Raw genomic sequence first — 72,089 nt, 5'->3', positions numbered from 1 at the left:
GGATATTAGATATCCAAATGTCAAACTATCTGATGTCATAAAATACTTGATCAATAAAAGATATGAAACCTTAATACTAACAAACACCAACAATGATTTTAGTTATCGAGAATATTATCATTAGTCAACGTCCGTTGATCTAATCAAGTAGAGTTGTGGTGGTATATCAGCCCTCTAATTTATCGAATTTTAGGGGATCAAGAGTTATGTATCAGCCTAACATCCTTTCGATTATTAGGGCTTCAAGGATCAAGATTAGGATTTACCCCTTGATGCTAATGGAACTCGACATGATTGTTAATTAACGGGGAAATAATCTCACCATCCTATTGTAGTGTATCGGTTTATCGATTGTCATAAGGTCGGGATATTGAGTGTCATGTTTCAGGAGGTTATGACATCTGCTATTGGGTTTTCCTCCCAATATTGTTAGAACCCAATAATATTTTGACATGGCAGTTGTCATGGCATGTATAATGGTGACACATTAGTGAAAGGACCACCATGTGTCTGCCAAGTGGCATGGTGTGAATGACTATGTGGCACTTAGAGAATAGTCCACAAACAGACATAACGACGTGTCCATAGATTTGAATTGGGTGCAATTTATATTGTTGGAAAGCTCTCGACAAGTAGAAGAAAATGGTGGTCTTGGAAATAAGTTTTGAGGTGGTTTGAAGAAAAAGGATTTATAATAACCCCACTTCATTAAGGTGATCAAGGAGGTTGAATTTGGATGCATTGTAGCCTTAATTAAACAATTAAGGGGTTGGGTATGTTAGTTGTAATTTTCACAAACCAAGTTCCATATAGATTTTTCAAGACATTGAATCAATTTATACATTTAAAAACACATTTTAAATAATACTAGATCTATCTTCAATCTGAATCTACCAAGTGCAAGAGGGATCAAGTACGGATTTAAGATGGATCTAAGTCGGTACTCTTTCATTCTATAATAGATTTCTTCAAGCCTTTAAATAGGCTTCATCATAACATATACCATGGATAAATACCATGGGCCTATAAACCACGATAACCTTATAGATTAATTTAACTTTATAAATTTATAGTGAAAATCATAATTATAAATTTTATTTTTATAAATTTATAATTTTAATTATCGATAAATTTGCACCTCTAATTTTTTTTTTTTTTTAATTTTTTTTTTTTTTTTACCAAGTCAAAATGTTTATAGGACAAGATAGTGTCTCTTCCACACTAGACTGGAGAGCGCCTCCTAGCATAAAAAAATCACAATCGTACTCAAAATTATATTGTCAAATTTGAACTTAGAAAACTAAAAAAAAAAATTCAAAGAAACAGATAGTAATTGATATTAGAAAGAAAATATGAAGTATGGGCTAGAGCCCTTACATAATTCTTCATGTTCCAAAATTGTACTACATTCAAAGGTCCAAAATATAGAAAATCTATGCTTATGACAATTTTTACCAACTATTCTAAATAAGTATTTGTTATATTCTCTACAAAAAACTCCTCATATCAATATGTATCTACATAACATCAAAGGGTTTCAAAATCTATTAATTTGTCTATCATAGGATGGTCTCGCTTCATCAACTTCTCTGTGTAGCTTGGTTCGTCATCCTTATCCCATTGTGCTTGCCTCTTGAGTTCTTTTGGACTTTTTTTTCACTGGTATGTCACTGGTCCCAGCCACTTCCATAGTGAACTTTGCGTCGTTGCAGGAGTTTTCCTCGATCTCAGCCACCCTAATGTCCATAGTTGTCAATTCAATTCAGACTTCAACTTGAAATTGTTCCATCTTATTATGCAATGGTTCATGTTTATTGTCCATTAACAATTCATATGTATTCAACTCCTTCTCCTCTGCAAATCTCCTTTGCTTCAGGGTGTTCAGCAACCCTTCAACAGATTCCAATAACCTTGCTAGAGTTGATTCGTTTTTACCTGCTAGTCCTCCTGATATGGTTCCCCTAATTCTGCCATAGCATAGCTTTACTACTCCACACTTCAAAATTCAAGAGTTAATACTTTTCTATGTTCATAATTGTGAACACTCAATAGTAGCGTGGGTTCGAAGAACAACACTAAGCTATATGTAACCTTGTCTTCCTCTAATCCGGCACCCTGAATCATTGAATTGTGGAGCTTCTGAATCCATGCCTGAATCGCAACAAATTCCTTGGAATGACAGTCGAATTATACAGAGGAAGAGAAGTATTAACTACATTCTGAATGTGTTAGCAAGGTTGAGGCTCCCCTCTCCTTAGTATACTCTTTCCAACCTTGAAATATTAAAACCTGATGCCACTTGTGAGCGCATGTTACATCCTTAGTTCACCAGATTTTATGGTGATATAGATAAGGGTATGTTTTCCTTGGTCTGTGTGGTTGGAAAATTAATGAAGGTCGTCATTCCTTTTGTGCTAGTGCTAGATTGCGAGCTGAGATTCAAATGCTTGTGAGGAGGGATGTTTGGGCAAATTCTGCCTTGAGAGCATATTCATTTTTCGGCTATGGGAGCCTTTATGAAAATAGTTTTGATCATAATATTTGTTCCCAAGATTCATGGAATATGTGAGTTTAATATCATCCCTTGATCCAATTCTAAGCTCCCCTGCTATAGTGTAGTTCATCTATTAGCCAATGGGTGTGCCTTTGTGTTCACATGTCTATACACATGAAAAAATTAAATTTGTTCAAATTGCATTGATTACAAAACGATCCTTGTAAAATAGAAGGAAGAGTCAAGTTTTGTGATCCCCTAATTTTTCACACTCATTGAGTCTCCAAACACTAATTCTTTGTTGATTTCTTTGTTATTGCTAATTCCAAACCCTCTCGAAGCACTAGATATTCAGCTTGGTTGTTGGATGCGACATCCAAGCCTCGGATGTATTGAGTCTTTATTGTTCATCGAGGCGAAAGATAACCCTTGAGTCTCTATTTGTTCATCGAAGCAAAAGATAACTGTTGAGATTTTCTGTTGCTAGATTAGCTCCAGTTAGTTGGGAAAAAGTTAATGTATCCTATATTTGTTGTGAGAGGATTTATGAGTCAGTTAGGTTCTCTTGGCTATTAAATACATGCCCGTACAGATATTGGTGAGTGAGAGTTTGTGAGGAAAATGATTATTTTGTAATCTCCTGATTAATAATAAGATTGTCGATGCCTCTGTTTGGTGGACATAGCCCAGATTGGTTAGGTGAACCACGTTAACTTACTGTGTCATTTATGTATGATTGAATTGTTGTGTATATGTTTTGTCTGCTGCGCACTGTTGGCTCTAACAATTGGTATCAGAGCATGTTGGAGGAGCGCGTAGCGGAGGAGTGACGGGCCCAAAGTCTGCTGGTGGTACTGTGGAACAGTGGAACTGCGTGATTGAGCTGTGGAACTGCGTGATTGATTTGTGGTTGTGGAGCGGTGGCTGTGTGAACCTGCGTGGAGGTATTACCTACGTGGAGGTGAATCGTATGTGACCTGCGTGTCTGCAAACGATTGCTGGTGGTGCGTATCGCTGGTTAATTGGCTGCTGGTGCGTTGAATGGCGGTAGCGTATTTTTTGTTTGTGTATGGATTTTATTAAGTAAGGGGTTTAGAGATGCGCCAGCCAGATTTTTAGTTTCTGTTTAATGGGATATCATGTGTTGAATGGTATATAGCCGCATCTTCCATGGCAGTGAATAGAAATCGGTAGCGTATTACTGTGCCAATAACCAGAACTCTAGTCGCCCACTGTTTATTACTAAGCAGATTATCTCATGTTTTGACTTAAGGCATAGGCAGTTTATGCTGGTGCGTGATGAGAATGCGTAATTGAGAATGCGTATTGGATTGTTTTTTGTTCTGAGTTAATTTGCATTAAGAAAGTAGGAAATCTATTTCAGTTAGAAGGAGGTACAGGGTCAGATTATGTGTCTACGGTGTCTAAACATGACAGTAGTTCCATTCACTTATGGCATCAAAGATTGGGGCATATGAGTGAAAGAGGGTTAAAAATTTTGGCTGATCGCCAGCCAGATTTTTATTTAAAATTGCCCAATGTACTGTAATTTGCATAGCAAAAACAAAAAATGTTTATTTTTAAGAGCAAAGGCAGTAAGGCATAGGCGTTTGTTTTTGAGATTAACTACTTTTCTTTAAAAGTTGGATTTGGAGATTGTTGTTTTTTGTTTGATACAAGATGGCGAAAACTCAGAGTCCCCGGTTTGAAATCGAGAAGTTTAATGGCAAAAATAATTTCGAGATCTGGAAGGTGAAGATGTACGATTTGCTTGTCCAACATGGTGTGGCAAAGGCATTGTTGGGAAAATCCAAACAGCCTTACAACATCACAGATAATGAGTGGGCCAAGATAGATGAAAGAGTAATAAGTGCTATTCGACTGTGTCTGGCGGATGATTTCCTGTTTAATATCGTGTCGGAGAAAACAGCTGTTGGGTTGTGGACGAAACTGGAGAAACTGTACATGACCAAATCCTTAACCAATAGGATTCTCCTGAAGCGACAGTTGTGCAGCTTGCGAATGAAGGAAGGTACATCGATTGCTGATCATTTGAATGCTTTTAATACTCTTTTGGTGCAATTACAAAGTATAGAAGTAAAAATTCAATCCGAGGATAAAGCTATTACTTTATTGTGCTCGTTGCCCGAGTCATGGGATCATTTTGTTACTTCTATAAGTCTTAGTTCATCAGAAACTATTGAGTTTGATAATGTAGTTGCATCTTTATTATCGGAAGAAACAAGGACAAGGTCGCATTCAGAAACCTCTACATCAGAAGCTATGATGGTTAGAGGTCGTTCGAAAGAAATACGCTCCAGTAGGCCGAGCGACTCACGTTCAAAGTCAAAAGGGAAGAAGAGTAAGGTAAAGTGTTGGTTTCGTGGCAAATCGGGGCATTTAAAGAAGGACTGCTGGAAGCGACAGCAGCAAACTTCTAAAGCAGATTCTTCGACAGAGAAGAAGGAGGCAAATACGACAGATACAGGTTCGACATCTGGTTCAGGTATGAGTGATGAAGTATTATCAGTTAATGTGTCAAATCATGATCAACATTGGTTGTTAGATTCCGGTGCATCAAACCACATGTGTATTTATAAAGAATGGTTTAAGACATATAAATCAATTAATGATGGAGTTGTGTACATGGGTAATGATGTAACATGTAATATTGTGGGGATTGGGAGTATACAACTGCAAATGTTTGATGGGACAACTAAAATGTTAACTGATGTGAGGCATGTACCAGATTTAAGGAAAAATTTGATTTCATTAGGAGCACTTGATTCAAATGGATATAAAATTGCAATTCAAGGTGGAGTAATGAAAATTTACAAAGGTATTTTACTAGTTATGAAAGCTAAGAAAGTAGGAAATCTATTTCAGTTAGAAGTAGGTACAGGGTCAGATTATGTGTCTACGGTGTCTGAACATGACAGTAGTTCCATTCACTTATGGCATCAAATATTGGGGCATATGAGTGAAAGAGGGTTAAAAATTTTGGTTGATCGCAAGTTACTTCCAAATTTAAAGTCTAGAAAGTTAGATTTCTGTAAGCATTGTCTGTTTGGAAAACAAAGTAAACAAAAGTTTAAAACAGGAAAACATACTAGTAAAGGAATACTCGACTATATCCATTCAGATGTCTGGGGTCCAGCCCCTACAACCTCATATGGTGGCTCGTCATATTTTGTATCGTTTATTGATGACTTTTCTAGGAAAGTGTGGGTCTACATGTTGAAAAGGAAGTCTGATGTTTTTTCAATTTTCAAGCAGTTTAGAGCATTGGTAGAAAACAGCACTGGTAGAACAATAAAAATTTTAAGAACTGACAATGGTGGTGAGTTTACTTCCAAGGAGTTTGACAGATATTGCAAGGATGCAGGGATCGAGAGACATAAGACCACGGTTTATACTCCTCAGCAAAATGGAGTTGTTGAATGCATGAATAGAACTCTTCTAGAGAGAGCAAGGAGTATGTTGAGTAATGCCGGGTTGAAAAAGGAGTTGTGGACGAAAGCGGTGGCAACAGCTTGTTATGTGATAAACCGATCTCCATCAACGGCGATAGGCTGCAAGATTCCTCAAGAGGTATGGAAAGGTCACCCTTGTGACTATTCTAAACTCAGAGTGTTTGGTTGTGATGCATATGCTCTAGTGCCTAAACATCAGCGAACTAAATTAGATCCAAAGTCTAAAAGGTATATCTTTGTTGGGTATGGTGTTGGAACAAAGGGATATAGATTGTGGGATCCTACTACCTGCAAAATCATCATCAACAGAGATGTAAAGTTTAATGAATCCTCTCTTGTACAGTTAGATGTAGATAGTATATTGAAACAGGATGATGTATCTGACTTTCAACACATTCAGTTTGATAGCATTTCTAATGATAGTCATGATGACCATAGTTTAGATACTAGTCATGAACAGGTTTCAGAATCAGAACATGAACAGGGTTCAGGTATAGATCATGAACAGGTCTCAGATACTGATCGTCAAGAAGTTCCTACAGATGGTAGTCAGCCAATCGAGGAAGCGCCAGAAACATCCTTAAGGAGGTCTACAAGAATCAAACGGCCACCGAGAAGGTATGATGATTATGTTACTTCAGTTTCATTTACTGCTAATGACGATGAACCTTTGTGCTATCAGGAAGCAATAGAAGGTTCGAAAAGTGACAAGTGGAAAGCAGCCATGAAGGACGAAATGATGGCCTTAGGTAAGAATGGCACATGGGATCTGGTTGAGCTTCCGAAAGACAGGAAAACTGTGGGGTGTAAATGGGTTTTCAAGCTGAAACGGGGTGTGAATGATACGGAAGACAAGTACAAAACGAGGCTGGTTGCAAAAGGGTTTTCTCAGAAAGCCGGCATTGACTTTCATGAGATTTTTTCACCAGTGGTTAAAATAGTTTCAATTAGAATTGTGTTAGCATTAGTGGCTTTGCTTGATTTAGAGTTGCAGCGATTAGATGTTAAGACTGCATTTCTACATGGAGACTTAGATGAGGAAATTTATATGGAACAACCGGAAAGGTTTGTTCAGCATCGCAATGAGAAATTTGTCTGCAGGCTCAAGAAGTCATTATATGGCCTGAAGCAATCGCCTCGGCAGTGGTATAAGAAGTTTGATTCTTTCATGTTGAGTCAGAAATATGTTAGAAGTGAATATGATCATTGTGTTTATTTTAAGCAATTAAAAAATGGCATATTCATTATCTTGGTATTGTATGTTGACGATATGCTTTTAGCAAGCAAAAGCATAGAAGAAATCAACAGGTTGAAGGCTCAGATGGCAAGGACATTTGATATGAAAGATCTGGGAACAGCAAGAAAGATTTTGGGCATGGAGATTTTCAGAGACAGGAGCAATGGTAAGCTATGGCTATCACAACAAAAGTATATTGAGAAAATACTTTTGAGGTTTGGTATGAATAATGTGAAGCCTGTGTCAGTCCCTTTTGCTTCCCATTTCAAACTTTCTTCCAGTTTATGTCCTAATTCAGATGAAGAAAAGGAATTTATGTCTCGAATTCCATATGCTAATGTAGTAGGGTGTTTAATGTATGCGATGGTGTGTAAGCGACCAGATATTTCACATGCAGTTGGGGTTGTCAGCAGGTATATGGCAAATCCGGGTAAAGAACACTGGTTAGCAGTGAAATGGGTGCTTCGGTATTTGAGAGGCACAAGTAGTTATTGTATCACTTACAATAAGAGTAGTGAATTTCTTTGCGGGTATGTTGATTCCGATTTTGCAGGTGATTTGGATAAGAGAAGGTCAACATCAGGGTATGTCTTTGCTCTTGCAGGTGGAGCAATTAGTTGGATGTCAAAGTTGCAGAACATTGTTGCTTTATCCACTACTGAAGCAGAATACATTGTTGCTTCTCATGCTTGCAAAGAAGCGATTTGGTTGAAAGGTTTGTTTGGTGAGTTTGGTAGGCTGCAGGACAACATCAAGTTATTTTGTGATAGTCAAAGTGCAATACATTTGGCTAAGAATCCGGCCTATCATAGTAAATCAAAGCATATACCGATCAAGTACCATTTTGTAAGACAGGTTATCACTGAAAGGGGAGTCTCTCTTGAAAAGGTGCATACAAAGGAGAATTGTGCAGACATGTTCACGAAACCAGTTTTGTTAGAGAAGCTACGTTGGTGTTTGGCTTCTCTTGGCTTGCAGAAAAGATAAAATAATAAACAAACAGGGTATCAAGCTAATTGTTGTCAAGGTGGAGATTGTTGAGATTTTATGTTTCACAAAGTAGGCAAAAATCTCTAATGTGTGACAACAATAGGAATGTGTTGCTAGATTAGCTCCAGTTAGTTGGGAAAGAGTTAATGTATCCTATATTTGTTGTGAGAGGATTTATGAGTCAGTTAGGTTCTCTTGGCTATAAAATACATGCCCGTACAGATATTGGTGAGTGAGAGTTTGTGAGGAAAATGATTATTTTGTAATCTCCTTATTAATAATAAGATTGCCGATGCCTCTGTTTGGTGGACGTAGCCCAGATTGGTTAGGTGAACCACGTTAACTTACTGTGTCATTTGTGTATGATTGAATTGCTGTGTATATGTTTTGTCTGCTGCGCACCGTTGGCTCTAACAATAACCACTCCCACTCCTGCCACACAACTTAAAAAACTGAAATATTAAATAATTAAACTCCATTGATTTTATTGTCGAGATGTCAAGGCAAACTACCACTCGAAATTACGAATTAACAATTTAGATGAACCTCACTGGCTAGTTCGAAACGCGTCAACAAAAATATCTTTTATGTATTTTTTACCAAAAAATATTGTTATATTTATTATGGATAACATAAATCTAAATTCAAAAATTTAAACGAAATCAGATTGTTTTGGATCACATCACTTGCTTTTTGTAATGCAACGACTTATATAATATGTTTTAAAAAATAATATATATCTCTTATCATCGATTTTTATTTTCATTCATTAATGCTCATGCATGCTTCCTGGACATAGGACTTGTTTGTGTTTACATTTCAGACAAAATTGAAGATGCTTTCATGGAACTTCCTTCACATCTTAAGTATACCTCTCTTATTATAATTTCCCACTTGAATTAAAAAATAATTGAGAAATTTATATGATCGAATGCATAAAACATCTTTAAACAACATTATGTCAAATTATGTGCAACCATGTATTTATATATACAATATAATAATATATTTACTTCAATGTCATGTTACAAAACATAATTTAATATGTCACAAGGTTCACCTAATCTCAAAACAATATGTATAATATTCTTGAATTTTTTAATCATCTTTGTCGTTGGAAAGATCACCCCGCATTTTCTTGGAATGATTCGATGGAGAAAAGTTCAACACGTATATAGAGTTAGGTACGATGACTCATATAGATAAACTTGTATTTTTTCATAAATTTAAAATGAAAATTCAATAAATGTTTTAATTTATTAATTAATTTTATTAAAATATATTTTTTAATTTATTATTAATAATTATATAAATATAAAGTTTAATTTAATTTATTAAAATTTTTATATAAATATAAAATATATATTTATATAATTATTTTTATATAAATATAAAATATATTGAATTTTAGTTTCGCGAGTTTACAATTAAGTTATAATAAGTTTTCTAATCATGTGAAAAAAATTTAGCTGTTTTTAGTGTGATTTTTTGGAAGTTTTTCTGTGGGTTTTTCCGGTCTAATTTCTTTCAAATCTAGCACTAAATTATTGAAATCACAAATTTGATGGTTAACTTTGCACAATCAAAAGTGCTCTAGAGGTTTTTTAGGGTATTGAATCCAAATATACTATCAAAAAAATAATTTAAATAATACAAATCAAGATTTTACTTCAAATTTTTCCATCAAATTCTAACGCCAGAAAATCCAAAAAATCACACTAAAAACCACTCAAATAAAAAAATTAATCTATAACATTTAAAAATATCAAGGATTCCGGATATTCATTACCAGTTTGAAAAAACCTGCAAAATAAAAACAAAAAATTCTGGACCACAAATTTGATGAATATTTTAAACTTTCTTGAGCACAAATTTGATGAATAATTTATTATTATTTCACAAATTATTAGTACCTTGTGTGCATGCAAAGCATGGAGTCCAAACATATTTTTATGGTGCCGTTGTTTAAAAAGGACATAATGATTTTTGTACACAAAATTGGTAAGTAGTCAATGGGAAGGCCCACATGTCCTCCACCATATCGGTTGATGTGTGATTTTAAATTAGTGATTCCAATTGTTGTGACGTGAATGGCACGCAAGAATTCGAACATGCGTGTCGAATTTGTTTATTCCTCACTTATCTATATACTATTTATTTTAATGGGGTTTTATTTAATTATAAATTAGGTTTATGTTTATGTTGGATTATTTGACTTTTGATCTTTGTATATCTATATATTTCAATGAAATGATGCAGAGTTAACGGAAGTTTATATTAAAATTAATAGATGGTTTTTGGAGTTTTTTTTTTCCAAGATTGAGTTATATAATCGTTGAATTTATTTATGTATTTAAAAAAGATATTTAAAAAAAAAAAATTATAATATAATTTAAATGGTTTCTTAAAATTTTAGAAAAAAATCTAAATATATTTTAAAAAAATATTTTAAAAAAAGAGAAATTATAATATAATTTAAATTGTTTCTTAAAATTTTAGCAAAAAAATCTAAACTAATTAATTTTTTAAAACTAATTATTAAAAATATTTTATGTATTAATATTAAAAATAATAATAATATTAAATTAATAAATAGTAATTTGACGTGGGTGCGTAGGTCAAAATTAGCCGTTGGTCGATTTAGTCGTTGGAGTCTCTGTTCAGACTATTTAACATGCTAAGCTGGATCTGTTTCTTCAACTTGTCGATGAACCACACTGGTTGGTTCGAAAGGCGTCGACAAAGGTCTTTCCTCATGTGATTTTCGTCGAAGTTCTACTTACAACTATTATGGATCACAGAAGCCTCAATTCTATAAATCTAAATATATTTAGCTAAATTTTATCGTTTAACTTTTTAAATTTAATTTGTCTAATTATTAGATTGAAGGGCAATTTAATTGAAAATCCTAATATCATAAAATATAATGTAAAACCATGAAATTTAATGTTAAATCTTTATAAATCAAACCAAAAAATAAAAATAAATTTATTATTTCATTTTTTAATTAATTAATTAATTATAATTATTAAAAAAAATAATGACTATTGAAAAAATTAAAGCCATAATCTCTTAGGTTTCACAACTAACACCAAATTCAATTAGAGTAACTATTGAAACTTCTATATAATATGTATGATTGTATCTGTCATGACCAAATCGTGAATTATAGATGAAGAGATTGGGATCTTTGTCGATGTGTTGGATTGTAAAAGAATCACGTTATCTTTTAGAGTTGCATTTCACTTTTGTACTACTTGTTTGGTTTTTCTCTCGTGAAACGTGTGTTTCCAAAAAATATCTTTTAAATAATGTAAACTATAAACCTTAAATTTTAAAGGTATTTTCATAAGGTTTATAGTTTTAATATTTTATATGAAAATTATTTTAATAATAGGTTTTATTTAAATTAAATTTTAAATAAATTTAAATATAAATAATATTTTTTTAAAATTTAATTGATAACATGTTAAATTCTATTAGCATAATGAGTTGAGGATGGGCCTTTTCAGCAAGGCGACCCAGGATCAAACCTCATGGGGTGGTTGTGCCCTGTGCTAGGGGAGCAGAGATGCTAAAAAATCTCGTTATCTAAGGACTGGTGTGGCCCCAGTCGGGTGCGATCCCCACGTGACTTTGATGTCTTAGATGCCCCTGGGTCATGGCTCCTCAAGGCACACAGACAACTTGACAGGGAAAAAAAAATATAATTGATAACATATTTAAAAAAATATTCATAAATTTTTGTAAGGGTGAAAAGAGAATATATGAGGAGGAGGGATGAGGTTTTTATCAAACCATGTAATAAGTGAAGGAGATATGCCATGCCTCCCTTCTCTCGTCAAACATGTACAAGCCACATAACATCAATTCATTTTCCATGAATGTGCTCAGAAAACATAATGCCTAATTAACTCAACTGTTGTTGAATTTAGGCTTCTATGATCCATATCAAGTTTATTGAGAAGAATTTTCAGCAAAAATCACATCATAATTCATTTGTCTACTCCTTTAGAACCAACAAGTGTGATTCATCGTCAGAACAAGTTGAAGAACCAAATCATGGCTACAAGTTAAATAGAGAGAGCAAATCATTCAATGGCTATATTTGACCCGACTATATTTGACTGGTAACTGGACTGGACCAAGAGATAGGGATAGAGAAAAATAATTAGTTAATTAATTGATAAGTTAGTTTTCTTATATTTATTTCCATATTTGACTAAATGTAACCGTTTCTATTTAACTACAATGAATATACATCAATAGACCTTTTTTATTATGTAAAACTATATAAACTAAATAAAAACCTATATTATTATTATTATATGAAATAATAAGAAAAATTAATAAATGTTTAATAAATGGATAAGTTAATTAGTTAGATAGATATTTGACCTAATACTAAATTTAAGGAATCTAACTATATTGAATATGTAGCAGTTTCTACTCATTAAAACCACTTGATTAATAAATGTTTAATAAATGGATAACTTAATTAGTTAGTTAGATATTTGACCTAATACTAAATTTAAGGAATCTAACTATATTGAATATGTAGCAGTTTCTACCCATTAAAACCACTTGGAAAATAAATTAAAGTAATTGCATAATTATTGAGAAAAAATAATTGTTTCTAATTAGTTAGTTAATTCATTAATAATTTTATTTATTTATATTCAAAAGAAAGAAATAAGATGTTAATTTCTATCTTTAGCATTCCTTCATCTATGTTTATAAAAATTATTTATTTATACACTATGTAAATTAATTAAGGCGTAAAAAAAAATTATTACCTAATTAAATAAAAACATCTTATTCTTATTTATAATCTAGAAAAAATGTAAGAGAACAAGTAATATTAAAATAAATTACTAAAAAACTGAATAAAAATCAAAGAGTAGAGAAGGAAAAAAGGAAAACAAACAAACCAGAAGACGAGGGGAGAAAACAACAGAGAAGACCATACTAAAAAGACACCACAAGGGGCAGGGGCGGGGGCGGGTGGGCGGCTAAGATGAAAGGGTAGGGATCCAACAGCTGCTAATTTTCCAGCCATCATCCCTATTGAGATTGCTCGGCCTTTTTTCAATTTCTATGGCCTCCCTAAACTTTCGGTGGTGAAAAGGCATAATCTTGGCAATAACACGAGCCTCCTCAATACATATGTGATGCTTAGTCTTTTTTGCGTGTTCTGCCAAGGCAGAAGACCAGGTCCTCCCATGTTTTATGTTGGTTGAGTGCTCATGAATCCTTTGATTAATAGATCACCCAGTCTCACCAACATAGGGGGTCCCACAGGAACAAGGAATAACATAGACACCTTTCATGTCCTTGGGGTCAACAGGGTCTTTGACCAATCTAAGGGAGCTACAGATGGTGTTAAGGGGTCTAAAGGTTGAGGGAACATTATGCCTCCTGAGGATTCTGGCAATCTTATCAGTGGTCCCCTGGAAGAAAGGGAGATGAACCCCTGAGACTCGATCTTTAGGGTCTTTCTTAACCCTGGGGCCTTTGCTGGCTTTAAGGAAAGCTTTTAGACCTCGATGCCTACTATAACCATTATTAAGAAAAACATTAAGGAGATGGGTTTTCTCTCTATCAAGGTTCTTTTCATCAGAGATTCTCAGCGCCCGAGTCGCTAGCATGTTGAGAACATCCAACTTTTGAGCAGAGAAATGATGGGAACTAGCATGAAGATACTACTTAGTATGAGTTTTCTTTCTAAACACTTTATGGGAGAAATAATCGTCATCATTCTTTGAAATGAGAACATCGACAAATGAATTATGATGTGATTTTCGCCGAAAAATCTTCTCAATTAACTCAATTGTCTTGAGGCTAGCCTATGACATATTACTCCTAAATGTTTGCAATTATCACATAGCTTCTCACCCGGATGGAATTTATGCTTTTCTTCTCGTTGTTCCTTGTAATCTAAGCATTCCCTCCACCTCCCATGTGTTAAGTGGTTCCCATAGAATTGATTATGGTTATTTCCCATTAGTGTTAGACTTGGATTCTTGACTTCCAACATGGTTTTCAAAGGGCTATGCTTGGAAATAGCCCACTCTCCACTACCCTCACTCCCACACCAGTTTTGGTCCAAGGTTCTCCATCCCCATAGTCTTGTTCTCTCGGTCATATTCAGTGTTTTTAGACTCAATTATGGCTCATGAATGAACTTTTGTTCACAAAGGAAGTGATAGATGTGGTGCTATGAGTGGCTTGCAAGCCAGATATTGGGTTGAGTCCTCAGCTCGCCAATTTCAGGAGCAGACACCATTTGACATCCAATAAGAGTTACAGGAGGTTAAGGAGGAAATAGTTTAGGAGCATGATGTTCAATCTGACTTGTAGATAGTTGTAGATATTGCAGCTTGGGTGCTTTAACCAACTACAATCGTGGTTGGCAAAATCAATATATTTGTACCATAAATTTATATTGGCATATCAAACTTATGTTGCACAAATCATTGCTCAATAGGAAAAATGCAAAAGATGAAATAATTTTGATAGTATATCATATGAAATTGCATATGAAAAATTTGGGCCATTGCATGGAACGAATTGGAGCTAACATAACACCAAGAGCTGGTCCCAATGCAACTGGTCAAGCCGAAGATGCCCTTATCGAGGTGGACCCCTTTAAATCTTCTTAATTTATGATGTTTTAAGAGCCTTTGGCTTCTATGTTTTCTAGTTCTAATTTATTGTACCAAGAGGTGCATTCTACAACAAATCGTAAGGGAGGTGTGTAATTCCTTCCATCCTCCTCCTGAAGTTGAAATGTGTCCCTTTAAAAATAAAAATAAAATAATCGCTAAAAAAAAAAAAAAAAAAAAAAAAAAAAAATTGGCTATGGTAAATAACAAAAATAAATATACACATATTATTAGTTGTAATTAAAATAATGATTGATTGTTGATATTACAACACGGTATGAAGGAGATGAGTGATTAGTTTGGTATGTGCATTACATATAGTTTAAATATATATATATAGTTGAAATATATATATATATATCACTCTCAGCCATAAATAAAATATTTCAATGTCTATGTCCACATAAGTAACATAATTTATATCAACATTATATAGAGATATAGTAATTGAAAGTATCCCCATAGAAGGTGCATGAACGAGACAATCAACGCAACCTCGGGATGATGGGACACGAAATCAATAGAAGGAGGTAGGTTTCCTCCACCTGAGAGCCTACATGGCCACTTCACCATCGTGCAAAAGGAAGAGACTTTGGCAACTAATGCATATTGTTGTTAAACAAATTAGGTGTGTGCAAAAGGAAGAGACTTTAGCAACTAATGCATATTGTTGTTAAACAGATTAGGTGTGTGCAAAGATTAAGGGATGTACGAAGACATAGAGTTTTGCACAATCAAGGAAGATGGGCGATCGTCATGGAATATTATAGATTGCAGCAAGTTAATTATGCAAGGAAGTGGCAAGAAATGGACCACCTTGTGAGTATGGAGCGCCTCCAATTACATATAACCAGTCAGCATGGTAGGTAAAATAGAACTGACATCTTTGGATTAACATAATTGATTCATGGAACGAATGAGGCCAGAGGAATTAATATTGATTGTGCAAATCGATTTCTCCAACCTTCTCTCACTATCGTGTGTGTCATGTGATCCCCCGCATTGTATCCAGCACACTCAGGTTTGGTTTCTTTGTTCTTGTGCCCTAGAATTTTTCCTCAATTATGCTTTTCATCTCTTTTGGTTCTTTGTCCTTCATGTGTATTATCAGTATCTGGGTTTCTCTCCCCATGTTGGGTTTTTTTTATATGGGTGGTCTAATCCGATCCTAATTTCCCTCCCCTCCTTGTTGAGTCTCTATTTTCCTCTTACCTCTACCTAGTTTTACCCATGTCCTTCCATCTTGTTTTCATGGTTTTTTCATTCTATCAATGCATTCTCTTGTCCTTCTACCCCTCTACCTTGGCCCCTCAAGCCTTCCTCCCACCCTTTTCTACTCCTCTACCTGTTTCTTAGATGTTTGTATCACTCCTTCCCCTCTTTCCTACTTTGTGGTCTACCCTGATCTCAACATGGCTAGTTGTTGCCTAGTTGGGCCTACCCGCCAAGGTAAGAGAGGCTCCCTAGTCCCACCTTCTCTCTAGGCTTCAATCCGCCCTCCCTTTGGAGTACCCATGCATAGTGATTTTCTAGAGCAACTATAGAGAGGCATAGGGATATCATCCTTGTACCAAAGAGAAATATCTAATGTGGAAGAACAAGTAAGACAATCCTGAAGGTACACTCCTAACACACACGAGAACTAGGAAATTAGAGATTGGATCTTAGATCTTGGGAATTCCACCAAAGCTAGAGCTTATGCCTATATGCAAAAAATCAACCTATATTGGGACATTAAGAATCTAATGGGAAGATTCCTCACATACAAGATTGATACTTAGCAGGAAATCATCATATGCATGGGAGCTAATGGAGAAAGTGGATAGAATCAGCAAGAAAATCACACTTTTGACCAAAGGAATGATAGACATGGATCCCTCCACATCAGACTCAGATGGAAAGCCTAAACCACCAGGTCCGGAGGACAACCCTTTAGAATGAAAGGCTGCATGGCACCTCTCCATACAAGAAACATAATTTCTAGTACTTTTGTTATGGTTTCTAGTATAACTTATGTTTTCTATGTAGTATTACTTGCACTTTTTGTTCTATCAGTTCCTCATATTATGAACAGTACAAACAATTTCAAAATTTTGTGTCTAGGCTATTGGTCTAGTTTCCCAAGTGGTATACCAGTAGAGACAATAGTTAATGTAAGCCCATATTTCTAGTAGTAATCTACATATTCTAATTTTACGGAGATAAAATTAAAAGTAAAAGTAAAAAATATTTTATTTTCATCTTCCACTATGAGTAAGATGTGTTATTATTTGAATATCCCTGATAGTTAATATATTTCAATATCAATTTCATATATATTTATATAAAGAAAAAATTATATATATATATATATATATATATATATATATATATATATATATATATATATATATATATAGCAATTGAAAATAAAAAGTTTATTACAGTTAAAATGTTTTTATCATTGATGTGGCGCTGAAAATGAAGTAGACATGTAATTTTTTCCATGTTTAGCATGGAGTTGATATATAGTATATATACATAAATAGATAAATAGATAGAACGAGTGTAGATCCATCTTAACCCAAGATTCAAGCGCCCATAGTGATCAAATCTTTGGAGGTGAAAATATTTATTCTTTGCACTCTAAAGAGGTTTGCACCTCAAGAGATTTGACACCTCTCTACACTTAATAGATTTGGGGTTAAGATGGATCCATATTGGTTTTATAACATAGGCAAGTCCAATTAATCAAGAACTCTAGGTTTTCTCAATCTATGGATTTATCGTGTTAACTTTTTTTGCAAAAAAAAAGATTTTACATCTTTCAAGGACAAAAGACTTAGGTGTTGTCACTCGTCAAGTTTCCCTAATAACAAGTTAATGACTTGCACCAGATCTCAAATATAATATTTTGGAAATCAATAAAATTAACTTTTAAAAAAGTCCATAAAATGTTTTCATTATTCTTCTATACTTGTAAAATCGTGAAGAAAAAATAAATAAATGAATAAATACATAAAAAATAAAAATAAATAAAGAAGAAGAAATGAAAAAGAGACACCATAAGATTCGATAATTTTATTATCATTAAGGTGTTTGTTATAAACATAGTAGTTAAGTTGACATCCTCAAAGAATATCTTAAATCGAGAATTAACATTCTTCATCTTTAATTTTTATTTATAATCGTAAGTTTGTTAATATTTTATAGATGTTTTCTTAGATTTGAATTTAAATTGGAAATTCATAACCATGTCGTCTAACTAATAAACAAAATGACTTTTAGCAGGTTCTTTTTTCTAGTTAATTTTAATCAAAATTAGACATATATTTTCAAAAACATGAGTTTAAGTTCTTTAATATTTTATAGATGTCTTTTTAGATTTGAAATTAAATTGGAAACCCATAATCGTGTAGTCTAACTAACAAAGGAAGTGACTTTTAGCAAGGCATTTTTTCTAGTTAATTTTAACCAAATTAGACAAATATTTTCAAAAACTTGAGTTTAATTTCTTTAATTTGTAGAATTTTAGTGCTCTAGGGTTTTTTAAGGCGTTGAATCCAAATATGCATTCAAGAATGTATTTTAAACAACAAGAAATCATAATCTTGATTGAAATTTTATAGTTGGATTCTAGTGAAAAATGTCATTTCGTCTATAAGTTAGATGTGCCATTAATAATGTTTCCATGTCTAGTAACCGAAGAAAAATATCAAATCTTTTATAAAAAATAAAAAATTTAAAAATAAAAAATAAAAAAATTTAAATGTACCACCATTTAAATGTATCACCATTTAAATTTAATCATATAAATTTTATCCTAATTACAATTTTAAATGGATAAATCTATTAATATTTTTAATTAAGATATAACTTTTACATGTTAAAATTTTATATTACAATTTTACCAAGTAAATTCTTTATTTTATTTTATTTTTATTTTTGTATTTGTATTATTAAAATCCACTCTTGCCTTGCGGCAAATACATGAGGAAATACACCATCATAAGTCTAAGTTTTTTAGATCAATCTTTCCTATCTAAAATCAAAATTGAATTCACACATGCAAAGTGGGGTTTTAGGAGGTGAATACCTTCACATGGAGCCCCGGAATAAAGCAAAATTTATAGTACATACACTCTTTGTTTATGATGTAACTTAGTGTTGCATGACTTATCATTGGAACTCTTACTAGGAAATATAGAATGGCCTTAATAAGCCATCAACCATCAAAATTTCAATTGCATCCCAGATTGAAGGTGCAGGGGTTGTTTTGAAGGTGAATCCAATTTATGATGCAAGTTTATGCCTTTTTTCTTAATAATGAGAATTTTTGCATTAAATCAAAATTTGTGTTTGGTTCACAGCAAATACATTAGGAAATACATCATCATAAGTCTAAGTCTTTCAGATTGATATTTCCTATCAAAAATCAAAATTATTCCCTAGAGAGGCACATTATTCACAGACAAAAAGGGGGGGTTTAGGAGGTGAATACCTTCAAATGGAGCCCTAGAATAAAGCAAAGTTTACAGTACATATACTCTTTGTTTATGATGTAACTTGATGTTGCGCGACTTATCATTGGAACTATTACTAGGAAATATAGGATGGCCTTACTTAGACATTAACCATCAATTCATCAAATTTCAATTGCATCCCAGATTGAAATATCCATTCGCTTATTATTATCTCGTAGTATGTGTTTATAACTCATAACAAGGATATCTTTTGTTGTTTTCTTGACACATTTTAAGAGATTATCCAAAAACTTATCTCTTTAAAATGAATCTTTAACCATGTGCTAAATGGTAATAAGAGAGTCCCCCAACACAATGAGAGAGGAACCTGATTTTCTTTGCCAAAAAAGATGCCTTGTAATGAGTCATAAGTTTTTGCCTAATTATTTGTCAACTTTCCCAAACCCATGGGTACCCAAAACCTTTTTTACCATGACTATAAATAACCCTTTCGCCTTTACAATCCTTTAACCATTTTATTAAGTTTAAATAATTTTGTAACCAATTGTAATTTAAAATAATTAATATATCTTCAAACAAATTCATAAACATTTAAACAACCATCCTTTTAACTTTTCCCTTAAAATCTTAAAATAAGAAATTGTATAAAGGAAACGAAGAATAATGTGCAAGGTACTACATTGAAATTCAATATCGGTGCAATTTGGTTGGGTATTAAATCTATCACATAACACGTCAAAATTTTGCCCATAGAATCTATTATGGGTAATGTCAGGTATAGTCCGTTTTATCAATTACGAGCAATTATTGTGATAACGTAGTGTGGTCAAATCTTGAGTTGGACACATTGTACCAGGAATCATTGTGAATTATTAAAAGCAATAATGGTTTTAGGTCAATGGGGTTGTGCTTCAATGTAAAGCAAAAGGAGTAATCGATGTCTACCTAATGATGGTATCAAAAAGTTTGAAGTGATGGTAGCAAAGTGACATTTTTAATTGGGAATTTTGAGGTTTTTAATTTGAAAAAAAAAACGGTCATTTCAATGTTATGAGTAGAAACAGTTGATATAACGTTAATATTTGATAGGAATCGAAAGCATTGTTTATAATGTATATATTTTTTAATTAATTGTTTATAATGTATATATTTTTTAATTAATTTTTAAAATAAATAATTTTGTTTTATATTAATTTGAAATCGATTTAAGAGTAAAATAGTAATTAATATTGTTCGTTTCAGGTACCTCAAGTGGTGATGGCCGTGAAATGAAGTCTCAACGAACTGGAGATTTTGGGTTAGAATCTTATACTACCCTCTCCGTTGCGGGGTGAATAATGGACATGTAAAATCGAAAATGAGAGAGTCTTAACAAGCTTAACAAACAAAAAATAGTAACTAGTAGTATTGGTTGTTTGGCTTAAATATAATTTAATTATAAGCTAAAAAATAATAAAATAAGAAATTATTATAATAAAAATAAAATAACTAATAAAATATTGTAATATGAATATAATTAACTTTAGTAATATTATCATTATAATATTATCATGCTAATAAAATATTGTAATATGACTATAATTAACTTTAGTAATATTATCATTATAATATTATCAAAGCATGATAAGTGTGATATGACCAAAATTTACAAAGAAAGTCCCCATAATTATTATAAAGATAACCAACCTAAATCCATCTTAACCCTTGATCTATCAAGCGTCGAGAGGGATCAAAACTCTCAAGGTGCAAACCTCTTTTTTTAGTGCAAAACTTGAGGAAAGGTTTGCACCTCGAGAAATTTGATCCCTCTCGGAGCTTGATAGATCCAAGATTAAGATGGATCTACGTTGGTTTCAATCGTGTGCAGTCATACAAAATTTGTTTAACATCTAATTATTTTGATCATTTCAAATATGCTAAATATGTCTAAGATTAATGTGGTCAATTTAATTGTCACACCTATTAGTTTTGTCATTTTCTCATATCGATCATATGAAAAGGGCAGTTGAAATCATAGACCATTCAAATATTTAACTCGAGCTATTGTAGTAAACACCATACCTTGTCTTTGTTTCTCTCCAATATTAATAGTAGTTTTCTCCAAAGTCAATCATTGTGACTTATGGAGTGTTAAACCCCAAACAATATTCAATGGTAGTTATTTTCTATTACCACATTTGAATGCAAAGTGATTAACAATGTTGAATGATGGAAAATGGGAATAATAAGAATGTAGCCAATTACAAATAGTTTACAGTTTTAGGAAGCAAACATTTCAGGTAAGTGAACATTTTATTTAGGATGAAAATTCAAGTATTATTTATGGTTGAATTACTATAACACAGAAGTCAATTCACATCATAAATAATTTTTATGTGCTTACACTGAGAGAGAGTGTGTATGTTTTGGGGGTGAGAAGGAGAGACAAGTGGAGATAGAGATATAGATGGAGGGGGGGAGACAGGGAAGAAGACAGAGGCAGATGCAAGCAATCAAATAAGATTAGAAACCAATATCTACACTCAAACCAATACATCCAATGCAAGCAATCAAATAGGAGTATAAATCAACATCTACACTGAAATCAATGCATCTAGTGTAAGGTATTAAATTGGATTAGAAATCGACATCTACACTGAAATCAATGCATCTAGTGTAAAGTATTAAATAGGATTATAAATCGATATCTACATTGAAATCAATGCTTCTAGTGCAAGTGATCAAATAGGATTAGAAACCAATATCTACATTGAAACCAATGCATCCAGTGCAAGCAATCAAATAGGAGTAGAAATCAACATCTACACTGAAATCAATGCATCTAGTGTAAGGTATTAAATAAGATTAGAAATCGACATCTACACTGAAATCAATGCATCTAGTGCAAGTGATCAATTAGTATTAAAAATCAACAACTACATTGAAATCAAAACATCTATTTTAGTGAAAAACCAAAATATTCATGAATTTCTAGATCTAACTTTTATGTCTGTATTTGTCTTTGTGTGTCTCTTTATTCTTCCCTCTCTCTCCACCTTCCATTCTATGTCTATCTCCCTCCCTCTCTCCTTCTCTCCCCCCCCCCCGTCTCTCTCTCTCCGCCTCTCCCTTTCTCTATCTTTCTCTTCTTCCCTCTCTTCCCCTATCATCTATATATATACCTCCCTTGATCTCTCCTTATTTGTACCTCTATCTCAACCCCCTAAACACATCTCTCTCTCTCTCTCTCTCTCTCTCTCCATATCTATCTCTCTTCATCCCTCCCTCTTTATTTCTCTCTCTTATTCCTTCTCGCCCCTCCATCTATATATATATCTCCCTCTCTCTCTCCTTTATCTCTCTATATAAACCTACAAACATACACTCTCTCTCTCTTCGTATCTGTCTATTTATCTACATATCTCTCCCTCTTCCTCTCCTCTCTATCTCCACCCCCCCCCCCCTCTCTCTACCCCCTCCATGTATATCTCTATCTCTCATTGCCTCTCTATCTCAATCCCCAAACATACACACTCTCTCTCCATATCTATCTATCTATCTCTTTCTCCCTCCCTCTTCCTCTCCCTTTGTATCTCTTCCCCTTCTCTGTCTCTCTTGTCATCTCTCTCTCTCCCCCTCTTCCACTTATCTCTTGTTGGCTTGAAGGGCCCTGACCTAGGTTCAGCGTCAATTAGCCAAGAAAATCCCTACACTATTGGCCCTTGCGACATCAATCCGCGGAGCGCGGACTAAAGTCTCACCCAAAGTAGTATGGGGGGATGCAGGAACCAAGTTTCCACACCTTGAGATAGTTGTGATGTCGTTTTATACCCTAACCCTTCCTTCACGTGGGACCAATGAGCCTTTTAGGGCTTATCAATGCACTTCTCTTATTCTGCTTCAAAACCTTCGCGAAGGTCTGCGATCGTCCTTTGTGGACCCTAAATAGGCAATTCAGATGCTTACGCATCTCTATAATTAATCTTACTTCTGTGTCTACCAGATTAGCTTAAGTATTGGTTAACTTCAACATGCAATATGATTATCTTCGTGTAAACAAATATTCCTACTTGCATTCATATAAAAAAGTAAAACACATAGATTCGCACATCAATATAGCATTAAATCATAAACCCAGTATTCAACATAACATAACCACATACATTCATAATAGAAGTAAAATAGCTCATACACAGATATCTCCAGAATAATTCTCTTTATTGATGGTTCAGATCTCCAGTACAAACTCTAACTTCCCTGTGCACACAGCTGCAGGGGTCCGCGCACTCAGCTGCAGACTTCTACCCTAGGCCTCTGTGCACTCAATTGCCCAAAAACTTCCTATGAACAGAACTGCCTTACATTCTTCTAAGACTCCCTCTTTATACATTCCCATGGTCCGTGGACCAAGGGTGAACCTCATCAAACTAACACAAGCTACCTCAACTAAGGGCGGAAACCCTTTTTGACTGTTTACAGCTTCGCACTCCGCGACCACAAAATGTGGAGACTTTACATTCTTTATACAAAACTTGGGCCTCTAGCCCTAAAACTTGGGATTTTAACCCCAAAATTGACCCCAGGGGACCCGTTCCCAACAGGCCCTCAACACAAATCTAGTGACTTGCTCCGAGTTACTCGTCTAGTGCAGAGATCTTGTCATGAAGACCTCTCAGCTCCACTTGTACGACTGCAACCTCGGCGGTACACTGCGTCGCCGCCTACTTAGCCTGCTTGACCAGCTGCTCCGTCGCTGGTCCTGCACTATCTGCCTGTATTTTCTATTGTGTCACCTGCAGACTGGCCAATTTCCCTTCAATGGAGGCCGTGAGCACATAGGCTTCCTCTAGCCAAGGCCCCAATCTAGCCTTCAGTACTACCTCCTTGCGTTGAGCTGCATCCACCTGTTCCTTTAGTGCCTTCACTTCCTACAGCTTCGCCAACCTCTACATGATGGCGACAGTGCGCGCCATCACTTTGACCTCATCGTACTACTGTTGCAGTTCCCTTGCCTCAGTTTCTATCCTTTGCAGGTTGGGGTCTTCCTACAGGCTGGTAACTACTTCGAGCGCTTGTTCGAAGAGAGCAGTGCAATCCTGCACTGCAGTACCGACAACTGCAATGAAATCTTTGATAACAGTCTCACGCTGCTCTCTGACTTCTGGTGGAGCCGAAGGCTGGGCCCTCAACTCAAGTTTTGTGATCTTAAGGTTCAGTTCAAACTTAACTTTGGGTAGCTTTGTCCGTGCCTCACACACACCTGCAGCGAGCTTCCGGATTCTTGTGTCGACTAGCGCATCTTCTTGGATGTTCGGCTATGGAATAGTCTGGCATGCCTCATCCACCACAGTTTTTGTGTGCTCATTCTTTTTTATGACCTTCTTAAGAAGATTAATCACGGATGTCTTTTCAACGAACATCTGTGCATTGTTCACCTTCTGCTCACTGATAACATTCAAGGCGCGTTGTTCCCGAGCCCGTAGTTCCGCGATCACACCATCTTGCAGGGTGTGAAGGGCTTCGCTTCGAAGCGTGGCCAAGTTTAACCTGAATTTCTTGAGGGCACTAACAGTGGCCCTATCAACCTTTGTTTTTGTGGTCAATGCTCCATTTGGCAGCACGAAAACCTGGGGATCCATTGAGCGAACCGTCTCTGCTACATCTGAGGTTCCAGGTGCTAAACTGCTCGACATCGTGTTTCCCCGCCCTACATTGGTTTGCACCTGAGTAGCCTGGATCTGCAGCTCACGCAAACCCGTTTAAATGGCGACCAAAGCTTATTTTTGTTGTTGCTCGAACTGCTGCAGTAGTTCTGCGGTCGCGTCCCTTACTGTATCACTGATATCATTCAAATCACCCTCTGTCAAGGTGATTGGGTCAAGGGACGATTTTTTGGCCTTGTACTTCTTCCACGACCCTACCTTCTCCTGCTCCCTTGTGCACTTAACCTGGAATGGAGTAGTCTCTAGGTCTGTGCCTCCTTGTTTTGAGCGTTTCTCCTCCTCCTCTATCTGCAGAGAGGGTGACTTCTGACTCTTATAAGATTCGTGGTCTTCCTCTTCCTCCTCCCCTTTTGCCTGCTTTTTGGCAGCGCGCTCTGCTTTGGCTTTATCCTCGACTTCCTTCCTCCATCTTTCGGCCAACTGCTCCATCTTTAATCTGGCCTCTTCCTTATTTTGCTTTGCGGTAGACTTACTAGACCCAACTGATAAGTCTGAGGCCTTGCGCCACTCTGCGGGCCAACTCTCCATAAACGCGGACATTACATCATCCGTCGCTAGGTATGGAATATCATACCATTTTTGTGTGGGGTCCTTCCGCGCTCTGATGGAAACACAATGGAAGTTCACCTTGAACTCCACATATTTAGACAACTACTCAGAGACAGTCGGTGAGAGTCATGGCTTGTAGTTGATTGCAGCGCGAATACTTGATTTCATGAGAATCCAGAATATCTTACTGTCCTTGACCCTTTAGGGGTCCTTCTTGTCTCAGAGCAAAGCGAACTTTGCTACTTCTGGTAGCTCTGCTGCAATTGGAGGAAACTGACTGTCCTCCGGTAAGTCTCACGCAACCAGTACAATTGATAGCAGCAGCCATCCATAGTGGAAGGTCTTGCTTTGGTTTTGCGCTTCTCTGCAGTTCATGAGGAACTCACTGCAGAGGTAGCGTACTTAGTTAAATTGTACGCCCTCCGCGCACTGGGCCGCTAAAGACACAACCGGTGCTGCCCCTTCATCTGCGCGACACTTCCTCATGATTTTCTCCACCAAGGTATGGGTGGCTACTTTAACCACAGGGTCGGTTATGCTAGAGATGGAGTAGTCGTGCGGCTTCTTGGAAATCTTGAACTTATATTTCATTTGTGCTCACCCGTCTTTCCGCCAAATGCCATGGCCGAATTCAAACCTGAATACGGGAGCAAAGTGATCTTGTGGATCAGCATGTCAGCAATCGGTATCGATTCTCCTAACCATAGGCACCCATCGTGCACTAAGCATAATAGTTGATTGATCACTATAAAAGTTATGGGCGCGTGGTTTTAATGTGACACCCATAGCAAGTTCAACAAACCTGCCTTGTCCACCCTTTTTATCCATTGTCTCGGCTCCAGTGTGATCACATCAGAATCTTTATAGAAGACACAGTGCATGAATGTATCGGTGGCCAAGTGAGGAAAGCGCTATGTATCTGCCAAATCCCAATCCTCCAGCTTTAAATGGGTGACACACCCCAGGCACGAACCCTCAAATGTGATTTTGTCTAGCAGTAATGGTGTGAAGAGGGTGATTTTGTTCTCATTGATGTCCTTTGGTACCTTCACCTTGCCTCGGCACAGAGGGACATATGCTGACAGCTTGGATATAGGGTCTGCCCCCTCAACGTCGATGTATTCTGCCCCCATGTCAACATCTTCCATGCTTATATCGACATCTTCTATGTCCTCCTCAAGTTCCAGGTCTACTACCTTGCCCTTCTCCCGTGTAGTGGGTTTTTCTTTTTGCGGGTGTTTTCTAGGTGACGCGCGCACCGGCTGTGCCTCTTGCTGCTTATCCTTCTTTGGTTTTGGACCCTCTCTAGTCGGCGTAGGCCTCGACCTGGGGGACCTCGGCAATTTGGGGACTTCTGCAGGTACCTCTACACTCGCTACCTCCGAGGTAGCTCCCTCAGCTGCCATCGCTTCTCCAACACTTGCAATCTCCATGGGTGCCAATATAATGCCAGTTAAGAGCTCCTAAGTTTCCTTCGACAATTTCTCAAACACTGAACTTGCTAACAAAGCCTCAAAATAGTCAAGGTTCATGCGCGCCTGATAGCTCAACACCTCAATTGTCAAAATGTAAAGTGTTTTTCGTTGTTCGACCATCTGCAATTTATAGGCAATTTCAAATTTGAATCCGACCGTTGCCCCCAAAATCTGTTCATAAATGCTAGAGTGGCGGCAAATTTCCAAAGATATTTCTCAAAATTTCGACTTAATTTTTGCCCCCCTCCCCCCACTCCATTTAGCCATTTTCCCACTGTCAAGTCATGATCAGTGACCATAACGATCACTTTCCAGCTACCCAGCGCGGTCCCTCCTTCAATAGTGCAGCTCTCCTCGCGCTTCTATTGACACTGTGACAATCCTCCATTCCACACAGTACCCCAACCGCGCAGCTCTACAACCCAGGCAGTGTAGTTTATAGTCCTTCACCTCCTTTCAACTACTTGGAGCGCTAAGCCTGTGCTTCTACCAAATAGTCATTTTGTCGAATCCCTGGTGTATGGATTCAATCGGCTACCGTTCACCTTCCCTGGGAATGGCTCTCCATTCAACTTCACCAATTAAACTTCTCCATCATCGGTAATCTCCTTGTAGATGACATAGGGCCCCAGCCAATGCATCCGAAATTTTCCTAGAAATTTATCAAACTTGTTGTCATATAATAACACTAAATAATTTACCTTGAAGGTGCGCAGTTTGTTGTGCAAATCGTGCCATGCCTTTTCGCGCTCCTTTTGAACTTGCTAATGGAATCCAGCCAAAAACCTATCTTGTTCCAGTTCTGTCACCTACGTGAGCCTTTCTTCCAGGGCTTCGAGATCCGCCATTCCAATGAATTCTGTTATGCACAGACTAGGTACAATGTATTCCATTGGCATCATAGCTTCAACGCCATAAACCAGCCTGAAAGGCGTCTATTCAGTTAGCTTCTTACAATTTGTTCTATAAGCCCATAGCACCATGGGTACGCGCACATCCCAGTCATTCCTTTGTGCATTGTAAACCTTTGTCAGCACGTTCTCTAGTATCTTATTAAACGCTTCTACCGTTCCATTGGCCCGTGGGTGATATGGCGTACTCTTCTGATGGTAAACCTAAAATTCCTCTGTCAATACGCTGATCGATTCATTAAGAAAATGCGTGCCACGGTCACTCATTAAAATTTTCGGAAAACCTAACCTCGTCAGTACATACTCAAAGATGAATTTTGTTGTTGTTTTACTTGTACAGTCCTTCACAGGTTGCACCTCTACCAATCTATTTAAATAGTCAGTCACGAAGATGATGTACTGTGCACCGTCTTCTTTCCTAGACGCTGAATTGGTCCCACAAAGTCAATCGCACACTTCTCGAAGGGTTGTAATGATATCTACAGATTTAGAGGTAGTTCATCCCTCCGCGATGGTCTACCAGTCCTTTGGCATGCATCGCATACCCTACAATATGCTTTTAAATCCTTATGTAGTGTCAGCAACCACAACCCAGCGCGTAGAATCTTCTGCGATGTTATTTTTCCCACATAATGTCCTCCCGCGGCTCCTCTATGAGCCTCAATGAGGATGTTGTTTCATTCAAATTTTGGCACATAACGCTGCAATATTTCATCTGATCCCATTTTATACAAGTTCCCAGCAATGACAGAAAAGTCTGTCGTGCACACCACCAGTTCCTTCTTTTGTTGGCTAGTATATTCCTCTGGAGCCGTTCCCATCATCAGGAGGCGTATATCTTCAAAGTGACTGTTTGTGACATGCACCACAAAGAGATATGCGTCAAGTAGTCCTTCCTTAAAATTAGTAGGCTCCTCTCCTGTTTCAATGCGTGACAAATGATCCGGTCCGGCATTCAATCTTCCTCATTTCACAATAACTTAAAAATCATAGTCTTGAAACGAAAACAGACATCTGCATATATCCCCCCCCCCCAACACAGGCTTGTACACTAAGTACTTCAATGCAGAATGGTCTGTATACATCTTAAAGTGTCTCCCTATCAAGTACTGCCTAAACTTTTGGAGTGCGTATACCATAGCCAGACCTTCGTGCTCTGTCATTGAATAATTCTTCTCAGCTTTAGATATCTTCCTACTTATGAACACTATAGGATGATCCAATTCTCCCTCACTAGCTTGTGTCAGTACTACTCCCAGTGCAATACATGACGCATCCACATACACATGAAATTCGTTCTTCCAATCCAGGAAGACTAGGATCGACACAGTGACAATTTTCTCTTTTAGCACATCCAATCTCCTCTGACACTCCTCATTCCAGCAGAATGTAGCATCCTTTTTTAACAGTTTCTCCATTGGCATGGTAATCTGGGCATATCTTTTGATGAACTTTCTATAATACCCTGTATGCCCTAATGTCGCACGCAGATTTTTCACACTTCTTGGTGCCTCCAAATTGATTATAACCGCAATCTTCACAGGGTCTACCATCAAGCCCTGTCTGCATACCACGTGACCCAGCAAGATCCCAAAAGGGACACAGAACAAACATTTCTTTAGATTGAGTGCGATCTGGTACCTTCAGCATGTATCTAGCATCAAGCGCAGACTTGCTACATGGTGCTTTACCAGTCCAAACACTGTCCAATCGTCAAAGTATACCTCCAGAAATTTGTGAATGAAATCTTTGAACGCTGCGATGACTACACGCAAGAATATCATCAGCGCATTCTTTAGCCCAAAAGTCATCACAGTATACTAGAAGCATCCCCATTCAGTCGCAAAGGTCGTCTTACATGTATCTTTTGGCGCGATCTTGATTTGATGGTACCCTAAGAACCCATTAGTAAACGAATATGCTTCTTGGCCGCCAACATTATCCAGCACCTCATTGGTGAACAGAGTTGGGAAGGGATCATGCACACAGGCATCATTCAACTTCCTAAGATCTACGCATATCCGTATCTCATCCTTCTATTTCTTGTCCTGAACTACCATTGGGCTTACCCAATCAGACTCTTCTACTGGTTCAATGATGCCTGCTGCAAGTGTTGGATTGTATGGGCCTGACCCAGGTTCAGAGATGATTTAGCCAAACAAATCCCAGTATTACTGGCCCTTTCGGTAATAGTCCGCGGAGTGCAGATTGAGGTCTCACCCGAAGTAGTATGGGAGGGTGCTAGAACCAGGTTTCCACACCCTAGAGATGTCTGATGATTTTTAGTGGTCTGCAGATTGACCTTGCGCATACGTTGCTATGTGCACCTATTAGTACCTCACAGCCTACAATGCTTCCTTCGCACAGTAATATTCGAGGTGCAATCCATTTTATTGCCCAAGTCCTTACAGTTAACACAATATTACCCAATTACTTAACTTATCTGCGTGAGCCCAATTATACTTAACAATGTTCAGTATTATAAGTGCGCGCGATAAACAAAAAAGTATAAATGCATAGAAAGTAATGCAGCAACAGATACACAGTATTTGGAATCAAACTTCTCTTTATTATTCCTCTTCTTGGGTTACAGACTCAACCTCCCCTACGCACTCAGTTGTAGGTGTCCACGAACTCAGCTGTGGACTCTACTAGGCCTCTGTGCACTCAGCTGCAGAGCCTCTTCCTACTACTACGACCCAATACACTTAGACTTCTTCTCTATCCGCTACTAGATCATTCTCATTAATCCATCTCCAAAAACTTATTGTATTTACAACTTAGAGCCTCGCTCTATTTATACAATCCCATGGTCCACGAACCATGGGTAGGCCGACATGACATTACATTACATTACAACACTTAGGGCAGACAACCCTATGACTCAATATACATTTCGTGCTCTGCGCCTACAATTCACGGAGTCTTACAACATATTTGACCAAAACTTGGGCTTTGAGCCCCAAAACATGTTGTGGGGGGATTCCATGCCCAACAGGGCCCCAACACAAACATTGTTACTCGCCCTTGAGTCACTTTGTCGACGCGGCGATCTTGGAGTGGGGTCCCTCCAACTGGTCCCAAATGGCTTGAATGTTGGCAGCATGGGCTGTTGCCTGCTGCACCTGCTGCATTCTATCTTTTGAGCCCTCTGTTTCTGGCGTGCTGCGCTGCATCTGTACCTGCATCCCCTGAATCTATGCAAGCTTTCCTTCGATATCTGCTGTGATTGTGAAGGCTTCATCAATCCATGGCTGGACGTGTGCTTTGAGAACAACTTCCTTATGGTGCGCCATGTCCACTTGCTCTTTCAATGCCTTGGATTGCTGCATCTTTGCAAGCCACTGAGTAAGGACTACTGTCTGTGCAGTCCCTTGGATGTTGTCATATTGTTGTTGGAGCTCGCGTGCCTCTGTCTCCAGCCGCTGAATGTTGGGGTCCTCCTGCAACGTCGTGAGGACTTCAAGCGCCTGCTCCAACATGGTGGTATAGTCGCGCACTGCACCTCCAATCTCTTCCATCCCTCTGCACCTTGGTTATCTCTTCTCGAGCATAGCAGATTCCACTTGCTAGACTGCGAATCCACACTTCTACTAGTATATCTCCTGCAATAGCCAGCTCTAGGATGCGTCGGCAATCATCGTCTACCATCTTCACCAACTGTTTGTTAAGTGACACCAGTTCGGTGCACTGCAAGCTAATCTATTCTATATTAATCTTCTGCTCACTTAGAACCTGGATCACGCAGCTCTCCCTGGCACACAACTCTGCTGTTATTCCATCCTGTAGCTGATAGAGTGTTTCTCAGGGAAGGGCAGCTAGATTAAGGCCAAGGCCTTTCATCATGCTAATCATCATTCGGTCCATCGCATCTGCTGATACCAATGCTCCTTCTGGAAACACTATTGTGTTGGCCATCCTTGCACGCAGCATTTGTTCTGCTGTTGAAGTGCCCACTGCTACGTGGGTAGATAGGATACCTTCCTGAGGGGGCCACACCTTTAGTTCCTGTAGTTGTGCCCTTAGGGCCCCCAACACAGTCTGCTGCTTTGTCATAACTTCTTGGAGCGCTTCCTTGGTGACATCGCAAACCGTCTTGTCGATGTCGTAGAGGTCTCCTTTAGTTAATGTAATCAGGTTGATGGCCAGCTTCGAGGCCTTGACCTTTTTCCATGGACCCGATCTTTCTGGGACGCACGGCCGTTTGAGTTGGGTTGAAGTGGTTCCTGGGTTCGTGCCCTCTTCTGCAAGGTCTGTGTCCTCTGCCTCCTGTCCTATAGACACTTCCTGGCCCTCCTTTCCCTGCGTTGTTGCGGCCTCTGCGTCGACGGCCTTCTTTTGCTCCACGGCTGCTTGTGCCGCTTCGCAGGCTGCCCTGACCTCGGCTGCCGCTTTTTCGTTGCGCCTTTTCTCGGCCAGTTGACACGCTATTATCTTCTCCAACTCCGCAAAATATAGGGCGCGCCACTTGGGAGGCCATGATTCTAACACTATAAAGATCGCATCGTTAGTGGCTATGAATGGGAGCTTTTTCCACTGCTGCACTGAATCCTTTCGCGCCTTGATGTAAATATTGTGCATGTCCACCTTGAAGTCTGCAAAGCTCCGCAGACTATTGTACACTGTGGGGGACAGGCGTAGCCTCCTATTAATCCACATCTGGATGCTCGCCTCCATGAGCACCCATAAGATCTTTGTATCGCAAATCCACTTCGTGTCCTTGGTAGCCCAAAGTGACACGTACTTCGCGGCCTCTGGTAAGTCACGCTCAATGCTTGGGAATTGACTGTCCTCTGGCAGTTCTCCTGCTACCAGCAAAATGGACAAGAGCAACCATGCGTAGTGGAAGGTCTTACCCTACTCCTGGGCTTCCTTGCAGTTGATCAAGAATTCCTCGCAGAGGAACTCGGCCCAGTTGAATTGGACCCCCTCTGCGCATTGTTCGGCCAACGCAACTACCAGCGCTGGTACTTCATCGCCATGACATTTTCTCATTACCTTCCTGGCCAGGAGTTGGGTGGCTACGCGCACCCCTTTATCCTTGATACTGCTGATGGCGTAACCCCTCTTTTTCTTCTCGAGCTTATATTTTTTCTTCATGGCTTCCGCAAGAGCCAAATCGCCGCTTTTTCCTATTGTCGTCGCGGGGTCCGTTCCCTTACAGGGAAGCCGAGAAATTCTGTGGATGAGATCCACTGTGATGGGAATAGGCTTCTCCAGCCATAAGTACCCATCATGCACTAGGAAAAGCAGTTTCCTGATGACGAAAATGGCGATGGGCACGCAGTGAAAGTGTGGTATCCACAGTAGATGAAGCAACCCAGCCTTCTCCACACCACGCAGCCATTTTCGTGGCTATAATGTGATCACTAGCCCCTTTGTAGTCTATTTCATTAGGTTATCCACCTCTAAGTGTGGGAACTTCTCACTGTTTTCGAGGTCCCAATCTTCAAATTTTAGGGTAGGCACACGTCCTAGGAGTGGACCCTCAAAGGTAATTCCATCGGGGAGGAGTGGGGTCTAGATCGCACTCTTTGTTGCATCCAGATCCTTTGGTACCTTAGCTTTCCCCTTTCGTGGAGGGACATACTTGGGTAATTTTGCTGCAGAGTGCATTGGTTGGACGTCCACCTCCATGTCTTCTTCTTCCTCTACCTTGGCAATCAGAGCCTGTAAGTCCTCCTCCTCTTCATCTGTCTCAATGGTGACAACCTTGCCCTTTTCCTCCATTGATAGCTTACCGAACCGCGGATTCCTCGGGGACATGCGGACTGGTCCCATTGCCTGCTTATCTTTTTTCGGTCTCAACGTTCGAGGTGATTTCAGGATTTCTGGCTCAATCCCAATATCTTTGGGAATATCATGTACCGTATGGGTTGGCGCGGCCTCACCGGCAGTTCCTTCTTCAAAGCCCAAACCTCTCCTGGTATCCATCATCTTGTTTGTAGTGTATGCGGTCTTTTGCGAACTTAGGGGCTCGAATATCGCTTAGCGCTCAACACTCTGTGCTCTACTCAACCACTCAAGTCTCAAGTGAACAAGTGTTGTCTCGTGGAAAACCCCTGGAGTTTTATAGTGCCTTTTGAATTCAAATTCGACGGTTCCCCCCAATTTTGGGCCATCAATGCTTTCTTGGTGACAGATTTTCCAAAATCTTGCCCATAACTACTGTCTTAAATGTCCGTCGCCCGCTCCATTTGGCCTCAAACCGGACATCCCGTCATGAACAGTGCCACCAACGGTCACTTCCCCACCTACCCACATGGCAACGCATCCCCCCGTGTGCGAGCGCGATCCTTGTGACATGCTGATTCTGCGTGCACCTCCCTTATCGTGCAACTCCCAAACAGACTCTTTTATAGTCCCGCGCTCTCTTTCAACTGCCTAGAGTGCTGAGACTGTGCTTCCTATGGCTAGTCAAGTGGTCGCACCACCTGTGTGAGGTTTCAACTCACCTTCCAGTATAGTTTACAGAAAATCCTCAATTGCCCTCGTGACAGCTGGCGCCACACGTTCTATCGTATGTAGTGTGCTCCCCTCGTTACTGCATTTGGTGAGATGTGGTCGTAGCCATGGTAGCATAGTCATAAATTCTCGGCGATAGTCTTCTAATTCAGTGGTATGATCATCCATACCTTGCCTTGCCATCCTTGGTTTATCGACGAGACATGCTTGCTTGATCTCATTTTCCAACCTCTTGACCTCTACATCCATCAAAATGCTTTTCTTCCTTAGTCGTACCCGGTCTTTTTTGAGTTCGCGAAGTCTAAGGTTCCCTTGTCGAATGGCTTCCTGAAGCCTTATGTGTTTGACCTCGTTTACCTGTGTGATTTCTTCATCCTAGGCTTTGCGCACTGTCACATCTGCGGCCGCTATTACGTGTGGATTCCTCTTTGCATTTTCTTTCGAAATTACGGTCCCTACTCTGTTCGACACCTTTGGAATCGTTTCTACGATCAGGGTTTTGCACATGGTCCTATAGGCCCATCAAACCGCTGGTATGCGCAGGTCCCAATCAGTGCGTTTCGCCTGGTGAACCCTGTCCAGTACTTCGCACATCCTATCGAATGCTTCTCCATGGATAATCCTTGGTGCACTTCGCCTTTCTGGGTGCTTCGTTTTGTTCCAATTCTCTATTCTGGGAGTGGTGTGCGCTTGTGTGGGTTGTATGTCATATGTCTGTACCCATCGGGAAAGGTGGGCGCACAAGTTGTTCTGCCCCTGGTAACCGGCTCTCATCCTTAGCGGGGGTTTTCCAAATCATAGGCGCATCATCCTCTTGCATCCGCGCCAATCCTCAAAACTTCCCTGATGTGTACCCCACCATCTTGCGGGTGTTACGTGTAGTGCCCATTTCAGAGCATTGAACCGCTGTTGTTCTAGTACTGCGCTTTCAAATTTGTTCAGTAATTCATCCACTGTTGTCAACCCATCATATGTAGGCAGATCCCTTGCCTCTGTTATCATGCAGTGAAGTGATATAACCATCATGTTGCACTTAAGCATTGTTACTTCCTGCAGCCGATTCTGCCATCACTCTACTTCTTCGTCTAAATCTGAAGTGCAAGAGCTTTCGCGCTCCCATGAAATCCTTCCATCTGTAGTCAGATTCACCCAATCTTGTTCTCACGCAGTTATCTTGTAGATGAAATCTAGATCGTCATCATTATCATCGTCGCACACCAGTTCAGTGTATCGCCCTCCTTCGGCTGGATCTAGCGGTATTACTACGCATAGTGACTTTTTCTCAAAAATCATTTTGCGCTTCTTCAGGTTTATGACTCCATTCATATCGGTGGCCCAGTCTATTCCTAGTAGTGCAGGATTGGGATTGTTGCCATCAACAATCTCTATCACTTCAAAATCCACATACGCACTCGCACCTTCAATATCCACTATTACCCCTTGCAATCTTCTCATGTGCAAGATCTTCTGTTGGTTTGCCATTCATAACTGAATAGGAGACCACTGTAGCGTGAGTCTGCCCATGCGTTCCCATGTTTGTTTTGGTAGTACATTCGCGTCCAATCCAAGATCCAGGATTACCTGATTCGTTTCATATTCGTCAATTTGCGCAGTCAACCTCAATTCCCTTCCTGTGCACAGTGCATGCTTTCCAAGTTTCCGGACCATGCACGGTTCTCCTGACCCCGTGCACCTAGTGATAAGTTCCTATAGTCCTTTTACTGCCTTGTTGTCGTGTAGCAGTTTCATGCATGTCTCCAGAAAGGTAGTGAGAATTGAAGGATCCATCCCTGGTTCTAGTTGATCCTTACTACCTGAAGTGGAGGCCTCTGTGAAGATCTTCTTAGCTTCCATGAATGTCTCCTTCGCGCGTTCTAAATCAAATTCGGGTTCCTTTATAGGAGCCTTGCAAACCCATGCACTTTCTTCTGACTACTTACCTTTATCATCCCCAGTGGTCATACCACTCCTGAGCATCATGTTCATGTTCGAGTCTTCTTTGCGCAGTTCAGACCTCATCATCTACAAATTATAAGTCGGAGGGGGCTGGAGTACCCCTTTTTTGCGCATCCTCACTATCAACGAAGGGCAGTCTTTTATCTCATGATACAAATGAGTATAGTACAAACATGATGTCCTTGTCGGGTTTGTACAATCGCAGGCATAGTGCCCTAGCCCTCCGCAATTGTAACAGATTAGTTGTCCGCGACCCCTTCCTGGTCCCATTCCACCTCGACCTCGTCCACACCCCTGAAATCTAGTGCGTGCCATTCCTGCATTTGGGTCGAGGGCTCGCATTTTGGTCTGCACCCTGTAGGTAGGAGTCTAATCCATCATTAGTTCGTAGCTTCTGCAGGTACATTCATCATGGCCTACCGACCTGTAGAAATTACAAAACAATTGTTGGGACATCTGTGTATACTTCTGCAATAGATGACAATTATCCGTAGTGTGTTTTCCTCCTATATGACAAATCGCGCACCATAGTGCAGGCACCGAGCTGGGTCCTGCTTGCACCTTAGGTCTTACCGGCATCGGACCTCCTCCCGCCAAGTTATTCGCGAACACTGGACAGTGGTCCTTGTCATGCCCTTAGCCTTTGCATTTTATACACCATACCTCCTCGCGCGCCTCTGGCCGAGGTGTCCTGTCCTGTTTCAAACTTTGCATCTCTAGACACAAATTTTGTAGTTGCGCGTGGATTTGTTAGACTCCCAGACCAGGTTCTTGTATATGGGTCTCATGCAATCTCATTGCCATCTCCAAAGCTTCGGCCTGGGTGGAAAGTTTTTGTTGTGACAGCGTCGTCCTTAAGTGCGGTGTTAGTGATGCTACAAACCATGCGCAGTGTTGTCCATCCGTCAACATCATGTTGGCTTCGCGAATCATACCCTTCAGTCTTTGGTCCAAATCCCAGGGGTTCTCGCCCAGGAGCATCACGATCTCCTTAAACTCGATGATTGATTGTGTTTCCGACTTTGGCTTGCTAAATTCCCTATTCAGCGGGGTCTAGATTTTTGCGATTCCTGTGTTTGGATGATCATTAGAATGCTTGATGTACCATGTTAATACACGATCCTTCATCGCGCTAACCAGCATAGCCTTTTTGATATTGTCATCCGCAACTCCTTGCGCCTCCCATTCCACCCTTACTACGAACCAGAATTGGTCCAGATCTTCATTCCCTACTCCTCTGAATACTGGTAGTTTGATCGCACTCGCCATACTGAGCTGTGATGGTGGCAGAGGTGGGGTGGGTGGAGACTGAGGTGAGGGGGGTGAGACGGGTGGTGGTGTAGGTGGAGGTGGTAAGCATGGAATTCGTTGTCTTATCAAACTGACCACGCTTCTCGGAGAAACATTCACGAGCTCTTCCTTACTTTCCTGCGAGGGTGAAATTAAGGGACTGGTTTCTAATTCTTCACTACCTCTGCTTCTATAAATCTTCCCACTTCACGTAGCCCCAAACAATAATTTATTCGCATAACCCGCTTTTCACACAATTGCATCTTAATCCAAGTGTTCAAATATTTAATATACTTACCTTGCGGCCCTTTAAGGAAGCGTTGCTCCGCCTCACTGTAGCTGACGGTCGTATCTACCGCAAAATCAGTGATAAATCCTCCTATAATTTGGTCAAGCCAATGGTCCATAGCATGCATGATCTTATCTCCTAATGCTTCTAGTATGCGCACTAATTCCGAATTCCACACAATTGGTTTGTGGAGCCTACACCTTCCTTGACTGTCTGCTAGCTTCATGATCCACTCATATAGCTCAGAAGGAAAGGATGCAAAAAAAAGTTCGTGGATTTCTGTATATAAGTAGTGCTCCAACCACTGTTCCTTCGATACTCGCGGATTCCTGTTTTCTTGCACCATGAACTCGTGAATCTTCTTGTCCAACTACTCTTCAATTTATTTCTTCGTTGCATTCTAGTGACACGACATCAGACATCCCTTATGCAGATCCCAGTCCCAGCAACGAAACCATTTGTTGGCTTGTATGGGCCTGACCCAAGTTCAGAGATGATTTAGCCAAACAAATCCTGCTACTACTGGCCCTTTCAGCAACAGTCTGCGGAGAGCGGACTGAGGTCTCACCCGAAGTAGTATGGGAGGGTTCTAGAACCAGGTTTCCACACCCTAGAGATGTCTGATGATTTTTAGTGGTCTGCAGATTGACCTTGCACGCATGTTGCTACGTGCACCTATCAGTACCTCGCAGCCTGCAATGCTGCCTTCACACAGTCCTGTTCGAGGCGTGATCCGTGTTATTACCCAAGTCCTTACAGTTAACCCAATATTACCTGATTACTTAACTTATCTGTGTGAGCCCAATTATACTTAACAGTGTTCAGTATTATAAGTGCACGCGATAAACAAAACAGTATAAATGCATAGAAAGTAATACAACAACAGATACACAGTATTTGGAATCAAACTTCTCTTTATTATTCCTCTTCTTGGGTTACAGACTCAACCTCGCCCTGCGTACTCAGCTGCAAGGGTCTACGGACTCTACTAGGCCTCTGCACACTCAGTTGTAGAGTCTCTTCCTACTACTACGACCCAATACACTTAGACTTCTTCTCTACCCGCTACTAGATCATTTTCATTAATCCATCTCCAAAAACATATTCTCTTTACAACTTAGAGCCTCGCTCTATTTATACAATCCCATGGTTTGCGGACCATGGGTAGGCTGACATGACATTACATTACATTACAACACTTGGGGCAGACAACCCTATGAATCAATATACATTTCATGCTCCGCACCCGCAATTCACGGAGTCTTACAACATGTTTGACCAAAACTTGGGCTTTGAGCCCCAAAACATGATATGGGGGGATTACATGCCCAACAGCAAGCATTTTATCCAACTCCACGCAAAACCTTTCTTTAATAATACTTCGGGTTGAGGTGGTAAGGCCTTTGCTTAACTGGCTTCACGTTTGGTTTTAGAGTGATCTTCATGATGCCCAAGTCACTGTTATCCCTTTCAGATCTGAAAAGTTCATGGGGAACAGATCTTGCTATTTGCGGAGCAATTCAGCGACCTTATCTACCGTCGCGTCATCCCAGTAGTCCCCAATATTTGCAAACTTCGGCTCTGCCTCCGTGCCAATGTTCACCTGTTTAGATTTGAGTGGCTCGATGATGTCTAGATTCTCTAGCTGCGGTCCCTCAACTTCGCAGTGACCTTCAATCTCTAGGATATTAATCTTCCTCGAGTCTTTGTCTTCTTCTTTCGTTGTCACATTGTGGCACTCCAACACATGGCTCAGCTGGGTAGTCCAATCAGGTTGAATCAAATCTAGAGGATCCCGTGGTATCCTGAAGATCGCTTCCTTGACCTCATGCAATGATTCATCAATACATTCAAACCCATCCTCAAAGTTGAACGTCATAAAAAATTCTTGGCGCAAAACATCCCATTCTTCAGTGCCATGGAAAAGATTTGTCTCCAAGTACCAATTCATCGGTATAACATCCAAGGTATGACAAAACAAATGTACCCACTCTAGTTGAGGCTTCGCTCCATACACTTCAGTCCATTTGGCCAAATGGTCGCGTGGGTCATTCCTCCCATCATATTTTTCTATTAGCCACACTTGTGGGTGACCAAACCACACTCTCATCATTTTTCTGTACACGCGCCAATCATCAAAACTGTCCTTGTGCATGCCCCACCATCTCGTAGGCGTAGCACGCAATGCCCAGTCCAAGGCCTGGAAGCGATGCTTCTCTAGCACTTCTCTTTCGAATGCATCCAAAAAGTGATCAACATCAGTTAAACCATTGTAATAGGGCAGATTTCTTACCTCTGACGATACATAGAGCAACGACTTTGTCATCATATTATAGTGCAACGTAGATACTTCATGCAGTCAATTATTCCAATGCTCCAACTCTTCGTCTGAATCTAATGTGCATGAACTTTCACGGTCCCATGCAATATGCCCATCTATTGTCGTATTCATCTAATCTTGATCTCATGTCGTTATCTTGTAAATCTGGTCCAAATCGTCATCACTTTCATAATCGCAGACTGGTTTAGTATAGCGCAGTCCTTCTGCAGGGTCCAGGGGCACCACTACACAGAGCGATTTCTTCTCAAATATCATCTTCTACCTCTTCAAATTGATCACCCCGTTCATGTTAGTCACCTAATCGATCCCAAGGAGCTCGGGGTAGGGATTTCTGTCATCCACAATCTCTATTACTTCAAAATCAGCTAGTGCACTTGAACCCTCAATATCAACCATTATTCCTTGTAACCTTCCTATGGGGATGATTTTCTATTGATTCACCATTCTTAACTGAATCAGAGACCATTGTAGTGTAGGTCTCCCCATCCTTTCCCATGTTTATTTAGGCAAAACATTCACGTTCGACCCCAGATCTAAAATAACTTGATCCATCTCATATTCTCCTATCTGTGTAGTGAGCCTCATCTCACGCTCTGTTCTCGCCTTATGCCTCCCAATCTTCCTAATTATGTATGGTCTGTCAGTAGCGTTTTCCTTCCCAGCACACTGTTACACTAAAATTTGTCACCATGACTATTTGCAGTCAGTATGGCTCCATCAATAACCATACTGTCCTCCTTGGCAAGTCTTATACCTCTGCTCCTCATGTCAAACTCCAAAAAAGAGAGAAAGCCTTTAAAAACTCAATATAACTCTGGTTCCGCACATTCTCTTACTCTTACCTGCGTGCACACACCTCAAGTACATAATACCTGCGTACTTGTACGCTCTGTCTGTAAAGGGGTGGTTGCGTACCCCTATAAAAGTCAAAAGGCGCAAGTTTTACTTCAAAAAACTTACTTGCGGTCGATTCTAGAGCATTCTAGAAGATGGTTTGACGTGGATTGAGCGCCTCCAAATGGTTCATGCATCCCAATGAAAGAGGAACTTATCCCATGAAGAGGGGAACTATCCCTTTGAAAGAGGGGCTTATCCCATTGATGGTGGACCTGATTAACTTCCTTCAAAACACTATAAATATAGGCATTGGGCCAGAGGGAGGAGAGGTTGAAAGCTGAACATTCCTAAGGGTAGATGCTGCTGAAATTAGGACTCCCTTATAGAGCTTGAGAGGAGAGATTTCAATCCTTTCTTAGCTTCATTTGGAAGTGGGTGAGCTGATCAAAGTAGAGGAGAACTCTTGCTGGACCCTGGGAGGGACCTGCACAACACCAAGGCACTGGTTGTAAGGTTTCTTTTGTTTCCAATTAATACAATTAAGTTCATTTTTCTCAACAAGTTGTTATATATAATTTGTTTCATAAACTCCTTGGTCTTTATGATGAATATGTTTTATTATATGAGTTATTCAGGTGCTATGTAATCGTTTGCTTGTTAGTGAATGCAGGCTTCAAGGAGAAGGAGCTCATCTGGATCGGAGAGGCTTGGCTGCTACAAACAACGTTGAACTAAAGGTAAGACTTGAACACTTGGTTGCTTTTATTTTAAATGCATATTTAGGGAAAGATAGTGCTTGATTGTCTTGTTTGTCACTAGAAAGCCTTAGCTTCTAGGGAGGTCGGTTTTGTCCGCAAAATTGACTCTTTCCGCATGACAAAATGGCGACTCCACTGGGGAATCCATGGATTTGATTGATTTCTCTTGTGATTGATACTTTGATTTGAGAAACGTTGATTTCTGTTTCTGTTTTTGACTTGATGATTGTGGGATTGGGTGAATTTAGTTAATTTTGAGTTAGTTTTTATTTTTCATAGTTTTGGGAGAGGTACGCACCCTCTGAGTTAAGCACAGTGCGTACTTGTACGCGCTTTTGCTTTGTGCACAGAGCGTGGACGCACCTGTGTAAAAAGGTTGCCTGCGTACCCTGTCAAAAATTTGAAATTTTTAAATTTTTCTCTTTTTTATCAGTTTAGAATTTGTTTATAGGTTTTATTCATTGCCCAGACCTGCTTGTTCCCTGTCAAAAAACTTTCCTTGGTTAATTTCATTGGCATTCCTACTTTAAGCTTTTATCAATTGGGTGTTTTGAGTCTCTTTTTTGAGAAATTCTTAATTTGATTTCCTTTGGTCATTACTTGGAGGTTTGTCTCAGTCTTTTCACACTTTTGCATCTTTTTGCTTTTGTTTTTGCAAAATTGTGTATGAGTGTTAATCGCCTTTGAGTGTTTTTATTTTTGATCTTTGAAACCCTCACCCAATTTTCTCGACTTGCACTTGATTGGTTCTTAGATTACATTAGAATCATCTTTTGTTTGAGAATTCTCTTGCATAGATCACATTTTCATAATTAGAATTCTCATTTTCAGAATATGAATGAAAAATGTGCATAGATTACATTTGCATACTTTTCAAGTGAATTGTGCATAGATTACAATTGCATAATTTACATTCTGAAAAATCAATTGTAGATTTAGATCAGCTTTCTTTGATTTGAATTTACATATTTTTATTCTTGTTTTTAACATACAAAAATAAAAATAAAAATAAAAAAACTATTTTGGAATTGATTTGCATTAGTTTTTCTTGATGAAATTAGTGCACTAGAGAATTTGTTATATTTTCTCTTAGTGATCAATTTTTTGCATTGTTGGAAGTGAATGGAAACTCTCTCCTTACTTTAGTTAGGATTCATCGAATTGAAAGGATTACATTATCATATTCGATTGCATTCAGTTTTGAGTCGGGTCATAACACCATTGGTTTCATATCCATTTACCCTTTTGAGTAATAACAGCCTAAATAACACAACGCTTAATTAAAATTCATCTAGTAATTCTTACATTTCTAGGGCTCTGATACACCAACATAGCTTAGGCTAGTGTCTTGGAGTAGGAGAGTAATTAACTCTCCAAGACAGTAAAAACAAACAATTAGCTTATCTTGCGGTAGGATAAATCCAATTGTTACATTTATGCTCTGGGAAAGCTCCTCTTAAAGGAGAAGCACGAGATCGTGTCCAAACCAGTGAGGGGATCAATCCTCCTTCATTGGGAATGATGCCAGATATGCACGTACTACAAACGGTAAACCTCGGATTAACCATTGTCGAGGAGCCTGGGGTCACTTGTCAGTAAACCTTGGATTATTGTCAAGGAGCCGGCAAGGGGATTGAGCTTGTTACTCTGCCCTTGTGTGCGTATCGGATCGTAGACTGTTCCCCCAGGTATATTTGTTGCTGTTGGTGACCTTAGTGACTATTATCTTTAGGATTCTTCCTAAGGTGACAGTGGTGGGAAGATCCCACTGTACCTGGAGCAGACGTCGGCTAGACTCACTTGGATTTTCTGGGGGGTTTACTTCACTCTAGACGGTTAAAGTGGAGGAACTTGTGCCAGTCTATTCATTAAGCAGGTTGTCAGGGTAACTGTTCCAACCGCCATTTCTGTATTGAATTCTGCGACGTTGGATTTCATCACGAACTAGTGTTTTCGGTACGGAAAGTTACTGTTTGTGTGTGGTTTGACTCTTAGATTTGATAGCGCATGTTAATTTGTTTGTTTTTACTTTTAGAGACCATAGGTGTGAATTGTGAATTTTAATTCTTAGGTGTGAATCGTGAGTTGTTAATTTTAGTTTTAAATTGTTAATAAAATTCACTGAAGTTGAATATAATGGCAACTGTTCCGGAATTTTCCAACCTAGGAACCCCTCTTAACGAGGATCCTAGCACTTTTCCTTTCTTTGGAAATGTTGGTCCTCCTTATATGGCTACTTTGTCATTACCTGGATTTACAATAGGTTTACCGATATGGTTATTTTCAACTTCGTTGGCCCCAAATACTCCAATTGTTCCACCTCAACCAAATGCTTCACCTCAACAGAGTTCACCATCTCAACATCATCAACCTTTTGTTGACCCTTTACCTTCTTCACCTAATTTTTCTTCCTCCATTTCTTCCTCTTCGCTTGGTAAAAGCCTTGACGCTAGTAACCAGGTGTCTAAGAAGAAGAAGAAAGGGAAGAAGAAGAAGAAGAAGCAAGATAAGAAAGAAGTCAACCAACCAACCATGGCTGTAAGTGTTAGTTGTGTTGAGGAAAACTCCGACATGCATCGTAAACCCAAATACCCTTGCAGGCTTTGTAAGGGTGACCACCTCCTTGTCAATTGTCCTGGTATTCCAAAAGTCTTGGAAGTATGGTCAGAAAAATCTCATCAACTTTCCATTGATCCATCAACCAGTGATAGTCAGGTTCCTGGGAAAAAGGGTAAAGTTAGGTTTCCTTGTAAGTCATGCAAAGGGAGTCATCAAACTCAAATTTTCCCTCACATGGATGAAGCCTCAAAATTGTTGGAAAACCTTACTGTTCCACAGCAAGAATTTCCAACTGGTTACCGTAAAGTTTCTCCTAACCTATCGTCAACTGACGGAGTGATTGATCTAATTTCAAGTACAGTCGATCACACTCTTCCATTGGAGAGTGAAACTCATGTCACTCAGGTTGATGATCCATTAGTTGCTCAAGTGGTCGATTCAATTTCACATTCGGTCGATCCCACTTTCCCTTTAGAGAGTGAACTTCATACCGCTGAGGTTCTTTTTGTTACATCAGATTCTTCTACGCCGGGGGGCATTTCACCTGTTTCTACAGAACCCCCTCCAAGTACTGAGGTCTTTTCCTTTGATTGGAATAGACTGACAGAACCTCGTATTCCTTCCTCCATCCCTTTCCAAATCATTATCAAGGCTGGTGATAGGGACATACATCGTACTCAAGTAGATGAAGGTGCTTCTGTTAGTATTTTATCCTCAACTGTTTGGAAAGCTTTGGGTTCCCCTCAGCTTGCGCCTATTACGCAGAATCTGAAAGCTTTTAACATAACCATTAGTGAACCTTTAGGGATCCTTCCTAAGTTTTCTATTACCTTGGAAGGTAAAACTGTCTGTATTGATCTTATGGTAGTTCGAGGTCCCTTGGATTTCAATTTACTCCTTGGGCGAGACTATGTTTATGCAATGAAAGCTGTCGTATCGACACTCTTTCGCGTGATGTCTTTCCCCCACAATGGAAATATTGTGACTGTAGACCAGCTTTCGTTCCCTAGTCTTGTTTCAACTACCAATAATATGACAGCCCTAAATGTTCCTGATTCTAAAGTGGTATCTACCCTGCCACGGGTTAATTATGTGGCAACTGGTCCCATGTTTTCAGTTACCGATGTAAGTGAGCCTCTCACTGTTTGCTCATCTTCCTTTGATTTAGATCCGGTAACTGACATGGAAAACTCTATGGGATTACTTGAACACGATGTTCTTATCCCTTTTGAGTCCCTTGACATGTGTTCCTTCCAGAGAAGTATTCTTCCTTCTGATGAAGACCTTTTGGAAGCCATGATCAAGGTGTGTCCATTGACATGTCTTTCTTCCAATTGGAAGCCATGATCAGCAGGTGTGAGGACAGTTCTTTTCCTGTGTCAACCTCGTTAAAAAATGAATCAGTTGTACGAGGAAATTTCCTTTTACTGTGTCGACCTCGTTAAAAAATGAATCAGTTGGTCAGAGGATAGTTCTTTTTACTGAGTCAACCTCGTTAAAAAATGAATCAGGGGTGAGGATAGTTTGTTCCCGTCTCAACCTCGTTAAAAAATGAAACTGGATGCTGCGAGGATAGTTTTTTCTTGTACCAACCTCGTTAAAAAATGAAACAGGCTGCACCGAGGAAAGTTCCTTTTACTGTGTCGACCTCGTTAAAAAATGAATCGATGAGTCTGAGGATGGTTCTTTACCCGTGTCAACCTCATTAAAAAATGAATCAGTTGGTCAGAGGATAGTTCCTGTTACTGAGTCGACCTCGTTAAAAAATGAATCAGGTATGAGGACAGTTCTTTTCCTGTGTCAACCTCATTAAAAAAGAATGAATCAGTGAGTATGAGGATAGTTCTTTTCTTGTGTCAACCTCCTTAAAAAATGAAACAACTCCCTTTTTGAGTAAAGTCTTGAAAGTAAACCTTCATTCCATCCACCTGGTTGGATGCAATGAAGCTTGGGAGGCATGTACCTCGCTTTGCATCGTTATGCTGGGGGCATGCGAACTTCTGGAGCATAGTTCCTTGTCTTGTGTCAAGCTCATTAAAAAATGAAACAAGGAGTCTTGAGCATAGTTCCTTGTCTTGTGTCAAGCTCTTTAAAAAATGAAACAAGGGTAGGTTATATAGGTAGATTGTAGAGAGTAGTCATGAGCAAAGTTCCTTGTCTTGTGTCAAGCTCGTTAAAAAATGAATCAAGGATTTTAGAGCATAGTTCCTTGTCTTGTGTCAAGCTCGTTAAAAAATGAATCAAGGTTTTTAGAGTATAGTTCCTTGTTAGGTAGATTGTAGAGAGTAGTTATGAGCATAGTTCCTTATCTTGTGTCAAGCTCGTTTAAAAAATGAAACAAGGGATTTGAGGATAGTTCTTTTCCTGTGTCAACCTCACTAAAAAATGAAACAACTCCCACGAGTCTTTTCAAGATTTTGAAAGTAAACCTTCATTCCATCCACCTGTTTGAATGCAATGAAGCTTGGGGGGCATGTACCTCGATTTGCGTCATTATGCTGGGGCCATGTGAACTTATAACAAGCATAGTTTTTCGTTTCAAGCTTGCGTAAACATGAAACCGAATCCGAGCATAGTTCTTTTCCTGTGTCAAGCTCATTAAAAAATGAAACAAATCCTCCTCTAATTGAGTCGAGAGTTTGACTAGATCTCATAAATGTTAAGTTGTATATTTAGGTTAGTTATTTCAGTTTTTGCATAATTTTCTTACAGTTTAGGTCGAGTCTTTCAAATGATCTCGTAACTGAACCTTCATTTCATCCAACTGGTTGAATGAAATGAAGCTGGGGGGCATGCGCTCTAGCAGTTATGCTTAGGGGGCATCAAGCACAGTTTTCTCTCTGTTTCAAGCTTGTGGAAAAATGAAACTACTTTGAAGCATAGTTTTTCTCTGTTTCAAGCTTTTGTAAAAATGAAACCTATCTCGAGTCGATTTCAGTTATTTTCAAGACTCGTTAAACTCATGAAAATCCTGAGATTATTTTGCTATCTTTCATTCTCGTAAAACAAATGAAAATGTCGAGTTCTTTCTGTCTTTTCTTGCTCGTAAATTAAATTGAAAGTTGGCCATATGAGTACATTTTTATCCCTTTTTCGAACTCATTAAAACTTACGAAAAAGTGAAAACCATGAGTACATTTTATCATTTTTTCGAACTCGGTAAAACTTATGAAAAATTGAAACCTTAGAGTCACCTTTAAGCCCTTTTCTGACTCCTAAAACATGAAAAGATTGTTGAGCGTTTCTTTTACACTCGTTAAAACGGAATTAAAAGACGGTCCTCTTACAGCCCTTTTCTGACCGTAAAAACATGAAAAGATTGCCGGATTTTTGTCGTTTCAAATTCGATATTGGAAATAAAACGATGTGTCCTTGATCGCTTTTTACTTTTCAGATCAGAGACACTAATCATGAAAGTACTCCTTGGTCGTAAAGATCAAGCGGTTCTCTCAAGTATTATTTTATACTTTTTCGGGCTTGGGAGACACAAACTTACGAAAAAGGTCAAACCTGGAGTCTTCTTAAGTTTTTCAGACTCTCTAAAATTGAAAAACGCCGAGTTTCTCCTATACTGGACTCGTTAAAATTTCACAGTAAAGGACCTGTTCGATTACAAACAGGAACGGACCACTCCTTCTTAGGGTTCGAATCTAAACTAAGTTGGACTCATCCGAAGGATGAGCTTATAATCAAGAAAATGTTATCCTCCTCAAGCTTGTAAAAAATAAAGAGGTACTTGCCAGAAATGGTGGGGGAAAAGAGAGAAAAATGAGCCTATTTGTTATCCTTTGTCTCGGAAAAACCTTATCACCACTCTTGAACACGACACTTTTCATTCACCTGGGTTGGGAAATCCTTTGCCTAACAGTTGATCAAACCACATTGAAAGTCTTCAGCCGGTTTCTGGGTATTAACTTTGGGTCAATTGTCACCAAGCCATCTGTTGTGTCGTTATGTGTTCAAGAGGTCACTGCAAATAAACCATTCATCTGCAAAATACCTGTCATCCATCTTGACCATCCCTGAGTCAGTCCTTACAGCTACATTTCTTCAACTTGATCTATGATTTTGTGTTGTGGGCTTGCCTGCAACAGATCGCTTTCTATCGACATCAGCACATTATCTAGAAAGATGATCTAGGAATCGTCAGTACCTTGAAATCTGCATGCCTCAATGGCAGGTTTCTCGCCTTTGACGACGGTTTACATCATTGACTTTCGATCGAAGGATTCTGTGACATGTTCGACATCAACACATTCATTCACATCTCAAGGATTGTACTGGGTACTTTGAGAACCATTGACATCACTGGTGGTCTCTCTCTCACACTTGTTAACAGTTTACATCATCGACTGGTAATCAAGTGGTTTCTACCATGTTCGACATCAACTCATTTATTCGCGTGGATAGAATCGTACTATTTTGGGAAGCAAAAATGAAGACCCTGGATCTAGTTTCTGCCATCCAGGCTGCGAGGAGTTTTGTATTCATTATACAGTAGACTAATTATAAACAGATGGCTGCGTCCATACTGTGTCTACATATGTCTATGACTATGATGTACTGCGAAATCATTCCTTTATCAGAGCAGCAGTTAGTTTGTTAGTTAAGTTTTTGATCTGAGTATGGGAATGCCTACCTCAGCGATGATATGATCTCATATATGTATTTTGTGTTGAATATTTGTAGGTTCTGACTGGGCTCTCCACAAGATAATCCTCGAAATGATAAAGTGCTTCACCCTTCCTAGATGATATGAAACCCTAATCTACTACAGACCTCGCACTTTAGGGGGCAATCTGTTACACTAAAATTTGTCACCATGACTATTTGCAGTCAGTATGGCTCCATCAATAACCATATTGTCCTCCTTGGCAAGTCTTATACCTCTGCTCCTCATGTCAAACTCCAAAAAAGAGAGAAAGCCTTTAAAAACTCAATATAACTCTGGTTCCGCACATTCTCTTACTCTTACCTACGTGCACGCACCTCAAGTACATAATACCTGCGTACTTGTACGCTCTGTCTGTAAAGGGGTGGGTGTGTACCCCTGTAAAAGTCAAAAGGCGTAAGTTTTACTTTAAAAAACTTACTTGCGGTCGATTCTAGAGCATTCTAGAAGATGGTTTGACGTGGATTGAGCGCCTCCAGATGGTTCATGCATCCCAATGAAAGAGGAACTTATCCCATGAAGAGGGGAACTATCCCTTTGAAAGAGGGGCTTATCCCATTGATGGTGGACCTAATTAACTTCCTCCAAAGCACTATAAATACAGGCATTGGGCCAGAGGGAGGATAGGTTGAAAGCTGAACATTCCTAAGGGTAGATGCTGCTGAAATTAGGACTCCCTTATAGAGCTTGAGAGGAGAGATTCCAATCCTTTCTTAGCTTCATTTGGAAGTGGGTGAGCTGATCAAAGTAGAGGAGAACTCTTGCTGGACCCTAGGAGGGACCTGCACAACACCAAGGCACTGGTTGTAAGGTTTCTTTTGTTTCCAATTAATACAATTAAGTTCATTTTTCTCAACAAGTTGTTATATATAATTTGTTTCATAAACTCCTTGGTCTTTATGATGAATATGTTTTATTATATGAGTTATTCAGGTGCTATGTAATCGTTTGCTTGTTAGTGAATGCAGGCTTCAAGTAGAAGGAGCTCATCTGGATCGGAGAGGCTTGGCTGCTACAAACAGCGTTGGACTAAAGGTAAGACTTGAACACCTAGTTGCTTTTATTTTAAATGCATATTTAGGGAAAGATAGTGCTTGATTGTCTTGTTTGTCACTAGAAAGCCTTAGCTTCTAGGGAGGTCGGTTTTGTCCGCAAAATTGACTCTTTCTGCATGACACACACCTATTGATCATCTCTTGCAGTCCCTTCACATCCTTGCTATTGCGCAGCAACTTCATACAGGTTTCTAAGAAAGTAGTAATCATCGATGGGTCCATTTCTTTAGCCGGCTTCTCCTGACTTCCTGAGGTAGAGGCCTTAATGAAGCTTTTCTTCACTTCTATAAACTTTTCTCTTATGCATTCTAGATCAAACCTGGTCTCTTTTTTTGGCGCTTTGCGGACCCACTCACCTTATTTAGGTTGCTTCCCCTTCTCTTCACCAGTCGTCGCTCTACTCCGTAACACAATGTTTACCTTGAGATCTTCCTCACGAGGTTCAGCCCTCATCGTTTGCAGGTTCTGAATCGGCTACTGAGGCTGTGCCCCCTTTTCACGTATCTTAGCTAACAATATAGGGCAATCCTCCATCGCATGGTTGAACTAAGTACAATAGCGGCATGACAGACATGTCGGATTTGGGCTGTCTCACGCTTAGTATCCTAGTCCCCCATAGTTGTAACAAATGACCTGCCCTCAACCTATACGAGGTCCTCCTCCACCTCGGCCTCGTCTGTGCCCCTGATACTCGCCTCACGATCCCCCAGTGCCTTGGTCCGGAGGCCGGGTTTCTTCCAGCACCCTATATGCAGGCGTTCTATCCATCATTAATTCGTAACTACGACAGTTGATCCAAATTGGATCCTAGAACACTCTCTAAGTTTTCATGAAATCTTTAAAAATTATGCCAAAGTTTCAAAGTCTTACAAATATCAAGCTTATCGGAGATATCCTCATAACAGTTGCAATTTGTGATCAGCATGGAGCAACAAGGACCCTCGGTCAAGCGCGCAGACCGTCGGCCCATGGTAACACACGCTGCCCCAAATTAGCAAAACCAGAGGCTATTTCAAGAAACGAGGGTAGTTTCTAATATGCGCATATCGCCGAGAAAACCCCTCAAAGAACAAAAAGCCCCGAGCGCCCGGACCCGAAAATTTATAAAATGCAACGGATATCGTACCAATTCCGTCAGAAGCGGGGTCCCACAAAAACCAGCAAAATATCGGAAGGGCTTCGAGCGGTAAGCGGTTTTAACCGAGTCCCGCCCGATGCCACACAATGGGTGCCACGAGTCTGGTGGAAGAGAGAGAAAACTACTCACATCGGAAGGGTAAACGTCATGCTACTTACCCGCCCGATATGAACGATTACCGTAGGATCTGGAGGCTCCAAATCAACGGTGGAGACGCATTCCAATGGATGACCGGATTTGACGAGGTTAACAGGCAGAGTTGTATAAGATTTGAAGTCCGACGTGGACGATGCGTTGGCAGAAGGTCGTGTTTGCGGGCATTCTTGGAGTTAACGGAATAAACAGTCATTTTGAAAATGTCCAAGAGAACTGACACTCAGTTCGTTATGAAATAGGTGGCCACCTCCCTGTGAGGCGTTATACAATGATGATTACATAGAACAGAGGGATTCAGACGGACAGAGGTAGGGAAACCAGAAAGCTGGGAAGCGGAAACGAACAGTCAGAAAGTAGATTGGCTTTAAAAGCCACGAACTGACAGAAAGAGTAGCAAGTAAGTTAGAAGCAGAAAGCTAAGAGAAGAGAGAAGAAGTCAAGCTGACCTGCAGAAGAAAAGGCAGCATCGAGCTAGATAGAGCCAGAGAGAGTCAGAGAGTCTGTGTACTCTAGAAAAGGCTTGAGAGGTTCAATCGAACTCTTTGGTATAGGCTTGTCATGTATGAGTCTCAGATTGGGCTCATACTACTGTGACCAATAGAGGTCGAGTATCAGTAAAGAGAGTTTGTGTACTCCAGAGACTTGGGCGTTCCAAGTACAGTCTTGTTGATTTATATTTTTATGTGAGACTTAAATTGAGCTCACTATTGTAAAAACTCTACTTTTGAAAACATAATAGAGAGGCCACCACTAAAGGCTGGACCAGGAGACGTATCCCTAGAGTATTGGGTGAACTCCTTATTAAACTTGTTGTGTTTACATGTTTGCTTGTTATGTTTTCTCTAACTGCTTCAGTGTCTTTGTATTTCGCAATCTTATCAATCCGTTGCATAAAATAGCATAGGCACATCCATGCACATGAGTCTGTAATACCTTAATTGTTTGTCTTAGATCAATTACAGATCAAGTGGTATCAGAGCTCTAGGTTACTAAGGTTAGACAAGCTTGTGCTGGATTTTTTTTGTTGAATGATAACTAGATCAAAGCTCAAATTAGGAGAAGGAGAGTTGGTTGAAGCTAACCCAGAAATTGGAAGAGTCTATCCTAAGAGAAAAATGTCAAAATAAAGTCCCTTGGAATCAGACTCCCAATTCATGGACAGTTTCTTGACCATGAGAGCCATGGTAGAAGAAATGTATAGAGAATTTAAGAAAGGTAGAGATGAAGATTCATCAAACTCCAAACAAGATAAAGGAGCAAAATAATCTCTCCTCCATGACCACTCTAAAGGCAAAGAGAAAGAAGAAAAACTTCCCACACCTCCTGATAGTCCTAAAAATAAAAAGAAGAAGACATCTTTAATTAAATTTGATGTTAAATTTGATTTGCCAATATATGATGGAGAGTTGAATGCAGAGAAGCTGGATAACTAGATTAGACAGATTGATGTATATTGCAGGGTGCAGAGCATTGATTCAGACAAGACTAAGATTCAGCTGGCCAGCCTACGCCTTGGAGGCACTGCCTTGGTATGGTGGGAAGGTAGGACACAAGCTGACATGAAGAAGCATGGTAAAATTCTTTCTGTCTAGAGTGAGTTTGTTTCTGCAATTAAAAAACAGTTCTATCCACGATCTTATATGCAACAAGCCATGATGAGTTGGAAAACTCTTCGACAATTAAAAGGGAAAAGTGTACAAGGCTACACCCAAGAATTTAGGAAAAGAGATTTGATTCTAAGAATTTCTTTAGACTCACTTGAAACTTTGTTAAAGTATATAGGTGGTCTACATAGCTATTTAAAGAACACCATTCTCATGTTTAATCCCACTATCATAGATGAGGTATCTGTTTAGGCTACACATCTAGAGGCTAGAGGCAAGAATGTGAACCCACAAGTTGGGGGATCATCAAAACCCACTGCAAGCAAGAACAAGGAAAAGAGAAAACAGAAATGGAAAGAGAGGAAGACAAATACTGTACAAAAGATCAAATCTTCATGCACTCACTGCAAGAAGGAGGGGCATGATGATGAACACTTTTGGATTCTGCATCCGGAGCTGAGGCCCAAGAAGTACGATGGAAAAAAGAAGAAGATTGCTGCAACTATTCAAAAAGATTTGGGGTCAGAATCAGGGGATGAAACAACAATCACAACCGCAGGCATAAAAGGTAAAAATTCTGAAGCATCTACTAGTAATTCTGCACAATCTACTGATAATGAAGAAAATGAGAGGAAAAGACCTGAGCTTTTTCATATTAGAGTTATTTCCAAGCATCAAAAGATTGATACTTTGTTTGATAGTGGCTCACAAGTAAACTTAATTTCCGAAGCAATTGTAAAGAAGTTGGGATTACTAACCACACCTCACAAGAAGCCATATCCATTAGGTTGGTTATGTCATAAAGCAAAGCTACAAGTGACTAGACAATGTAAATTTAGGTTTTCTTTTGGGTCAGCATTTGTAGATGAGGTTGAGTTAGATATTGTTCCCTTGGATATATGTGGAATTTTTTTAGGAAGTCCTTACTTGTATGATAGAAAATCTATTTTCTATAGAGTTGAAAACAAGTATCAACTCGTTAAAGATGGAATTGAATGTAAGAGCTCATAAACTCAAGAATAATTATACTCTCATAAACTCAGGGCAGATGAAAAGAATTGTAAATTCATGCAAACAATTTTTACTGATGGTTGTAAAGGAAAAGAAACCTGATAAAACCAATGTAATTGAGGGTTGTAATTCTAAACAGCAAGCTGATTTAGAAAAAGTTGTTTCAGAATATGATATCCTATCTCAAGAACCTAAAGGTCTACCACCCAAAAAGGAAACAGTACATGATATTAATTTGCAGCAAGATGCTCCATTGCCTAACATCGGAATGTACAGGTTGTCCGCTTTAGAGAATGCAGAAATCAAGAAGCAGATACAGGAGCTGCTCGAAAAAGGGTTCATAAGACCTAGCACATCGCCATGTGGGTCTCCAATTGTCTTGATGAGAAAGAAAGATGGCTCATGGAGAATGTGCATTGATTACCAAGCACTGAATAAGATAACGATAAAAAATCGTTACCCCCTTCCTCACATAAATGATCTACTAGATCAGTTGAAAGAAGTTGTTTATTTTTCCAAGTTGGACTTGCATAATGGCTACCATCAGATCATAGTTGCAGAGCAAGATGCATGGAAGACTGCTTTCAAAACAACACAGGGATTGTATGAGTGGTTGGTTATGCCTTTTGGCATAACTAATGCTCCTGTTACTTTCATGAGAGTAATAAATGATGTACTCAGACCTTTTATTGGTGATTTTGTCATTGTATATTTAGATGACATTCTTATATTTAGTAAAACATGGGAAGAACATTTGAAGCATGTAAAGCAGACTCTAGATGTTTTGAAAAGAGAAAATCTTTATGTTAAGCTCTCAAAATGTGAATTTGGCAAAACATATTTGAATTATTTGGGTCATATTGTAGGGGTGGTGAATTGAAGATAGATCCCTCTAAGGTTGCAGTCATTGTAAACTAGCCTAAACCCAAATCTGCTACAAAAGTTAGAAGCTTCCTAGGAGCAGCACAGTATTGGAGAAAGTTTATTTCTAACTTTTCCTTGATTGTAGCTCCCTTACATGCTTTAATAGGATTGAACAAGGTGTTTCAGTGGGGAGGCAAACAGCAGAAAGCCTTTGATACCTTGAAAGAAAAGATTAGTACAGCACCAGTACTAGCACTGCCCGATCTTCAAAGACCATTTGAGATTGAAATGGATGCCAGTGACTTTGCCATTGGAGCAGTGTTGATGCAGCATGGTAAACCCATATGTTATCATTCTGAGACATTTAATTTTGCAGTAGTTAATTATCCCACATATGATAAAGAATTGTATGCATTAGTACAGAGTGTGAAAAAGTGGAAACATTACCTAATGGGAAAAGAGACAGTTATACATACTGATCATCAACCACTTCAATATTTACACTCACAAACTAAGTTGCAGCAATTAAGACACTATAGGTGGATGGGTTTTCTACAACAATTTCATCTTATCATCAGATATAAAAAGGGCATACACAATAAAGTTGCAGATATGTTGTCCACGCCAATCATAAATGCATCTACTATACTTAAGCATAATTCAGTATTGCATGAAAGCTACATTGAACAGTATGCTCAAGATATAGATTTTAAAGATGTATATGCAACTTTAAGTCATGGAAAACAAGTAAAAGAATTGGATTATCATGTTAAGGACCAACTCTTGTATCATTTTGGAAAGCTATGCATTCCACAAACTGAAAGAGTAAAGATAATTCGAGAAGCACACACTTCTCTAATATCAGGTCACTTTGGTGTAAGTAAAACAGTTGCACAACTGCAAAGATTTTGTTATTGGCCAAAAATGCATGAAACGGTTTCTAGATATATAAGAGGGTGTACCATGTGTGCTAAAAGCAAGCCCAGCAATAGAAAACTAGGCTTGTACACTCCATTACCACTTCCTTCTCACCCTTGGTAAAGCATTTCCATGGATTTTTTTGGGGGACTGCCTAAATCTAGAAAAAGTCATGACTATTTATATGTTATTATGGATAGGTTCAACAAAATGTGTATTTTAATACCCTGTAACAAACAGATTACAACTAAACAAACTACAAAGTTGTTCTTTCAGCATGTATGGGTTCATTTTGGATTACCCACTTCCATTATATCTGATCGAGACTGCCGATTTGCTAGGAAATTTTGGTCAAGTCTATGGGAATTGATGGACATCAGACTAAAGAAGAGCACATCTTTTCATCCGCAAACGGATGACCAAACAGAAGTGATCAACAGGACAGTGATCCAGTTGCTCGGAGGCTATTCCAGCAAGCATCCCAAGCTTTGGGATGAACATTTGTGTTATGTGCAGCATGCTTACAACCGAGCTAAACATTCTTCTACACAGAGATCTCCTTTTGAGACCTGTTTTGGTTTCACACCAAGGTCTCCCTGAGATTTTGTCTTTGGTAAAGACATAGCGGTTGATGGACACAGTGATGTGGACAAGGAAACCATGTTCATTGAACAAATCCAAGAGATTCACCAGGCAGTATAGGAACAGCTGGAAAAGAGCCAAGCCAAGTACAAGGCAAGGCATGATAAGCATCGAATTGACCATAGTTTCCAAGTTGGTGATCAAGTCTGGCTGTGTATCAACAAAGACAGAATGCAAGGTGAAGGTAAGAAGCTGAAGCCAATAAGGTATGGACCTTTCAAAATACTTAATAAAATTGGTGAGAATGCTTTTCGCCTTGATTTTCCAGCTTACATGCACATCTATTCAGTTGTTAATGCAGAAAGCTTGAGACTATTTGAACCTTCATTAATTGAAGATGCCGAAGAGCAGAGTCAGTTGCCTTCTATTGATGATATGTTGCATGAATATCTCAATGAATTGCAGGAAGATACAGTTCTGGATAGGAAGGTAAGAACAACGCGTAGAGGGGATGTTGAGTACATTAGGATTGGGCTCAAAGGTTCAAAACCAAGCAGTGCAAGATGGATAGAAATTGGCAAGTGAGGAATTTATACCCTAATTGATTGATGCTTAAAAACCACCTTTTGGTGGTCCAAAAGCCTTTTTAGTGGGAAGTCCATGATCCAAATTGGATCCTAGAACACTCTCTAAGTTTTCATGGACTCTCTAAAAATTATGCCAAAGTTTCAAAGTCTTATAAAGATCAAGCTTATCAGAGATATCCTCATAACAGTTGCAATTTGTGATCAGCGTGGAGCAACAAGGAGCAAAAGAATCTCTCCTCCATGACTACTCTAGAGGCAAAGGGAAAGAAGAAAAACTTCCCACACCTCCTGATAGTCCTGAAAATAAAAAGAAGAAGACATATTTAATTAAATTAGATGTTAAATTTGATTTGTCGATATATGATGGAGAGTTGAATGCAGAGAAGCTGGATAATTGGATTAAACATATTGATGTATATTGCAGGGTGCAAAGCATTGATTCAGACAAGAGTAAGATTCAGCTGGCCAGCCTATGCCTTGGAGGCATTGCCTTGGTATGGTGGGAAGGCAGCACACAAGCAGACATGAAGAAGCATCGTAAAATTCTTTCTGTCTGGAGTGAATTTGTTTCTGCAATTAAAAAACAGTTCTATCCACTAGCTTATATGTAGAAAGCCATGATGAGTTGGCAAACTCTTCGACAATTAAAAGGGCAAAGTGTACAAGGCTACACCCAAGAATTTAGGAAAAGAGCTTTGATTCTAGGAATTTATTTAGACTCACCTGAAACTTTGCTAAAGTATATAGGTGGTCTACATAGCTATTTAAAGCACACCATTCTCATGTTTAATCCCACTAGCATAGATGAGGTATTTGTTCAGGCTACACATCTAGAGGCTAGAGGTAAGAATGTGAACCCAGAAGTTGGGGGATCATCAAAACCCACTGCAAACAAGAACAAGGAAAAGAGAAAACAGAAATGGAAAGAGAGGAAGACAAATACTGTACAAAAGACCAAATCTTCATGCACTGAGTATTTCGCAATCTTATCGATCCATTGCATAAAATAACATAGGCACATCCATGCACATGAGTCTGTAATACCTTAATTGTTTTTCTTAGATCAATTACAGATCAACAATTATGCTCATCATGACCCACCGATTGGCAGAAGTTACAGAAGAGTTGTTGCGGTGTCTATATGAACTTTTGCAGCTAATGGCAATTGTCTATCACATGTTTTCCAACTACCTGATAGATAGCACACTATAACATGGGCTCTATACTTGGCCCTGTTTGAGCTTCCATCCCTACGGGCATTGGTCCCCCTGCTGCAACATAATCTGCAAAAACTGGAGAGTGGTCTTTGTCATGCCCCTGGCTTTTGCAATTCATGCACCAAACTTCTTCGTGCACCTCGGGCCAAGTTGTCCTATCTTTCTTCAGACTCTACATTTCTAGGAAAAGGTTCTGAAACTGTGCATGAATCTATTGAACCCCCAGATTAGCATTTTACATCAGTGTTTCATGCAATCTCATCGTAGTTTCCAGGGCTTCCGCCTGGGTCCCAATTTTTTGTTGTGATAGCGAAACCCTTAGATGAGGTAGGAGTGAAGCCACAAACCATTCACGGTGCTACCCATCAGTCAAATTCATGTTAGCTTCACATATTATGCACTTCAATCTCTGATCAAGATCCCAGGGTGTCTCACCAAGCTTCATCATGATCTCTTTAAATCCCACAATTGATTGTTCTTTAGACTTAGGTCTACTGAATTCCTTATTCAGCGCAGTCTGGATATCTGCTAACGCAAATGTTGGGTTATCAATGTAGTACTTAATGTACCACGTTAGCGCGCGATCCTGGAAAGCACTAATCAACATTTCTTTCTTCATTTGATCATCCGTAATACCCTAAGCTTCCCATACAGCCTTCATGATGAACCAAAACTGGTTAGGGTCTTCATTTCCCATGACCTTGAACACAGGTAGATTTACTAAGTTTTCCATATTGAACGGTAGCGGAGGTGGCGGTGGTGTAAGGAAGGTATATGTGGCGGAGGTGAAGATGGAAGTAGTGTGGGTGGATGGGGTATTCGTGGGAACCCTTGCTTTATCAACTGAACAGTGCTCTGCGGAGATGCCTGTGCTGCTTCCTCGTTGTCACTCAGAGGAGGTTCAATTAGTGGGATATATTTAGGGCCTATTTTCCCCTTTTTCCTGAATGTCCTTCCACTTTGTGTAGCCCCAAACATCAAGGTAGCTACATAACCCACTTTTCACACATCAGAATCTTAATCCAGGTATTTAATGATTTTAAATACTTACCTCACGGCACCTTGAAGTACTAACCGAAGGATCGACCGCGAACTCTGTCACGAACCCTCCTATGATACGATCAAGCCAATGATCGACAGCGCGCATGATCTTAGCTTCAGAGGCTTCTAATCTCCACACTAACTCTGGGGTCCAGACTATTGGACAATCAAGCCTCCACCTTTCTTGTCTATCTTCCAATTTTGTGATCCACTCGTACAACTCAACTGGGAAGGAACATAAGAAGATCTCGTGTATCTCTGTGTACATGTATTTGTCCAACAACTCTTCTTTCATTGATCATGGATTCCTGTTCTCTTGTGTCGTGAATTCATGGATCTTTCTATCTGTTATCACTCAAAATTTTCTCTAGAAGTTATTAGAAGAAAGAAAATGACTGAGGTAACCACAAACCAACTTTTGGGCATAGGCTCTAGCCAACCTAAGCTTAGAGAGGGCTCTCTCTATATGATTTAGCTTTGTTTGCTGGGATATTAGGCTAGTTCTTAATGTTCAAGGGGTTTTTGATTTGTATTGAAGATTGGGTGGTGGGAGTCTTTAAACAGATGGATAGGATGATGTCTCTAGTCCATTGGGCTATGGAGTCAACAAAAGAGTAGCAGGACTAGATCAACTCACTAAAGGGAATGTTCAAAGGGCAAGATAGCAGAGTAGAGTGCAGGTCTTAGGGACAAATGGGTGAAAATGGTTTTAACCAGGGTGAGAGAGCAATTAAGAATTCTCAGACTGGGATTGAAATGAGGAACAAAGGGTAATCAGAAACAAAGGGCAATTAAGAATCCTTTGCTATAGATTATAAAGAAACAACCTAAACTAAGGAGCAATTAAGAATTCCTTAACTTAGATTATCAGTATAAAACATGTATTTTCCTGACTGTTGTAACAGAGTGTAATTAAACAAATTCTGAAATAATACTCCAATTATGGCATTCAGATTTAGATAAACATTATGGAAAAATTTTAAGAAATATAACAACAACGTGAGAAAATTCTTGTCTGCACTTCGTTCTGCACATGAATCCTTTGAAATATCTGGTCTTTATTCATCAATCCAGCTTGTTGGCTCAGTCAATACTCCAATGGCTTTACAATCTTTCGATCAAGAAGTCTATATGAATGTCTAAGAATCCACCCTACATACTTCGAATTGTGAAGTATTTATACTAAAGTTTTATTACAAATATCTCAAACTAACTTGAGATTTAATCTAGGAAATACAAATATCTTCTCGCAGGAAGATAGAGACAGCTATTGAACTGCTTTCATGTTGTCCCTTTTATTGTGGTATTGCTGGCTTTTATGGTTTGATTTTAGCTCTTTATGCTCTTTGTTGTTTGGATCATTACACTAGAGGCTTTATTTACTTCAGGCTTTCATCTGATACTCTTTGTCTATGATACTCTTTCACTTCGATGACCTGTCTTTATCCTTTCTGTGTCTTTACCTTTTACTATACATTTTAACCTTTCCTATGTGTTTCAACAGTGAATTCTTTTGTTTTTATGTGTATCAGCATTGGGTAATGGATATAGGTCAGGTTCCTGTGTGTTTGATCTGTTTGTCTTCTAACTACATTTTTGGTCTGGTTCCTCTGTTTTGACTGTCAATGCTCTGTGTGAATGTTTTCTTCTCGTCTTTGTGTGTAATTGTCTTCTTCTCTGTTCCTTGGGTAATGGTATTCTTCTTCTGAATATAGGCTTTTTAAATAGGTTTCTTGTCGAGTCTTGGAGTAAACAAGTTCTGCAACTAGTATCAGAATTGTTTATCCAAGCTTTGGTCTTCGACTGATTACCTATAAAATTCAACAATTATTAAGAAAACCTCGGTCGGTTGGAAAGGCACTTGATGGCTTTATTTGCACAGGGATGCCTGGGGAAGGGTTTGTGGCACTATTTGGACGTAAATGGAGGTGGAATTGCATCGCAGAGGTTCAGGGTGGTGCTAAAGGGTTTAACGGGTTTATATTGTGAAATGGACGAAAGGCACAAAAACAAGGTTTTCACAGTTATAAGGTTTAACAGGAAATTTTTTTAAATATGGCGCGAAATTTCATATTTACGGATAATACGTAGTTTATTGGGTTGGTGAGGAGGCGGTATTGGAGGTCATCGCACTGCTGATGAGGCGAAGGTGGTTTTTAGGAGGGGTCACCCGATATACTCTAGAATGTGACACGTAGCCATCGGGGGGTCAGGGAAAACTACCTTATCGAGTGGGTAACGTTCAGCCATTGGGTGCGGCCGATATGGCCATGGACCATTGGATGAGCCGGATGTTGATCGGACAGCGGTCAGGTGATGGGAAACGCATGGGTGATAAAAGCTTGGGTTTAAGGAGGAGCCCAAGCTTTAAACCTTAGCGGTATGAGATTATTTAAGGTTTAATCACGGGTTAACAATGATCAGGTGGGGCTTAATAAGGGTGTTTAACTCTTTGGGTAAAGTTCGGGCATCGAGTGAGCCCGATATAGCCGTGCATCATAGAATTTGAGCACGGATGATCAGACGGTGGTCGGGTCGTGAAATAGCACGGAGGAAATGTACGGAGGCTTAGGGGGGCCCGAAGCTTTAATCAGAAGTGATTTGAGTTTATTTGGGGTTAATGGGGAATTTATTTGTTTTGTCAGGACAAGGGGTAAATGTATTAGTTTCTATTAAAACTAAGGGTTGGGGGTATTTACATAGGTATTTAGTTAATATACGGGAAAAGGGTTATATCTGGAATTATAGAATAAAGTTTATAATTAATATGAAATGCAATGGGCAGAGTGGGTTTTTCCTAAAAAAGGTAGAATGTATGAATTTCGAGCACTTTGCTTTATACTTAGGATAAAAGGTTTTTTGTGGGTTTTTGAGCGAAAAGGGATTTACATGGGGGGTTTTCACTTTTCCTAGGCAAATGGTGTTTAACCTTAGGAAAATGGGTTTTCTTAGGGTGATGAGGGGAAATGGATTGTATGAAGGGGGAATGATTTTATGAAGGGGATTCTATCACTTGTGTCCATAAGTCATTAAGCCGAGGGTCCAGTCCCACCAAAAGTCAGAGAAATTCTCTGAGCCTCTTTGACTTGTAGGATTTAAAAGTACTAGAACATACTTGTGGATAGGAAGTTTGTAAGTATAGGGGAAAAAATGAATGAGAGGGAGTTAATCACATGAACTTGTAAACCTTTGATTTTGCCTTCATAATTGATCATACATGTTGAAATATGTATCTAAGAATGATGCATGTGTTTCGATCCAATTAACTTTGTAGTTCAGAAACCTTTCTTCTACTTACCCATTTCTTACCCTAACATGTTTTCTTCATTCTTTGGGTGAATTTAGGCTAAAAAACCCTTATTATATCTTTTTTATTTTATAAAACAAACTATCTATTTCTAACCTTATATCATCCAAGGGCTTAGATTAAGCTTATGAGCTCCTTTTATTTCTCTACCTATCTAATGATCTGCCAAGATTAAACTGTTTGGTCATATTTTATTCTCTAACTATAAACATAAAATTCAAAGCATTGTTTAACCAAGATTAAATAATTTGATTACCATGGATTGTGGCATGAATAACAAGTTGCACACAATCATTATTATGCATAAAAGTAAATAGTAGTGGCATTTAGACTTGCACACTTTCATGGTCTTTTTGTTTTTGGGGTTCATATACTTTAATTTTTTTTTACCTTCTCTTATTCTTTTGTCCTTTGATTTTTCTTTTAGGACATACCCTCTTTACATTTTTAAATTTTTATAGTATGGAAAACATTTGCAGAAAGCAAAGGTATGTACAATATTACAAGGCTTAACCTTAGTCATTCAAAATTATGACTCCTATTGGTATAGGAACCTAACAGTGGCTCCACTTGGGGATGGCATTTCCTTGTGAAATGTCAAGAACTTTAGAGATCAATAGCCTTTGAATTGTTGTTGATGTTGCCTTGCAAAGTGTCCTTCTATGAATCTACATTATTGATACTTATGATAGTGAATCTTTTAAAGCTTAGGGTCTTCTCTTCGGGCTTTAACTTCAAAGATCATTATCCAATCCAAAATAGACTTTTGAAAATAGAATATGTACGAATAAAAATTAGTAATTAGGTTCAAAGTAATGTTTTAGCATTCGACCATTCACTGGCCCACTTTCTGCATCTGTACCATCAATTTCACTCAAGAAGAAAGCATTATTTTCTCTATAAGCATAAATTACATAGGGAACTTTCCATAGCAAATCAAATTTTCCATGTTTTCCTTTATCTTCCCTCCTTGAATCCCACTTGAGCACTTTGTCACCAATGTAGAAATCTTCAGCCTTGGTTCTCTTATCAAAAATCTTCTTAATCTTATCTTGCACAACTTGAGACCTAAGATAGACCTCTTCTCTTGTTTGTTGTAGATGAATAGTTTCGTTGATTCTTCTTTGGATACTATTTGCTTCAACCTGCATTTCTTGAAGTATCTTCATTACTGTTACTCCCAAAGAGGATGGAAAGACAGCTTCCATTCCATAAACTAGTTGATAGGGTGAAGTACTAATTGATTTCTTAGTAGTCAATCTGTCTGCCCATAAGGCATTGACTAGCTTTTTATTCCAAGTTTTCTTATTGTCTTCTAGTAACTTCTTGATGATGTTTACTTGGCTTTTGTTTGAGGACTCTGCCAGTCCATTACCTTGAGGGTAATATGATGTGGAATGGCCAACGGTGATATGGTATTTACTGTAGAAATCTATCATTCTTTTGGATTTAAAGGTTGTTGCATTATCAGTAATGAGCTTAGTTGGACAAACAAATCTTGATAGAATATTGGTTTTAAGGAAGGTCATGATAGCAGTATATGTGGCTTTCCTTGAAGGTATGACCTTTATCCATTTTGTGAAGTACTTTGTGGCTGTAAGGATCCATTTGTGTTGGGCAGAGGAGGGTGGGTGAATTTCACCAATGAAGTCTAGACCCCATTGTTGAAAAGGTATTTCAGCAGAGATTGGCTTGAGGGGTAGAGGTAAGAGATTTTTCCTCCCCTCAAAAATTTGACATTTGTGACAGGAGGTCACATATTTTTTGACATCAGCAAACAAGGTAGGCCAGTAGAAACTAGCTCTAAGGATTTTATCTACAGTAGTCGTCCAATAAAGGTGTCCTCCAAAGTCACCTACATGAAATTCTTGTAAAACTTTGTCAGATTCTTATTTTAATAAGCAATTGAGAAGAATACCTTCATGATCTCTCCAAAACAAAACATTGTCTAATATACAAAATCTTAAAGATTTCATCTTCAAAAACCTGCTTTTGGTCCTAGATAATTCAGGAGGAGCTTGTAAATTCAATAAAACATAAATAATATCAGCATACCAAGGTGATTCGAGAAAGGCCTAGCTGATTAGTGGACTCGCCAAATCCTCTTCATTATCTATTGCTACAATAAAGTTTATATCCAAGGCCTGACAGTTTGATTCAGCCATGAGCTTGGCTAAACCTTGGCCATTGATTAACTTAGTAGGCTTGATTTCTATATCATACTCTAAAATAGTAGCAATCCACTTTACCCTCTTTCCATCAGGACCATCCTGAGTTAGGATGTCTTTAACTACTGAATTGGGAACATAGGCTATTATGTGAGAATATAAGATGTATACCATAAATTCCTTTATGGCTTTGACTAAAGCCAAGGCCTATTTTTCCATTATGTTATATTTCAAGGGGGCATCTCTCAGGGCTTTGCTGAAGAAAGAAATGGGTTGTTTGACCATACTTAAATTCAAAAAGAGTCAAGGGATCTCTACTTGAATGGTTCATGAGGCACAATACTTGCTAAGGTTTTGCAAATGGGGTAGCAAGCTAAGTGGGCTTGATTGTGGGGAAAAACTCCACAGTTAAGCGCGCTTGAGCCAGAGGAGTTCTGGGATGGGTGACCTCCTGGGAAGTCCTGGTTACCGGGTGCAAGCCCCAGAAGTGATGATTGATGCTATGTGATTCGTCCTCCACATTTCACTAGTTTCAATCCCACTTCTTCACCCCTGTGAGCATCACCCGATGCAATGAGTGCTAAGTGAATTATTCAAAAATCATGAGAAATTAGTCAGTTACGACTACCTCTCATGGAAATGGTCATACGTGAATGATCTTACTTAACGCAGTTGAATCCCAAAATGATATCTAATATAATGCACTGCGTAAAACCCCCATACTTAAGATCTAAATATTGATTGTCATATTTTGAAAATACAGTAATATCATCTAGATATATCACAAGGAAATCATGAATTTCTTTTGCGAAGGCTATATCCATAGCCCTCTGGAAAGTGGCTCCTACATTCATTAGCCCAAAAGGAATTTTCACATACATAAAAGTGCCCCAAGGAGTAGTAAAGGCAGTTTTACGCTGGTCATATGGATGAACTAAGATTTGATTGTAACCAAAAAACCCATCCAACAATGAGATTCTGGTTGATCCAAATACTCTCTGTAAAATGTGATCCATTTTTGGGAGAGGGTAATTGTCTTTTAATGACACTTTTTTGAGGTTTCTGAGATCCACACAAAATCTGATCTCACTAGTTTTCTTTCTAGTTGGCACCAAGTTTGAGACCTAATCAGAAAATCTGATTGGTGCAATTATTTTGGCATCATACATCCTCTGAATTTGTTTTTCAATTGCAAGTAATAAGACAGGATTGATCCTTCTTAGTTTTTGTTTGAAAGGCTTTTGATTTTCTTTAATAGGAATTGTGTGTTGGATGATGTTGGTGTCATAGGATTTAAGGTCCTCGTAACTCCAAGCAAAGACATCCCTAAATTCTTTCAACAACTCAATGTATTTCACTTATTAAGTTGGAGGTAATGATTTTGAAAGTTTGATCACTTTAGGATTTTCATCAGCGCCTATATTAGATTCCTCTATATCAAACCTTAATGGTCATTTTAGGTTTCCTAGGAACATCATTTGAATCAAACAAATCTTCCAGAGGGGTTAATCCCTTTGGTAAGAAGTTATCTTTGAGATTAATTACTTAGTTTCTTCATTGATTATTTCATCAATCTCCATTAGCTCTAAGTTATCTACATTTGATTTGGTAAATCTAGTTGGGTTAAGTCTATCTATTTCATCATCTTCTATCTCATTTATTTCTATCTTATCCTTAGTGTCAAGATCTATGGATGTATCAGTATCTATATTGTTATTTACAAAGTCTTCTTCTGAAAGTAAAAATTTATTTATCTATTTATCATTAGAAAATATTTTCCAATTCTTCAAATTATCTGGAATTGCGGGTTTGTTCCTAACTTCAGCAGTGTACTGATAGTTAGGTTGGAAGGGTAATTTATAAGTGCTAGCAAACATTGCTAAACTATGGGCTTGCATGTTATGTTTTCTAGGGATTACCGCAAGCTTTGTTTCTAGGAAAGTGTTAAGTATTTCTACAATAATGTCTCTGTAACAACTTAATCTAGGGTCCTTAGTCATATATACAACATCAATCTGTTTTACAATTAATTCAGAGTCTCCCATAATAGAAACTCTTTTAGCTTCTATATTCCTAACTAACTTAAGACCTAAAATTCATGCTTCATACTCAGCTATATTATTAGTACATTTAAAATTCAATCTATATGCATGGCCTTCTGGGTAATTTTTCTCCAAGTTATATATCCACACTCCTGCTCCTGCTCCTAACCTATTGACTGGTCCATCAAATTCTAAATGCCATAATATCTCATGATCGTGATTTTCATTATCTAGTACAACAAACTTTTCATCATTCACAGCAATTAGACCTTCTTGTTCATTGAATAGCTATGTAGTCTGGTTAGTTTCATTTTGTGTAGAAATTGTAATTTCTTTTGGTTCTGTATCAATACTGTCTAAAAGTTTTTCTTGTGTTTGATCATCATTATACAACATAAAAGAATCAATATCTGAGTGTATGGAGTAGATGGGAAAGTTTTGAGGCCGATCCTAGCTACTTACCATATATTTCATTAAGGTTTCTTGGTATAGTTTCTTAGGTTGTCCAAAAACAAAAATTGTTGCATATGACATATCTAGTTGTAGAGATCCCTGAAGTTTGGCTCCCCATGATCTGGATAACAACATGCCATACTTTGGTGGGATGTTAGCAACTACAATGTCCATAAGGATGCTTTTGGCAAGATATTGGACTAAAGTAACACATAGGTCTTTAATCAATCCTAGACACTTTACTTGAGTGGAGTCAAATGAGAATAAGTCTTTGTAAGGTCTTGTAATGTCTAGGCTCAATTTCTCCATTACTGATTTGGGCATTAAATTGTGAGAGGCCCCAGAATCCAACATTGCATTGTGTAGAATTTTGTCATGGATATTAAGGCTAATGTAAAAAGGTGGAATTCCTCCTTCTAATGGTTTGCCATTAACATCTGGACCAAATATGAGTTCTCGTTGGTCATCAAACAAGTTAACTAAATCCTCATTTTCACCAGTGTTTAAGGTCTGGTTTATCTGTGATTCATAAGGTTCATTCTGGATTAGTTCTGTTAAAGGGACTGAAATCTTTAGCTTTTCTATCTCTGCTCCTAAATTGAATGGCAAAGAGACTTTTTCTATTTGAAGGTTTTGAGTTTTTTCAGCAGGGATTTGAGTAGGATTATCTTCTTTTTCTTTATTAGGGATCTCCTTATGTGGATTTTCAAATGGAATTGAAGTAGATGGTTGATCAGCAGAAGGTTGATCAGAGGTTATATCTACGATTGTGGGGCTAGAAGGATTTGGGTTCTGCCTAGGGAGAATTTGGAGGATCTTTGAAACAGGGTCTTCTTTTATTTTCTTGGATTGATTTTGTGTTGTTTTCTTAGTTTGGTCAAGGACATCTACATTCTTTTTGCTTCTTAGATTATACTATTTATGGACTTTAGAGATGGCAGATTCATATCCTTGTTTATAATCAAATGATTCCCCATACTGTACCTGTAATTGCTGCAGCATATACAGTTCCTGCTCATCTTGGGTTAGAAAAACAGTGTCCTCATCATTTATTCCCATTAGGTTAATTTGTGTATCATGCTCTAGATCTTCTGGATGGGATGTCTCTGCATAATTTTCTTGAAAAGGAGTCCTTATGTTCTAATCTAGTCCATTTTTCCCCATGTTTTGGTTGTCTCTGAAATTTGGGTTTCTAATTGGAGGTGCTGGTTGGTTATCCCAATGGGGTTTCCTTTCCATGTTACCTATTCTCTCCATTAGTCTTTCCATGTTTTTGGCTAAGTTATCTATTTTAATATCAGATGGTGAAGTTTCATCCTTAGCAGTTCTCTTTTCATTTCTAACTCTAGCCTTTTTAGCTAACAAATTAGCTTCTACATTAACAGCTACACTTTGCATTTCTTCTAATGTTGGGGGGTTTCCTTCCCTAAGTTGGTATGTCATATCTGTGTCGAAACCATCAAGTAACTTTATTAACAGTAAGTCAAGTGGGGGTCTAAGGTTAACTAGGATTGCATTATATATGTTATTGAATCTAGTGCAGTAATCTTGAACAATTTCATTAGGTCCTCTCCTAATATTCTCATATTCTGAAAGGATTTGTAAGGGATTATTTATCTTTTCCCACCTATCAATAAAAAACCTTTGGAAATTTGCTAGGTCTGCCAAATGGTTTGCAGGAAAGGATTTAAACCACTTCTTGACATCACCAGTCAAAGTTTGGGAAAACAGTCTCATCTGGACATTGGCTTCATCTATTTCATGTAGTTCAAAAAAGTCAGACATCTTGTTTACATGTTGTTGGGCAATGTACTGACCAGTAGCATCAAACAAGGGAATCTTACTCTGATAATCTGCAGGCATAGCATGAAGTTGGGCAGGTAAAACAAGAGGAGCATATCTGTTTGCCATTGCTATTGGTTGGGAGGGGATAAGATGTGGGGTTGATATACCTGGAATTAATGTAGTAGTGGATGGAGAACCAGGACTAGTAGGTGATGAATGAGTAATGATAGGTTGGTGAGGGAGTGAAGGTATAAATGGTGGTGCATAATGGAATTCAGAAGGTATTGAAGTTGAAGGGAATAATGGTGAACTCAAAGTAGTGGAGAATTGTTTAGAAAACTCAGGGGTAGTAGTAGTATTAATGGATGATTGTGGAGATTTCAGAATGTACTCATCAATTGATCTGTTGGCTTGTTGGACTTCAAGGTCTGCAATAAAATCAGGATCTATAACAGTTTCATATATTTCACTTTCAGATTTTGTTCTAAATAATTAAAGATCAAATAACACATCAAAGGGAAGATATTCTAAAAATAACCACTCATCAGGACATGAATTAGCTTTAGCTAAAGGTATTTGACTAACTGAACTTTCTTCTTTTTAAGGTTTTCTTGAAATCAGGTTGGGATTATCAACCACTAGGGGAGGGTTGGGATCTGGATTAGCCCTAGTAAAATGAGTTTTCCTAGAAGCCAAAATTTCAAATTTTTAATTGTTTTGTGAGATTTTTTCAATATAACTTCTAACAAACGACTTTAAGAGGCTCAAAATATAGAATTATAATTTTCTTAAAGCTCTATTAGGACTAAGGAGTTGTTGATCCCTAGTGGAGTCGCCACTATGTTATCACTCAAAATTTTCTCTAGAAGTTATTAGAAGAAATAAAATGACCGAGGTAACCACAAACCAACTTTTTGGCATATGCTCTAGCCAACCTAAGCTCAGAGAGGGTTCTCTCTATATGATTTAGTTTTGTTTGCTGGGATATTCGGCTAGTTCTGAATGTTTAAGGGGTTTTTGATTTGTATTGAAGATTGGGTGTGGGAGTCTTTAAACAGATGGATAGGATGATGTCTCTAGTCCATTGGGCTATGGAGTCAACAAAAGAGCAGCAGGACTGGATCAACTCACTAAAGGGAATGTTCAAAGGGAAAGATAGCAGAGTAGAGTGCAGGTCTTAGGGCCAGAGGGGTGAAAAATGTTTTAACCAGGGTGAGAGAGCAATTAAGAATTCTCAGACCGGGATTGAAACGAGGAACAAAGGGTAATCGGAAACAAAGGGAAATTAAGAATCCTTTGCTATATATTATAAAGAAACAACCTAAACTAAGGAGCAATTAAGAATTCCTTAACTTAGATTATCAGTAGAAAACATGTATTTGCCTAACTGTTATAACAGAGTGTAATTAAACAAATTCTGAGATAATACTCCAATTATGGCATTCATATTCAGATAAACATTATGGAAAAACTTTAAGAAAGATAACAACAACGTGAGAAAATACTTGTCTGCACTTCGCTTTGCACATGAATCCTTTGAAATATCTGATCTGTATTCATCAATCTAGCTTGCTGGCTTAGTCAATGCTCCAATGGCTTTACAGTATTTCGATCAAGAAGTCTATAGAAATCTCTAAGAATCCACCCTACATACTCCGGATTGTGAAGTATTTATACTAAAGTTTTATTGCAAATATCTCAAACTAACTTGAGATTTAATCTAGGAAATACAAATATCTTCTCGCAGGAAGATAGAGACAGCTATTGAACTGCTTTCATGTTGTCCCTTTTATTGTGGTATTGTTGGCTTTTATGGTTTGATTTTAGCTCTTTATGCTCTTCGTTGTTTGGATCATTATGCTGGAGGCTTTATTTACTTCAAGCTTTCATCTGATACTCTTTGTCTCTGATACTCTTTCACTTTAATGACTTGTCTTTATCCTTTCTATGTCTTTGCCTTTTACTATACATTTTAACCTTTACTGTGTGTTGCAACAGTGAATTCTTTTTTTTTATGTGTATCAGCATCAGGTAATGGATATAGGTTAGGTTCCTGTATGTTTGATATGTTTGTCTTCTAACTGCATCTTCAGTCAAGTTCCTCTGTCTTGACTATCAATGCTCTGTGTGAACGTTTTCTTCTTGGCTCTGTGTGTAATTATCTTCTTCTCTATTCCTTGGGTAATGGTCTTCTTCTTCTTAATATAGGCTTTTTGAATGTTTTTCTTGTCGAGTCTTGGAGTAAACAAGTTCTGCGACTAGTATCAGAATTGTTTATCCAAGCTCTGGTCTTCGGTTGATTACCTGTAAAATTCAACAATTATTAAGAAAACCTCGGTCGGCTGGAAAGGCACTTGATGGCTTTATTTGCACAAGGATGCCTGAGGAAGGGGTTGTGGTAGTGTTTTGGACGTAAATGGAGGTGGAATTGCATCGCAGAGGTTCAGGGTGGTGCTGAAGGGTTTAACGGGTTTATACTGTGAAACAGGCGAAAGGCACGAAAACAAGGTTTTCACAGTTATAAGGTTTAACGGGCAAGTTTTTTAAATATGGCGTGAAATTTCATATTTACGGATAATAGGCAGTTTATTGAGTTGGTGGGGAGGCGGTATTGGAGGTCGTCACACCGCTGATGAGGCGAAGGCAGTTTTTAGGAGGGGTCACCCGATATACTCTAGAGCGTGACACGTAGCCATTGGGGGGTTGGGGAAAACCGCCTTATCGGGCGGGTAATTTTTAGCCATCGGGCGTGGCTAATATGGCCGTGGACCATTCGATGAGCCAGATGTTGATCAAATGGTGGTCGGGTGATAGGAAACGCGCGGGTGATAAAAGCTTGGGTTTAAGTGGGGGCCCAAGCTTTAAACCTTGGCGGTATGACATTATTTAAGGTTTAATCACGGGTTAGAAATGATCAGGCAGGGCTTAATAAAGGAGTTTAACTCTTTGGGTAAAGGTCGACCATCCAGTGAGCCTGATATAGCTGCGCGTCATAGAATTTGAGCGTGGATGATCAGACGGTGGTCGGGTCGTGA

The sequence above is a fragment of the Pinus tabuliformis genome, chromosome 1_2 (assembly GCF_031772625.1).
Source record: "Pinus tabuliformis cultivar Carrire ecotype Pingquan chromosome 1_2, CPIR1, whole genome shotgun sequence".
NCBI lineage: Eukaryota > Viridiplantae > Streptophyta > Pinopsida > Pinales > Pinaceae > Pinus > Pinus tabuliformis.
The sequence above is the reverse complement of the archived record's forward strand: the minus strand, read 5'-3'. Positions refer to the sequence as shown.